The sequence below is a fragment of the Vulpes vulpes genome, chromosome 12 (genome assembly GCF_048418805.1).
Source record: "Vulpes vulpes isolate BD-2025 chromosome 12, VulVul3, whole genome shotgun sequence".
Taxonomy (NCBI): Eukaryota; Metazoa; Chordata; class Mammalia; order Carnivora; family Canidae; genus Vulpes; species Vulpes vulpes.
In genome coordinates, this window is record NC_132791.1 from 132,564,883 (window position 1) to 132,620,182 (window position 55,300).

Here is a 55,300-nt window from a genome sequence, read left to right on the forward strand (position 1 = left end):
CCGACCCCGAGAATGCACTCTAGTTTTAGGCCAATGAGTTTTGGAGACATTGGTGATGCAGCGATACCCCCAAAGGTCAATGGCACCAGAGGTCTGAGATGCCTCAGAAGCGCGCAGGGGGAAAGGGTCAGCAGTGACCAGCACCAGCACCAAAGGAAGTAGTCGCCAATGCCCCCCACGATGCAGATTGTTCCTACCCTCTGACTTCCCTGCCCCAGCCACACCTCCTGGCCACGCAGGAGCCTCACCAGCTAGTGGGATAATGAGGGGAGGGTGGGGGGTTGCCGGTCAGGTTCACGGGCCAGCGTGGCCAGGCTTCCATCCTGAGTTCTTCAAATACCCACCCGGGGGCTGCTGTAACGGTATCATGCGGAGCTGGCTAATGTCCACCCTGTCAGCCGGCTAGACAACCCGAGGGGTCTGATTCGATCAGTTGATCAGTTGATCACCACAGGCTGAGCCTTCCTGAAGGAAGAAGGCAAGCCCCCTGACCTCCCAGTGGCCCACCCTGAAGCTCCCGGCCCTGTCTGGCCGGCCCCACCACCACGGAGACCAATCCTGTGCCATAAACCTCCCAAACCACCAAGTTCTGGCTCTTTGTTACAGCAGCAAATGGAAATGAATACGGACAGTGGCAAGAAATGTCTGCCCAGATCACCCGCTCCTCACTCCATTTTTCCTCTGCTTTCAACCTCTGCAGTCCCCGCCTCCACCCTAAGCCCTCAGAGCTACATCCCCTGTGGAGGGGTGGTGAGCCACACCACTTCCCTCTCATCCCGGAGTTGTGCAGAAATAATTCGCCAGCATGCCAGTCCAGTGCTGCGTGGAAAGGGGGCGCCTTGGGATGCCGCGGGCGGCAGCGGAGGGGTTTCTACAATTCAACAGGAGCAACCGGTATCCTGACTCTGCCTCTTCCCAGGTGTGTATGTAGAACAAGAGACCGACTTCTCTGGACCCTGGTTTCTTTATGACAAGGATCATAGAGCCCACCGCATAGGACTTTGGTGAAAGTCAAAGAGGAGAACGACAGGTAAGTGGTAGATCCTCAATAACAATAGCCATCATCATTGTTATTACAATTAATGTGGTGGTCAGCTGGGCCCACCCCCTGCACTCACCTCCTGCACCCACCCCCTGTGCCTGCACCTATACCTGTACCTATACCTACACCTGCACCTGCACCCACACCTGCACCTGCACCCCACCCCCTGTACCTACATCTACATCTGCACCTGCACCTGTACTGCACCTGCATCCACCCCCTGCACCTGCACCTGTACCTGCACTTGTACCTGCACCTGCATCTGCTTCTGCCCCCTGCACCTGCACCTGCAACCGCCCCCTGCACCTGCAGTTGCTTTGTCAGGGCCACCTCTGTCCCTGCTGCCCTGACCAGTCCCCGCCCGGACCCACCACTCAGCAGTCACAGGGACTTCCCCCCTGAGAGCCCCGTGGCCACAAACAGTTAATGCGATTATTGCATTGAACCCAAATTGCAACCGCTTCCTCTCTCTAATCACTTTGAAAGTGTTTCAAATACCTTTGCTACGTGACTAAAATCAAAGTGGCACCTGTGAAGGCAGAGAGCCTGGCTGCCAGCATGAGGTGGGAGACGCAGAACAGTCAGGCTTTGATGGGGAGAAATTATGTCTTTCTTAATTCCTTTCACCCTATAATTACCAGGCACAACCACGTGGGTTAACATCAAAAATAACTTGCACATAAAGACGTCATATGCAAAATCCTGGTGTGCATCCTCATGGAAGCCCCCAGGCGGAAGCTCCAATGCAGTCCTCGACCTAGGTGTCTGCACGGCACGGCCCACCTTCCTCACCAGCTGTCCTGTCGAAGGCCAAGCTCTACCGCAACCACATCCCCTGCTGGCCTAGCTCACTAGCTCCTCCTCCTCACCTGGCCTGGGGGGGGGGGGTAGCTCCCTGCCTCCCTTCTGCCTCCACCCTCAGCCTCCCTTGCATGCCTCCCTCCTCCTCTCCCTGGGCCCCAACACTGGCCTCCCTGGGGTCCTGCCCCTCCCCTCACTCCTTCCCCCCACCATCCCTCCCTCATGTCCTCACACCCACCGATCCCAGTCTTGTCCACCCGGAGTGTGAGTGTTGGCGGAAGCCCACGATGGGAGCAGCTGAACCTGAAGAAACCAGAAGCTCATTAACCTGTCCAGACTAATCCCTAACCCTCATTCCCCGACTAGTTAACAGCTTTGACTTTGGGCCTAGGTCTCGACTGTTCTATGAGACTCTACCATCTGCTCACCTCTCAATTTATGCACGCTCTTCGTATGCTTTTTGAGAGAAGGCAATGGTTTCCAGCGCCCGCCTGCAGTTTGGAGAGTCAGAGCTGGCAGGCAGAGGGCCCCCTAGGGCACCTGGATGCAGAACTCATGGCCCCTCCTGGCACAGCCATAAAGAAGCCCCCTCCCTCAGGGGATGTTGGACGCTGTGTTTCATGAATTCCCATCATCACCAGGGTACTTTCCTCTTTCATCTCTAAATGAGGCCAACGCAAGAGGAAGGAGGTGCAAAAGGACATGCGACCACCATAAGCCCCAATGACAACCGCACACAACCCTGGACACAGCCTCCTGCCTCCCTGTGGCTCCTCACAGAACACGAGGGACGAGGCCCCGAATGGAGCACGTCTGGGTGAACGACACTACGGAGGGACCACTACACTCACCATAAAGAAGGTGGCAGTTCAATTTTTATTGTGCAATCTGCTAAAAAAAACATGTTTTCATGTCTGTTTTCTCCTAAAAAGTGTATATATGCTCTTCGTGGTGGAATGCAGTGCATTACAGTCAGGGAAAGAAATGTCTGTGGCTCTTACTTTTTCTGTCTTTTGAGAAAAAAAAAGTTATTTTTTTAAAGAAGATTTTATTTATTCATGAGACACACAGGCAGAGGGAGAAGCAGACTCCCTCTGGGGAGCCGGATGCAGAACTCAATCCCAGGACCCTGGGGTCACGCCCTAAGCCGAAGGCAGATGCTAAACTGCAGAGCCACCCAGGCACCCCAAGAAAAAAAGTCATTTTGGTGTAAGCACTTCTCACCTGCACATGGTGCCCCAGGGGTCCCTGTCAGGAGCAGAAGCGTGGCTTCCTCATCTGTCCTGTGCACTCCCTGCTCCTCCCCTACTTGGGGGTCTCCTTCCTGCAGTCCATGGAATCTCCCTGTCCTTCCTCCCCACCCACAGCATAGTTCCCGGGCTCCCATCCCTGAATCCTGGCACCTCCCCCAGTAATCTGTACCTTTGAGCTTCTCTAAGGATATTATTATTAATTATTATTATTATTATTATTATTATTATTATTATTATTGTAAAATAGACATCACCTAACACACACCATGTTAACTGCCCATAAGTGTTGGGTTCAGGGGTCCTGAGCCCATCCCCTGGATGGCTGGGGGGCCAGCACCAGGGTCTGTCTCCAGGACTCTTCCATCTTCCCAACCCGACATTCTGGCCACTGTTCAACACAGACTCCCACCACCCCCCACCACCTACCACCCACCCCCAGCGTCCTGGTACCTCCATCTCTCTCTGTCTCCACGTTCAGCCGCTCCAGGCTCCTCATCTGAGGGGGATCATACAGTATTTGTCCTTTTCCATGACTGGCTTATGTCACTCAGCATCATGTTCCACAGGTTCATCCATGCAGTGGCAGGTACAAGGCTGAATGAGCACCCCCCTCACATACCGCAGGCCCCTCCTGAGACACATTCATTCTCGACTGGCGTGCCCCTTTGCACCTGTCTGTGGGTTACCTTCCTGGGCCACCCCACCCCCTTCCTCCGCCTTAAAAATAAAGCCAAACAAAGATTCGCACATTTTTCTTAATTATCCTAAACACTCAGCCCCATCTGTGGTGCTTCCAGGTACAGTTTTCCCACTTAGCTGGGAACAGTCTGTCATTTTGGGCCCGTGGAGCTTGGCCAGGGAGACTTGCTTGCGGAGAGAACACCCATTTCATAAGGCTGGGAGGCAAGGATCACAAAGTGGGTCAGTCAGAGGCCTGTGGGGTGAAACTGGGTCATTCCAGCACCAGCAGTGCCTGCCTGGGGCGAGCTACGCAGACGGCAGAGACCGAGAACTGACCAAACCCAGAGGGACAGCCAAGGCCAACTGTGGCCACGGTCAGAGAGGTCAGATGCAGGGAAGGGCCTAGGGTCTCCCTGAGACTTCTCGAGAAAAAATCCTTGAACCAAGGTCACCAGGCACAATGCCCTGACGCCAGTCATGGCTGTAGAAAGGGGAAAAGCCAACGTGCACGGAGACAGAGGGAGCGCCCGCTGGCATCAGAGAGTGCCAGGAGGTTGTCTGAGGGACGGACAGGCTGCCTCTCCTCTCCCCAGTGCTTTCACAGTGTGACTCTGCAGATGCTACCTTCTAGGGGCAGAGTCCCCACTGCCCGACTTTGATTCCGGGGGCCTTTGTCATGCTTTGACCAATAGAATTCAGTGCAAGGGATGTCCACCCAGACCTGGGCCAGCCCTGAGTAGACTCTCTGCTCTCTCCCTGCATACCGCCCGGCCTGTGACCTCCAGGAAGCGCAGCCCCCCACCCACCCCATGAGCCCAGCAAAACCCGCAGGGGCTCCACCAGCCAGCCCTCCCAGTCCTGAGAAATAAAGCCGTGGGCCTGTTAAGTTGCCAAGGTTCCATATGGGGCCATGGGGACTAAGCCATTGTTAGTGGGAGCTGCGTTGACCTTCTGGCTACACCACTACCCTGCCACGTGGCTTCAGGACGCTGCTCCTTCCCGTTCTCTGGGTGTCCGTTTGTCCTGCTGTAAAATTCAGAGAGCCAAGGAACCCCAAGTGGTAGGAAAATCATGTCAGCTAGGATCCCAGCTCTGCCACTTACTGGCTGTGTGACCTTAGAGGGATTTCCTCAACTCTCGTGGAAGAGAAACAAGACCAGGGCAGATTTCTGGGAGGATTCATTAAAATAAAGTGCTTGGCCATATACGTGTAGAGACTTGGTTACAGTTTGATACATGGATCCTGGAGCTGCATTTTCTGGGTTCAAATGTCATCCATGCCCTTTCCCAGCTGTGGATCTTGGGCAAGGGGCCTAATGTCCGGGGTTTGGTTTCCTCGTCTATATGATGGGGAGGATGAGGGGAATTTAAAGAGCTGATATAGGGGCACCTGGGCGGCTCAGTGGCTGAGCGTCTGACTTCGGCTCAGGTCATGACCCCAGGGTCCTGGGATTGAGTCCCACATCGGGCTCCCCTCAGGGAGTCTACTTCTCCCTCTGCCTGTGTCTCTGCCTCTCTCTGTGTGTCTCTCATGGATAAATAAATAAAATCTAAAAAGAAAAGAAGAAGAAGAAGAAGAAGAAGAAGAAGAAGAAGAAGAAGAAGAAGGAGGAGGAGGAGGAGGAGGAGGAGGAGGAGGAGGAGGAGGAGAAGGAGACGAAGAAGGAAGAAGAAGATGAAGAAGAAGGAAGAAGAAGAAGAAGAAGAAGAAGAAGAAGAAGAAGAAGAAGAAGAAGAAGAAGAAGAAGAAGAAGAAGAAGAAAGATCTGCACTTAAAAAACAAGCTGGCAGCTAAACCCCGAATCCCCAAATCTCACAGGATGGGAAGGACACCTGAAGATCGCCTGGACTAGGCTGGTCTGGCTCCGAGCAGCAGTGGCAGGGAGGGATAGAGGCAGGCTCCAGGCTGACACGGGTCAACCCCGGGACCAAAAAGCCTGTGACCCACCCAAGGCAAGCTGAGCATGCCCCACTCAGGGACGAGATCTAGCCCACTCTTCTGGTGTTTGGATCGGGGTGGACTCATTGCCTGTGGGGTGAGTGGCCCCAAAAGTGCTGAATGGACGCCTCTGCCTGTCCTATACATCTTCACTGACATGTCTAGATAAATCATGCTTCTCAACAAGCACGCAGCCTAGAGGGGAAAAAAACAATCCATCCTGGCTCTTGGATTCTCGTTTCTAATGATCCTCGAGAAATTATTGAAAAAATCAAAACACTATGTTTCGAAGCACTCTTCAAGACTCACCGCAGTTCAAACGGTTTCCATAGATCCAGGACGCAAAAGGCATTTTTCAAAGGTTTACTGTTCCCCAAATGACAATAATGCCATATTGACGGAGTTCCGGGGAGCTCTGGGAGTTTGGAAAAAACCAGTCAAGCAAGCAAGATCTTTAACTGAAAAAAAAAAAAAAAAGTTGGCAAACACAACAGTTTTGTTGAAGTTCACAGCATTTTCCCATCCTGACAGCACTTTTGCAGGTTCTGACACAGGTTTGCAGGTGTAGGTGTCAGTGACGCCCTCCTCTCCTCGTTGGGGCTCTGGCCGCCCCAGCCTCCCACTCCAGGCGGCCCCCCATGCAAATACTGGGACCACCTTCCCAGAGCACAAATCAAATGTTCCTGTTGGAAAGCTCACCACAGCCTCTGCAGCATTTTTCTTTTCTTTTTTTTTTCCTGTTAAGATTTATTTATTCATTCATGAGAGACACACAGAGAGAGGCAGAGACACAGGCAGAGGGATAAGCAGGCTCCATGCAGGGAGCCCGATGTGGGACTCGATCCCAGGACCCCGGGATCATGCCCTGAGCTGAAGGGAGATGCTCAACCGCTGAGCCACCCAGGCATCCCATGGAGGATTTCTCTTGAAAGAGACGGAGAGGGTCCTCCAGCTTCTACGGGACCTCCTACCCAGCTGCAGCCCGAGGAGAGCAAATGCTGGTGACATTGAGGGTCTGAGCATCATTACCTAGACCTGCCTCCATCTCACAAACATTTACTAAGCAGTTATTAGGTACCAGCCCCTGGAGAGAAGGTGGTGAAAGGACAAGCAGCGGACAAGGCCCAGGCTCCTCCCCACTGATCTAGCTTATATTCAAATCAGATAATTTAGTGACAGGTCAAGCATCCGTTTCCGGAAAAGCCACGGCGACATGGGCCTAACATACAGATGAAGGGAGGCATCACATACCCTTTTAGACGCACACCGTACCCCAAAGGCAGACAGGACAGGACATGGTCCCTGACGTGGCCCCGGGGTGCTCCCAAATACCTTCCCTGCAAACTGCACACTCCCGTCCCCAGGGATGAGCCTGTCACCTCTTCCTATGTTCAAGGTAACGTGCAAATGGACTCGACGATGGGTTGTGCCACAGGAATGGGAGAGAGGGTCCCCCATGGGTTTCCTGCAAACAGGGAAGGACTGACCCCAGGGTGGCAGGGGGGAAAGTGGGAGACGTGGAAACTTCCAGAAGCAGAATCTGCAGCACAGACTCTGAGAGAGGCCGGGCTAGGGTGCGTTCAGAGTGAGCCAGGGGTCCAGCTGGGCCAGAGAAGGTAAGAGGCTCGCCTGTGGCTGCACAGCTGGCATTCCAGTGTGGGTTTCTGGGGAGCACTAGGGTACGGAGGTTACAAACTCGGGTTTGGAGGCAGCAAACCCTGGATTCCACACTTGGCAGCTGCATGGACAAGCGCGGCATCTAGCAGTTCTGAGCTGCCTCAGTGTCTTCGCCAGGAGAACTGGGGGGGCAGGGGGCTGGGGGTGAGATGAGCGAGGTGATGCCTGAGTAGCCCCTATTCCTGGGTCAGGGGCAGGCAGGTGTCAGTGATGTCAGTTCTTGTCACGGCAGTGCTGGCCCCAGGGCACAGCTGCCCGCAGTGACCCAGCCTCGACCTGCCGCAAAGTCACCCAGCACTTGCCTCCTTGTCTCCCCGTCCCTCGTGGGCATCCCCATTCCTTGCCGTGTTCTCTCCGTGGGTCTGTGTGTGCCGGGGGGTGTCCATATCTATCTCTCTCTCTCTCTGTCTCTCTCTCTCTCTCTGTCTCTCTCTCTCTCTCTGCCTTTGCAGGTGTGTTTCTCTGAGCATCCCTCTGCATGTCCCTCTGTGATTGACTCGACCGACGTGTGTCCCTTCTGAAATCCTTTTGGTTTTGTTTGTGTGTCTCTCTGCGCCTGTCTGCCCCCCTCCTCTCTCTCTCTCTCTCTCTCTCTCTCTCTGTCTCTCAAACTCCCCCATGTGTCTCTGTGTCCGTCTCTCTCATTCGCCCTTCTCCGCAACACCAGAAGCCAGCCAGCGGATTCTTGTGGTTCGTTCCTTACAGGGAGAAACACGGACAATGGTTCTTTGCTCATGCAAGCAGCTCAACAGCTGGAGCAAACAATGAGAAATGCAGAATTAATTGGGTGCTGATTATTTGCCAGGGGAGAAATGGCGAGAGAGAGAGAAAGAGAGAGAGAGAGAGAGAGAGAGATGAAACAAAAGACAACCTAGCAACAGCTCGAGCCTCCACGTAGCAACGAAAGCAATCCTGCTGAAGCGTGACGATGCCAGCACAGAGCCGGCAGCCGGCCACGGCATATGGAGAGGAAGGAAAGCAAATGTTGGTACTGCCCAGGAGCCAGGAGGGGCCATCCAGGAACCCACCCACCCCGCAGCCTCCCACGGCCCAGCACAGCCCCCCGGACTGCCGCCTTGATGACCTCAGACACCTCATGCGCCACGCTGGACCCCCATCTGCCCCATAATATGCACCTGCCTGGGTGCTGAAGAAGGGAACGTGACCCAGATGGGGGCCAGAAGGGCAGGGCTTGCACTCCGAGCAATAGGACAAGGGAGCGCCAGCGCTGGCACCACACAGCCTGGAGTATCGGTTCCTCGGTCTGCATGGGGGGTGCCGAGGCTTCAGAGGACGTGACATTCGGACCGAGCCAGGAATGGTGGACGGCCACACGTCAGGTGCTGGAGGGAGGACAGGCGTCAGCAGAGGTGAGGGCACGCGGTCTGACGAGTGCAGAGAAGCGGTAGCTGAGGCGCTCTCTCCGAAAGTGAAACACGGACCCACGCGCTGTGTGAGCAGCGCTTCCATTCCCAGTGACATACAGGAGACAATGGAAAACAGGGACAAACGGGTCCTCGACAGCGAGTGCTCAGGGCACCAGAGCCAAAAGGCGGGAAGGACCCCAAGGGGCATCAACACAGTCGCATGGCAAGGAATGGTACACACACACACACGACTTGGACCATCTCTCAGCCACAAAGGGAGCACACCACAGACATGCACCACGACATGGATGGACCCCCCAGAACATTCCATCACAGGAAAGGAGCCACATGCAAAAGGTCCATTCGTGTGGAACGTCCAGAGCAAGCAAACCCACAGGGATGGCATGCAGCTCAGGATTGAGAGGGGCAGGAGGAGGGAGCAACGGAGATCTAGCGGGTGTGGGGTGTCCTTTCGGGGCGATGGGAAGGCCTTGGAACGCATTGTGAACCCACCAACACATCCCACGTTTTTAAGTGGTGAATGCTGAAGGTCCAGTTGTATCATTTTCACTCGTATAATGCACAATAAAAAATAATAAAGGAAAAGTAAAGAAAACCTCAGTGGAGGTGTGGCCTCCGGTGGAAGTCGGGGCAGGGCGTGTAAATGATGCCGCCTCTGCCTCATTGGTCACGGGGCCTCCACTCAGCCCCGGAATCTGCAGCCGGAAGAGCTCGGGTGCTAGCGCAGGTGCTTTAGAACCCGCTCCTGGGGGTGCCCTCCGGGAGGGCCTGCTGCAGGCTGGTGTCAGGCAGGGGTGTTTGAAGGGAGCCAGGCCATAAATAGTTCTGCCCACGGTTCCACGGGTATGTGGGCTGGCACCCAGAAGAAGCCCCTCCTTCCAGGAGCAACAGGTGCACAGCTAGTTGGCATCCTCAGCTGCTCACCTAACGGAGGAGGGTCCCTGCCAGGGGTTTCCCCTCCCTCAGGGGCCGCAGCTTCCAGGTCATGTGCTATGAAGACTTGTTTCACTCGGGCCTGCCTCAGTCAGAAGCATTGAGCATCATCTCCAACTCGGCTGGCTCCTTGCCTCTGCATCGATCCAACTGACTTCCGGAAAGTCTGCCTGTCGACGAGGGGCTTTGATTATTTTTTCATAAAGGAAAAAGCGAAGCGAGTTGTCAGAGGCATGGAGCCCACCTGTCCAGAGAGTAGAACTGGGCTGACTCAGCATTGCAAGGCATCACCTCCTGGGCCTGTCCCGCACTGGCCCTCATGCCCCGTGTTCTGGGGATAAGTGCCTCTCTGCTAGGGTTATTGGGCACAAGGCATCCCACAGTGGGGGAGGCAGGGATCAGACACCAGCCAAGTGGGGGGCACCAGACAAAGGTACAGGAGGGGCTGGGGGGCTCAGGCAGGCCGGCCAAGGTGTTGGAGGTGCTAGAGTGGGTTGGAGGCGGGCCCCAGGGCTGCAGGCCATGCTCATCATGGCCCACGTGAACCCAATGGTGCTTCCACCTGCCGCCACATCATTGCCTGCCCAGGATCCATCCCAGATCCTCCAGATGAGCGGAGCCCTGGGGGCAGGGAGGGCTAAGCCCAGCCAAGGGGTTGTGACCCTTCAGAACAAGGCAGAGGCCAGGACCCAAGCCTTGGGGCAGCCTCCAGCTCTGCCCGAGGGCACATCAGGGCTCCAGGGACCTACCGGCTCCAAAGCCGTCTCATTAATGAGCCCTTGTGTCCCTGACGGCGCAGATGCAATGGACTGAGTGCTGGGCTCCGGAGCGCAGGCTTCAGTTAGCTCAAGATTCACTGAGTCAACACCAAGGAGGAGCCCAGCAGGGCCCTTGCCAATATGGTATGTATCTCAACATCCAAAGAGAAATGCCCTCCCTGGAGCGACGTGGTGAGCAGGAGGGGAGGGGTGGGTCCCTAAGCCTGCCGTTCGGAGCTCGCAGCCACGTTCGGAGTATCTGGGAAGGAGACACAGTAGCAGGTGTCCCTGCCTCCCTGTGGTAGGTCATTGGAGCAGCAGGATCTAGTGTCAGAAGAACTGGCAGCAAGGCCCCCATGGCCTCTGTGTGTGTCTCCATGGTCCCCCGGATGCTCCACATGACCCAGGGAGGGAGGCAGGGCCAAGGCGGAGACGGAAGATGGTTAAAAGACTGGCCCAGAGTCATTTAGTTATTAGTGATTCAATCGGGTGGAGATGCACCCCCCACCTGCCACCTGCTGCTCTGACTGCTGCATCGTGCACCTGCCGGAGACAAGCAGGACTGTGGTTACCAGACGGGAGCACAGGGGGGCTGGGCTGGGAGGGGGCGGACCCCGAACCACCCTGTGGGGCCAGCACAGCCCGGCTGTGCCAGGAAGGCCTGGGGCCGAGAGCCATGCGGGCGGTGGCAGCCCTGCCTCAAGCTCAAACAAACCCACAGCCTCCATTCAATACAGCAGCTCAGAGGTTTATCAGTATTTCTTCCTCGGTTTGCATTATCTATCCTCCCTTTCTTCTCAAGGGTATCCGGAGCCCCTTCTCCGCCTTCCGTGTTCTCTCAAGGCCAAGGACATGGTAGGTCCCGAGGCCCAGCTGTGTCATCTTGTCCACAGCTGTGCCCCACTGTCATCCCGCAGAACACCCCGACGCCGAGCCTGTCACCACCATGGCCTTGCAGGGGAGCACGGCATGGTGGGTGACCAGGCTGAGCCCCGAGCTCATTCTTCAAAGTGGGGAAAGGTGCCACCCCTGGCCACCAGGCTGAGATGAGCAGAGGCCGAGTGAAATGTCGCAACAGAAGAACGAGGAGCAGGTGCAGGTGAAATGGCCAGCTCTGCCCCACAGATGGGCCTGGTCCAGGGTCCTGATGGAGCCCCAGGGCCCTGGGTGGGGGCTATAGCTGCTGCCATCCTGGTGTGGCATCAACAGAGCCCATGAACTCGCCCGCACCGTGTCCAGCAGCCCGGCCGTGGCCTCAGATACAGCCCGCATCCTGCCCAGGGCGCCAGGTAGGGACTGGGCTCCCAGGCCAGCCCCAGGCTGCCTCATCAAACAAGACCAGGCCTGCCACCCACCCCCCTGCACGGCCAGGAGGGCTGGCCGCTCCCCCAGAAAGAAGGGGTTGTCACGACTCAGTCTCAGCAAAGCCGTCAGAGAAGGCCACTGTGAAACAAATGATGAAAGGAACGCCCGGCTCTGGGGAGGCCGGCCCCGCACTGCAGCGCCATGCCTTCCTCTTTAATTGCCAGCTTCTAATTCTGGGACACAGACTTATAAGCTCATTGGAAAGGAGCAGTGATTTACCAGGGAGCACCCAGCCCTGATTCAGAGCCGGAGAATCCGATGCTGCTTTTCAACTTCCCACCAAGGTCTGGCAAAGGAAATTTCCTGGTTCTGCAGAGCAAATAACGGGAGCGGGCACATGGGGCGGGGGGGGCACTGATGAGCACACACTCAGCTACATTAATATGCAGAGAAAGTCGCTGTGGAGTGTTGGCAATTTACTGGTAATTGGGGCGTTGGTGGGCGCTGGGAGGTGCCATGCTGGTGTAGGATCCCGAAGCTGCCCAGGCTGGACCAGAGGAGGATGGGTCCCGGAGCTTCTGGGGACTGGGGGTGGGGAGGGCCGAGCCCAGCAGAGAGGCTGGGACCCTTCAGGGCAGAGCAGAGGCCGCAACCCAGGCCAAGGGAGGGATCAGCTCTGGCCAGTGGCCAGTGTCAGGGCTCCAAGGACCAACCAGCTCCAAAGCCGTCCCTGCATCTTACCTGTGAGACCTCATGTTCCCAATGGCACCGGCAGGTGCAGCAGACAGAGCAGGATGAGGGGCTGAGGCTCCCTCCACCTGTCCCTCCCACCATCACCACACCTGTCTGCCTCCCTCCAGGCCCTGGAAGGATCTCTCCTCCTCCCATACATGTGCCTCTCATTTCTTCCTGTGTCCACTGCCTCCCAACTCCAGACTGACTCCACAGACTGTGCCTGCATAAGGAACCTCTCACTCTCTGGGGCAGAGGCTCAGGCTGCTTGCAGGCATCCCCAGGGAGGGGACAGGGGGTGCCCTCTCCCAGGCCCTGCAGCCTGCCTCCCATGTCCCTCGTCAGAGCAGTGGTGAGGTCCATCCCCAGAGCAGCCATCTGACCTTGGGCAGTCCAGCCCAGCTCCCATGATACCCACCCAGGGGTTTTCCCAGGGTGGCTCCAGCCATTCTTTCCAAGCAAACAGGTGCAAGGGAGGCATCTTGCCGTCGGGTGGCCACAGCCTAGGAATGAGCAGAACGCTGTGTGCATCCGGCCCTTGCAGTAGGAACACCAAGCCTCCCATGTGCTCCAGGGACATGGAACCCAGTGTGCAAACTAGGATGGTCCCAGACACACCAGGAGGCTTAGTCATCCCAACCCGCTGGCTCATCTCATCCCTGGGAGCCAGGGTCATGGATGATCCTCTCCACCCCAAGCAGCAGGGGACACAGAAACTGGCCCTGCAGGAGGCTCACGTGTGGGGAAGACGGAGAGGCAGAAATCAGACTCCGACCATCACCAGGAGGGCTCAGAGCAGCTCCCGTATCTGGACTCAGATGGTACCGAGGAATCTTTCTGGCTTGACTTTCATCTGAAAGCATCATTGAGCTCAGCAATACCAGCTCAGCAGTAATTCTGATCGCTTGGGCCCTCTGGTCAGGAAACTGGTATTCACTCCCCAATAAAAACAGCAAATGCGAACAAGTGGTACTCGTATCCCAACAGCAGTGCAAATGTACTGAGAGCTTACTAACCGCTTCTTAGCTCAGGCATCATAATAAATACCTTAGACTGGGGACAAAGAGCGAGATGCCACAAGCTCAGCGCCTGGTGAGGGCTCTCTTCCTGACTTGTGCACGGTCATCCTCTCATAGTGCCTTCGCCAGGTGGAGGGGGAGGGGGAGGAGGAGCTCTGCTGTCTCTTCCTCTTTTTTTTTTTTTTAATTTATTTATTCATGAGAGACACAGAGAGAGGCAGAGACACAGGCAAAGGGAGAAGCAGGCTCCCCGTAGGGAGCCTGATGCAGGACTCAATCCTGGGACTCCAGAATCATGCCCTGAGTGGAAGGCAGATGCTCCACCACTGAGCCACCCAGGTGCCCCTTGTCCTCCTCCTATAAGGGCACCAGCTCTGTGGGGATAGGGCCCCACCCTCATGGCCTCACCTGATCCTCCTCCTCTCTTTACAGGCTCCACCTTAGGAGTTAGGGCCTCAGCACACGAATTTGAAGAGGACACAAGCATTCAGACTGTAACACACACACACACATACACACACAGAACTCTCTCCACGGAGCCTTAAGAGCAAGGCCAGGTACATCTTACTGCCCTCCCTCCAGACCTGATTTAAATGAGGCCCAAAGAGATTCTGTAACTTACTCAAAGTCATCGACAATTGCATGTTAAGCTTTTTAAAACATCTTTCTTGTCATTTCTAAATCCTCGTGTTTGCAACAGACTTGTCAGTGCTCTGGCCCTATTACCCCAGCACTTGCCATCCCAGTGTAGGATGGGAGTGTCCTGCTGCAAGGGCTTGAGGGCTCAGCACCCTGCAAAGGATGGGAACTGGAAGACAAAATACAGCAGCTCTCTTGCTGCTCTGATACTAACTCAGAAAGCATACTGACCCTGACTGTAACCCCAACCATATCCATAACCCTAACCCTAACTCCTAATCCCTAACCCTAACCCAACACCTACCCTGACCCTGATCCTAACCCCCAACTCTGACCCTGACCCTAAACATTAATCCTAACCCTAACTCCTAATCTCTAGCTCTAACCCTAACCTAACACCTACCCTGACCTTGATCTTAACCCCTAACCCCTAACACTTACCCTGACCTCAAACCTGACACTGACCCTGGCCCTAAACCCCACCCTAACTCCTAATCCCTAACTCTGACCTTGACCCAAATCCTAAACCCTGACCCTAACCCCCAACCTTGACCCTGACCCTAAACTCTGACCCTAACCCCTGACCTGGACCCTAACCCATAACTCATAACCCTAACCTCTAGCCCCTAACCCTGGCCCTAAATCCTGACCCTAACCCATAACCTGTAACGCTACCCCTAACCCCTAGCCTCTACCCCTGACCCTGATCCTGATCCTAAACCCTAAACCCTGGCTTTCCAGTCTCTAAGAGCCACCCAGCAGGCCTGAGCCCCTGCCACCCATGGTGCTAACAAGCTGGACAGGACGCTCAGTGCACCGTGCCCTGTTGCATTCAATCCAGATTTTTTTCTTGTGAGGTTACAAGTATTTTTCTACCTGTCCAGTCTTTAAAAGCATTAGTTTTATTTTTTTATTTTGTGTATTTATTCATGAGAGACACAGAGAGAGAGAGGCAGAGACACAGGCAGAGGGAGAAGCAGGTCCCTGCGCGGAGCCCGATGTGAGACTCGATCCTAGGACCCCGGGGTCATGCCCCTAGCGGAAGGCAGATGCTCACCCGCTGGGCCCCCCAGGTGCCCTAAAAACATGAGTTTTAATGGCCATGAAGTGTTTCTCCATTTCCTTAACTGTTCCCCAATTATTTCCAGGGTTCAGGGACTGCAGATAAGGCCATGATAAAACTGAAACAGGTTCTGGGCGTGGGTGACATCATCATATTAGGATTTTAGAAATATGCTCTGGCAGTTCTGTGGAGCGGGGAGACCCACCCGAGCGGAACATTCTGGGTTGCAGACCATGACCCTAAATCCAGGTGCCAGGGGCACAAGTGAAACAGGTGAAGTGGGATTGCAGAGAGGACTGAGCATCCCCAGCAGCTCCTCCACGTCCTGACAACCTGTGGCGCGCAGTGGAGAGCTTCCGTGCTCTTTCATCATTCCTGTCTCAACCTCGACTCTGCCACATAGCCATTAGTCCCTGGAGGGAGAAGCCTGGCCTATCCTCCAGTGTCCCTGTTAGGTCTGCAACAGGTGTACACACATAATGCTGGGGTGACATGCCCTCCGTCCTTCAAGAGGAATCATTCTGGGCGGAGGAAGATGCGTGGGGGGCTCCGGTGGGGAAGCATCTGCCTGTGGCTCAGGTCATAATCCAGGGTCCTGGGATCGAGCCCTGCATCGCAATGGGCTCCCTGCTCAGCAGGACGTCTGCTTCTCCCCCTACCTGCTGCTCCCCCTGCTCTCTTTCTCTATGTCAAATAAATAAATAAAATCCAGAAAGAAAGAAAAAAAGAGAAAGAAAGAAAGAAAGAAAGAAAGAAAGAAAGAAGAAAGAAAGAAAGAAAGAAAGAAAGAAAGAAAGAAAGAAAGAAAGAAAGGAAGAAAGAAAGAAGAAAGAAAGAATGAATTCTGGGGACATCATTATGCTTCTTAAACTGGACTTTAGGTCACAGAAATGATCGCAAATCCACCAATTTGGCTACTTACCCGAGTAAGAGTCATCAAGGGAACCTGGTGTGGGGGTGTGCCGAAAGGCCCAAGCCAGAAGAGGGCTCGATTGCTCATTGGACCCGAGGTCAGTCGATCATCTCTGTTCTGCTAATGGGCTGTGACCTAGAGGGGGGCAGCCCCTGGAATTTGGAGAAAGTGCTCCCGGGGAAGCTAGTGCACAAGCTGACTTCAGGGTGGTGGGAAGGGGTCAGGCGAGGAGCGTCCCAGGTGGGGCGCAGAGCCAACCATGACCTGGTTAAGCACAGCAGCCCAGACCAGAGGAAATTCTCCCTGGCGGGAGCCAGGAGCCAAAAGGGTTTGCCCATCGGTGACGGTGATGTGGCGGTGCAGAGGGAGTGGAGCGAGGTCCAGAGCAGCGCCAGGCACCCCTCCCTCCCTCAGGACTCTGCTGGGGGTGACCACCCAGGACGACCCAGGACGATGCCAGCCTTCCTGAGGTGGACGAGCTCCTACTCACAGCAAGGACGCGGTGCGCCGGGCACCTGCCTGCCAGTGAGCTCACGTCCCTCACAGCCACCCCATGAAGCAGGCACCGTGGAGGCTCCCATCCTACAGACGCACCAGCCGAGGCCCAGAAGTTGAGGTAACCAGCCCAATGCCCGGGTCGGGGGTGCTAGGGCCACAATGCAAACCCAGGTGCAGCTGACTCCAAAGTCCTCCCTGCCTTCGGAGCGGTGCTGCTTGGCCTACAGCACGGTCTTTCCCCAGGGGACTGGGGCGGTCCGGGCGGTGGTCGTCCACGCTGGGGCAGGCGGGCTCCGGGACCGGTGAGTAGAGCCGGGACGCGGCCAAGCATCAGACATCGACCACTCACGTCGGAGAATCGCCAGGCCCAGGATGTGCACGGTGGTGACGATGAGGAACCTTGGTTAGTGCGCATGGCGCAGACTCCCGTGAGCCGGGGCACGGGTGCCCTGGACACCCTCTGCCCGTGCGTCCAGGGGAGCGAGGTCCCCACCCCGGGTGTGGGCAGCTCTGGCGGCCAGAGCAGCAGCCCAACCCCCCGGAAGGGCAGAGGCGTGCAAAGGCCCCAGATGCCAGAGCCCCAGACCCCGCAGGGTGGCTGCCCCTCCCCCGCATGCCCTGTCCCCTGAATGGCGTCCCCGGGGTCCTCCGAGGCTGCGGGTCCATCGGCTCCTGGAAGGGCACAAACACAAACAGTTCTCAGAGCCACTCGCTCTCCCTGGACAACGCTGAACTAATACTTTTTTTATTAGATGGCTGAGCTGTTCGTCTCCTCTGCGTTGGGGATTTGGGTTCCTCTCAGGACACCCCCAGGATTCCGCACGGTTGGCCAGGCCGACACCCACAGGGCCGGTCTCCTCTGAGGCCGGATGCGTAGGAAAGCACGCTCTGCAATGAAGAGGTGGGAGCAGAGGGAAGCGGAGGTTTTAGCCATGGTCCCACTGTGCGCAGGGCTTTACACACAGGGTCTCATTCGTGGGAGCTCTGGGATAAATGGGATTGATTTTCTTTTTTCTTTCTTTCTTTCTTTCTTTCTTTTTTTTTTTTTTTTTTTTTTTTTTTTGTCCCACTGTACAGAGAAGAAAACTCAAACCCAGAGAAGTTAAGTGACTTTTCCAAAGGCAGCACAGCTGATAAAGAGGCATATTGGCAGGAGTTTAATATCCCCGTGCAGCTGATCTCAAGCCCCTCAGTGTGCAGGTGGATGCTGCACCTCATGTACCTCCCTGATCAGCAGAGCAGAACCTTGTGTGGGTCTCCCTGATGGGACAGAGAGGAATTGCACAGGACAGAGAGGGGAACTGGTCACCACAAACCTCCACAGCCTCTGATCCCATCCAGAATTTTTGTCTTGTTTTGTTTTTTTAAGATTTAATTTATTTATGAGAGACACAGAGAGAGAGAGAGAGAGAGAGAACGAGAGAGAATGAGAGGCAGAGACACAGGCAGAGGGAGAAGCAGGCTCCATGCAGGGAGCCCGGGTCTCCAGGATCAGGCCGTGGGCTGAAGGCGGCGCTAAACCACTGAGCCACCAGGCTGTCCATCCAGAATCTTTGTATTGCAAGTCAAGAAACCCAAAAAACTGGCACAAACAGTCTCAGGATTTATTTGCTCATGACCTGGAAATCCTCTAGTTAAATAAAAGACACTTCGGATCTGGTTGGATTCAGTGGCTCAACAGTGTCATCCATAGTGTGGTAGGTTCCATTTGTCCCCTCTGCCTTCATTCCTGTCAGCTTCCCTGGTGGTGGCAACATGGCTAACAACACTCCACTTACCCCTCCTCTGTCCCACCACCTGGAGAAAGGAGGGGTCCGTTTAGAGTCCATGTGGCAGCAAGGGAGCAGCTTCTTTCTCATAACCCCCTGAAAACTTCTCACCCCGTGGTGGCCCCATTCAGGCCATATGTCAATCCTTGAGCCAGTGTTGGGGAGGGAACTGCCAGTTCCTCTTTGGAGGTTGGGAAATGTGGCTCTTATATGCAGTCTGCTCAGTCGGCCAGGAGTACCAGATGTCGTGAGAGGCACGGTGAGGACAGAAACATGCAGGTGCCTTCAGGTTGGCAGCCAGCTACATGGGGGTCACTTCCTCCTTGTGACGGGAGCCAGATCCCTCTGATATCATTTTGCGGGAGCGTCCTGCAGAAAGAGAAGGAGGGTCTGCAGGTGGGGCCATTTCTTCAAGGGTAGTAAAGAAGCTCAAGTATGTATAGCAAGCCTTATATTCTGATGAGAGCCAACACACTCTCTTCTCGGGCACATGTGCAACACGCACAGAAACAGATTGTTTATTAAGTCACAGAGAAAACATCGATAAGTCCCTGAAAGCGAAAATGTCACCAACAACACACTCTGGTCACAGCGTAGCAAAATTAACAATTAGAACAAAATCGAGAAACAGAAAGACCTTTTCTTTTTTTTTAGATTTTATTTATTTATTCATAAGAGACATAGAGACACAGGCAGAGGTAGAAGCAGGCTCCCTGCAGGGAGCCCGATGCAGGACTCAATCCCAGAACCCCAGGGTCAAGCCCTGAGCCAAAGCCAGATGCTCAACCGCTGAGCCACCCAGGTGCCCCAGAAAGACCTTTTCACCTAAAAGTTTTTTAATTTCTTACTAATTATCTATTCTTGCACAAAAATCTACTCCAAAAGTTGTTTGGCTGGTACAAACATCAAGTATTTAATATCCTGCTGCGTCCCTGTTCTCTATCAATAAGCGCACCTAGAAAGCAAATTGTGGCTGCTAAGTACCATTTTGCATCCCAAGGAGCCACAGATCTTTTTTTCAAGCCATCAAAGGTTTGATTTTTTTTTTAATTTTAAGATACACAACATGAGGTCTCCTGGGTGGCTCAGTCAGTTAAGTGTCCAGCCTTGGTTTGAGCTCAGGTCATAAATCTCAGGGTCCTGGGATCGAGCTCTGCATCAGTCTCCACGCTCAGTGCTGAGTCTGCTTCTCTCTCTCTCTCTCCTTCCCCCTTTGCTCCTCCCCCTACTTGCCCTCTCTCTCAAATAAATAAATAAAATCTTTGAAAAAAAAAAGAGATACACAATGTGACAATATAATACCCATAGTCATTGGGAGATATTTCCCCCATCAACATAATTAACATGTCTGTCATCTCACGTAGTTACTATTTTGGTGGAGATAATAGTTAAGATCCACTCCATTTTCAAATTTCAAGTGTACAGAACATCATTATGCACTGTGGTCACCATGCTATACATCAGAGCCCAGGACTTACCCATCTTAGATTTTTTAATTTTTTCAAGATTTCTTTTTATTATTTATTCATGAGAGACACAGGAGGCAGCGGGAAAAGCAGGCTCCCTGTGGGGAGCCCGATGTGGGACTCAATCTCAGGACCCCGGGGTCATGCCCATCTTATAACAGGAACCTTATGCTGCCTGGCCAACGACTCCCTGTTTCCACACCCCCAGCCAGCCGCCGGCAACCACTGCCCTACCCCCTGGCTCTGGAAGTGAGATTAAACAGGATTCGTCTTTCCATGTCTGGCTTATTTCACATAACATAATGTTCTTATGTTATGGGGATCTTCGGATGCCATGAATTCCAGGGCTGGCCTGGAAAGTACAAGACAACCCTGGGACATCTTATGATACCAGAAAGTAAGGAAGTGCACAAAATTGATGGTGCGTGTATAGGACGTATGTCCTACCTTGAAAAGGTTCACAGGGGTCAAATCTAAGACAATTTGAACAAGATAAATAATGACTGTAATGGATTATATTTTATAGGATAAAATACATGTCCATGAGCCAATACAAATATGAATAAAATGAAAAAGAAAGGAAAGGAAAGGAAGAGGGGATGCCCTTTCTGGCAATGGGATGCCAACAAATAAGAAGAGAGGAATGATGGAAATACAAAATCACCATTTGGCAAATACACCGTAATAATTTTTCAGTCAACAATCATTAACAATGCTGAAACTAGGGAGCAAAAATAGGATGAGAAGCAGGATATTCACATGGTCTCCAAGTGTCCTCCCACAGGATACCCTTTAAGCCCCGAGAGACAAACGATAAGGTTCCACCCAAGGAGACTTGTAGATGTGGCACATCGAAGTTATCGCTCGATGGGACACCTCAACGTGATGTGCTCCCGGCATGAAGTATTAAAAGGGCACAGTATCACTTCTGTGCCATTCTTCCCCAAAATACATACCATGAATGAATCAGGAAGAAACACCAGATCAGCTGAAATTTGAGTCAGGGCTACAATTTAAATAATACCATCACAACGATGTTAATTATCTGGGTTTTTTTTTAATCATCATGAGGTACGTGTGCACCATGTTCACATTTGGGAGATCAGGGTGAAAGGTTCGTGGAAATATTTCATGCCATTTTTGCAGTGTTTTGTAGGCCTAGAATTGTTCCAAATGAAAAGGTTTTTAAAATGTAAAATGAAACCTCCCTGGAAAAGATCAGAAACTTCTAATATTTGAACACACGTCTGCTACTCAGGGTTATGACCCAATGCTCCCAAACCTCGACCCAAACGCTCTGACCCCAGGGGTCCCTTGGGGAAGCGAGTTTGGTCAGACCAACAGGCATGGCATCAGATGGCTGGTTAGGAGCAGAAGAAATGTAGGATTTTGAAAAATTCTGGGAGGTCTGAGGGAAGGTGGTGGGTTTCCCAGCACACCTGGGATGGAGACCCAGCCCCCATTTTTATCAGTAACGGGCAGCGTGGCCCCAGGGGCTGTAAGACTGTCACACTCAGGTGGCAACGTCCCAAAACACAAGGAATGGGTCAGCAATGGGGACGGGAACCGCCTGGCCTGTGGTCTCTGCTGCCGTGAGCAGGGGCTGGGTGTGTCAGGAGGGAACGGCCTGCTGTGCAGAACAAGACATGAACCCCACTGCATCACCGCCGGAAACCAGACAGAACCCAAGCGGAAGAAGCCCAGTGTCCCAGGACTAGGTACAGGGAGGGAGGAGTCCTGCGGGGCAGGCACGCAGACAGCGAGGGGCCACAGGAGGGAAGTGGCACTGGAGGAAATAATCCCTGGGCTGGAAGGAAAGGAAGGCAGGCACTCCAGGCAAGAGAAAGAGAGAGAGGGAAAATACACACATGTGCATACACACATGCACAAGCATGCACACTCCACATGTATGCACACACAAGCACACATGCACATGTATGCATGTGAACGTACAATACACACATGCACGAGCACACACTGCACACATGTGCACACATGAACATGAGCATACATACATGTATGCACATGTGTGCATGAGCACACATTGCACTGTGTGTACACGTTAGCACTTGCACACATGGGTGCACACATGCACGTGAGTGCACAGTACACCCATGCACACATGGGGGCACAGAGGCATACACACAGACACGTGTACATAAGCACACACATGCACGCACAGACCCATGCCTAGCAAATACTGTGTCTCCTTCCCTGTCTCTCTGTCTCCTCTACCGCGTGCTCTTCAGTCCCGACTGCCGAGGAGATATTTCCGGACACTGGAAAACACAGTTCTCAAGCTGAGACTCCCTGAGGTCACATGGGGCGCAGTCGTGGCTCCTCCCAATGATGCAGGGGGCAGGCCGGCCACCCAGCTCCCCCAAAGCAGCAAATGCCTCCTCGGGCCAACCCCCACACACACACACCCGGGACGCTGGAAGCCCATCCCACTTCTGAGCAGGGGGGCCCAGGTCCCAGGGTGAGGCCTCTGGTCTGGTCCTGCGCTGGGGGTGCCGGGAGGAAGGAGGTGCTGGCATGGAGGAGGCAGCTGGTTGGCTGAGGGCCCATTGGACATCCCTAAGACCCCAGTCCTCACCATCCCCAGAGGCTAAAGACCCAGAATGGCAGCCGCCACATCCTCGGGGCCTCCCAGCAAGAAAGCCTGTGAGAGACAGGGCGGCTCCCAGAGAAGGGCAGAGAGAGAGACAGAGGGAGACAGCGACAGAGAGAGAGGGAGATGGAGAGAGAGACAGAGAGACAGAGGGAGGCAGAGAGAGAGAGACAGGGGAGACAGCGAGAGGGGGGAGATGGAGAGAGAGACAGAGACAGAGAAGAGAGACAGAGAGAGAGAGGGAGACAGAGGGAAGCAGAGACAGGGACAGCAAGAGAGAGAGACAGAGTCAGAGGCAGAGAGGAGGCATTAGCTGGTTTGGGGGAGCTTGGTGGCCAGCCTGCCACCTGCATCAGAAAGGAGAGACAGGGAGATAGAGAGAGAGAGAGAGACAGAGGGAGATGGTGAGAGACAGAGAGAGAGATAGAGAGAGAGACAGAGTCAGAGACAAAGAAGAGAGACAGAGTCAGAGAGAGAGAGGAGAGACAGAGACAGAGACAGAGAGGAGAGACAGAGGAGAAACAGAGAAAGACAAAGACAGGAGGCAGGCAGAGCAAGGGTGCCCATAGTTAGAGACCAAGGAGGCAGTGCTGGGGGGCAGGTGCTCACAGAGGGAAGGGGCATGTGGGGACCGGGCTTTGGTGGCAGGAAGCACCCGGGGGAGGTGGGGCTGGGACAGGGACAAAGGTTGTGGGAGTGAAATGCAGGGATGAGGAGAGGAGATACACTCTTTGCAAGGGGGTGAGTGTGGGCCACACGGCGCCAGTTTCTGTGGGGCCTCGAATCCTTGTTGCTCGAACTTAAAAGGAGGATCAAGAAGACAGAGGAGGTTAGAGAAAGGGATGGGGTGAGGAGGAGGAGGAGGGAGGGAGAGGGCAGAGCAGCGGCCACGGGAGGACATCAGCCAGAGCTCTGAGCAGGGAGCAGTGTGAAGGGTGTGGCCGTCATGGGGGGGGGGGCGCCCTCCCTGGGACCCCCTGCTCTGCGGTGAGCGCTTCTTGGTGGCACCTTCAGGGGAGCGCGGGGCCCCCACCCAGCATCTGGGGTGCCTCCCCCAACCTGGCTGTCTCCCTGGGGCGGCAGCCTTCACTCCCTGCTCGCCTTCTGCAGCCCACTCTTCCCCCCTCCACCGTTCTGTCTGGCACTTATTATTTTTAAGTGGAAATGTATTAAAACTAATTTTATTTGAGAATTATCTGAGGATTTCACAGCCCCTCCTGGGAATCTGGGTGGTATCCAAGGGGCAGACGGGTGCCATCTGCCAGCTCCAGAGCTGCCCCTGCTGCCAGCCAGGAGTGGCACAGCCCCCGGGGGCAGGAAGGTGCTCCAAGAGGTGGTGTGACTTTGCCAGAGACAAGAGCCAGGCCGTGGTAGTGGCAGCAGCTTCAGGGGCGGCCACGGCCCCGGGCAGGCAGTTGGTCCTCTAAGGTCAAGTCATGGTCGCAGAGGTTCCTGGTGGGGGGGTCCCATCCAGCCCAGCCCCCATCGCCTCCCCATCCCATCAAGGCAGGAGCCCCAGCTTAGCCCAGGTCACTGCCCGGGACCCCCAACGACTCCTCCCCTGGGTCCCTGCACCACTTCTGCCATTAGTCTCCCAGAACTTCTGTAGTTTGTTTTTTGTTTGTTTTTTTTTTTTAAAGATTCTATTCACCCATTCATGAGAGACACAGAGAGAGAGAGGGGCAGAGGGAGAAGCAGGCTCCATACAGGGAGCCCGACATGGGACTCGATCCCGGGTCTCCAGGATCAGGCCCTGGGCCGAAGGCAGCGCTAAACTGCTGAGCCACCCGGGCTGCTCGAACTTCTGTAGTTTTGCACAAATACGCCCCGTGCAGGCACCATCAGCCACAGGCTTCAGGAGCACTGTGTCCCCACCTCTGCCCAGGATGCCACACCCCGGCAGACACCCTCCTTGGCCATTCTGGCTGCAAACAGGCAGGTTCACGGACAGAGCAGCCCACCTCAGGAGCGCAGTCCCCGGGGGGGCATCAGGTCTACCCCTGTCAGTGGGTCGGCGACCGCGGTGGGAACCAAGGGCCGCCCAGTCTCCCGCGCCATGTTCCATCCCCGTGGCCACACCACAGGCAGGGGCTCCCACAGGACAGGACGTGGAAGCTCAAGTGCATGAATGGCCCACGTGGCAAAATGAGCTGGACCACCGTGGTCCTGAGGCTGGGGTTGCGGGCAGGGTATGGCCATCTGCACTGAATGGAGCGGTTAAGGAGGTGAAGTAGATGGACTCAGGCCTCCCTCAGCCCACCTTCTGTGACCCCGTGACCCAATGCCTCCCTGACAAGGCTACAAAGACATTAAGGATGGGGGGAGGGGGGTTATGAGTTCTTCAGACAAGGAGAAAAGCCATTGTTCAGAAACGTACCTGCACAGGTGTTTGGTTTTCCAAAAGGGATCCCTGTGTGCGTAGCCTGGAAAGTGTGCGTGCGGCTAAAAATGTGGTTGGACAGCCCTGTGTGAGCTCTTGGGGACACTGAGGACCCGGGGGATGGAGCAGAAAGGGGGGCGGGAGGCGATGGCACCTGGAGTCCAGCAGTGCAAGAATACTGGTAGAAGTCGCTTATATCCAGGGGTAACCTTGGGGCTTCATGCCTGGGGATTCCCAATATCCCATATTATGTGCTGTGCTGTCCTGAGAAAGGACCTCCTCTTGTGACCCCGATCCTGTAACGGGTGGTGGCTCACACACAGCACTGACCCTCTGAAATGCTGGGGGAGCAGAGAAATCAGGGAAATGAGGTGCTCCCCAGAGAGACCAGACAGCAGAGAAAGGGGATGGGATATTCAGGAATATTGTAGGATGATCAAGAACACAACAGAGCAGGGCCTCAAAGCTGCACCCAGGAGTCCTCAAGGTACTGGGCAAGATCCTGAGTCCCCACTGCACACAGGACAGCCTTCTGGTCTCAAGGTGGTGGCTCAGGCTGCAGACCATCCTGCACCCCCAAGCCAAGACAGTGATGGGGATGTTATCAAAGTGGGACTCCCCCATGTCTCAGTGACTTATGGCCCTTCTCAGAGGACCCAGTTATGACCCTCTCTCTGTCCTAGAGCTGTAGCAGACAGCAACCTTCCGGAATGAGCAACTTCCTCACTCTGGGTCCCTGAGTGACCGTGTGAGGCCCACCCTGCCTCACGCCCACCCTGCTAACCGGGGCTGGACACACGGTGTGAAGGAGAGATAAATCTCTGTTTTGTTAAACCGCTGAGATGTCAGAGTACATTTTTCGCAACATGACCCAACCTACCCTGGCTGACGCAGCGGCGCACGCACGCGTGGTGAGCGAGTGCAAGTAGATATTGGTTAATTCACTCCATGGGTCCAACAGATTTGGGGGAGGCAAGTACAGGGGATCCCTCAGTGAACAAAGCCATCGAAACACTGGCCCTGGGGAGGGTGGAGGAGACACAGAAGAGAAACAAAACTGAAGAAATAGTATCTGGAAGGTGATGAGTCTTGACTGCAATCCTGCTAACATCAATGTAGGGTTAGGATGAGGCCCCAACAGAAGGTGGGCTGCCGGTGCCCCCGACCCCACATCCGGGCTCAGGTCCTGCCGGTGAGACCCTGACAGATGGAGCCAAGGAGGCTTCCGCGGCCAGCCGCGGAGCCACCAACCCTGGCTTCTGACAACGAGCCAGTAAGGAGGGGATGCCTGAGCCCCGTGGACAGGGCGCTGCGGCCACATGTGTGCATCTGATGCATCGAGCAACGGACGTGTGCTGACTTTGAACCATTCCTTCCTCCTGACTTTCCTCCCCTTCCTGGGCTTGGGTCTCAGGGTCTGGGGAGCTTCGCCTCTAGAAGAAGGTAATGGCATGGCTCCATCACGCGTCCCCTTTTCTGTAACCTAAGAGCGCAAGCTGGCGGGTTGGGGGGGGTGGTGTGTGTCACCATTTCCGGACTTTGTTCCCTCCCAACCTGGTAAGCAGCTGCAGCAGCCCCTTCCCTGCTCCCCCAGCCTCCTGGAACCTTCCCCGGTGTTTACCAGTGGAGGAGCAACCGCTGAGCCTGGCTCAGTAGGAAAAGAGGAGGATGGGAGCCAGGGAGGGCTTTCAGGACAAACCGCACATCACCTGCAGCCCCGGACAGACGGCCGCCGGCCCCTGGGAGGAAGCTGCAACAGGCAGTCACCTGATGGTGCAGAAATTAAGTACAGTATTAAAACACAGTATTTAGGCCTAATACTTGTGAGGAGCAGCTCTGAATAATTGGAGATGCATTTAATTTACTATATCGCCTTGTTGTGAACACTGAGAGTGACACAATAGTGATTTTTAAAGCTGAATAAATACCAGTTAATCAATTTTCAACATGGAAGTTCATGCCACCAGGTACACGATCTAACTCCTGGGCATGGGGCGCGGCTCCCACACTGAGACCTTCTGTGGCCGAGTCCGTTTTGAGCTTCCCTGTGCTCCCCGGGATTTTACACTCATCCCATGTGCCAGTTTCCACCCGCCAACCACAGACTCTGATCCCAACCCTCCTTTCAAGGCAGATAGATCCTGGAAGTTCACAGACTCCATATTATTTCCACAGAATTGTTTTAAACACCAACTTCATAACAATAATACTGATTAATCAGGATCCCTGGGTGGCGCAGCGGTTTGGCGCCTGCCTTTGGCCCAGGGCGCGATCCTGGAGACCCGGGATCGAATCCCACGTCGGGCTCCCGGTGCATGGAGCCTGCTTCTCCCTCTGCCTATGTCTCAGCTTCTCTCTCTCTCTCTCTCTCTCTGTGTGTGTGTGTGACTATCATAAATTAAAAAAATTTTTAAATAAAAAAATAATAATAATACTGATTAATTATGTCGAACGCCAGGGACATATTACACTTTCAAAAATAAACATTCCTGTTTTCCCAGGATGCTAACCACTCTGTAAAATAACCGCTGTACCTTCTAATTCAGGAGAGACGGGCTGGTCCTGGGTCCAACGCAACTAATCCATAGCTGTGGGCACTTTCCTGCCAATCTAAGAAATTTCCTTTGGACATAACCGCTTCAGTGATAAGGGGTTAAATGGAACGTAAAGGAAAAGAAAAACAAGCCAGTGAACATGTAGGATGTAATCATTAGATGAAGAGGGGTGAATGAGGTAAAGTTTGGAAGCAGCCCCATGGAAAGAGTCCCGAGCTCAGAGTCGGGCGAGCCATGAACTCGACGGTCACCTTGAAGCCAAGCTTTTAAATGCCACTCACTTTACTTGGCACTTTCATGTACATGACATTCATTAATATTTCTTTATGCTTTCACTCCACGTGATCACACGTTGCGACATCATGGCATGGTGAGGCACCATGATACAGATTGTATGGTGAATGGTCCAGTGTAACACCAATGGCCATGATGACATGTCACAATCTGTGTGCATGCCAGCAGAATTTACAAAATATTTGTCCGTAAATAATTCCCTTACATTACGTGATCATAGCAACTCTTTATTGGGTAACATTGTGATTTTTTTTTTTTTTTTTGCAAAGGCACAATCTTTTTTTGCAAAGTGCAATCTTTTTCTGCAAAGTGTAGTCTTTTTTTTTTGCAAGAGTGCAATCTTTTTTTTTTTTTTTTGCAAATGTGCAATCTTTTTTTGCAAAACTGCCATCATTTTTTGCAAAGGTGCAATCCTTATATTTATTTATTTATTTGCAAAGTGCAATCATTTTTGGAAAGGTACAATCTTTTTTTGCAAAGTGCAATTTTTTTGTTTTTGTTTTTGTTTCTGCTTTTGTTTTGTTTTGTTTTGTTTACCAAGGTACCACTGTTCTTAGACTGGTGACAGTACTTCCAGAACTGTGGGTATATAAATGCAGACACAGATGCGGATACAGATACAGATAGAGATGCACATCAAGAATATATGTACCAGTAGATGCAAACAGAGGGCACATAGTTCCAAATTACACAGATCCTTCTCTTGAGCACATGTGCACCTGTGTGTGCACTATTTTAACTCAGGTTTTGGAGCTCTTTCCACATCCAAGAAGAGTAGATAATTAGAGGCAAACAGAAGTTTCCAGCAGGTGGTCCTGGGAGGTGTGCACATGTTCCCTCTGCTCCCATCCTTTCTTCCCTGCTGGAAAGCAGTTTGGCAGCTGGATCCTGGACCATGAGAAAACCGCTGATAAAGGAAACCTCTCACTTAGGATGGTAAAGCCAAAGCACAGGAGACATTAGGTTCTACGGCGCTGCTGTGCCAGCCCTGGACATAGCTCATATTTTTATGAGAAATGGTTAATTCAGCTTTACATTGGCCAAGTCATGTAAAGGGTTTTCTGTCATATGCAGCTAATCTCATACTGATTGATGCAAGTTTTGGGTACCAGAAATGAGGTGCCCAAGTAAAAGAACCCAAAATATACAAAGGGCCGAAGGTAGGAAGGGAAGATGTGGCTGTTAGGGACCTAGGTACTGCAGGTGGGAGAACGGGTGACCCCAGTAATGAAGAGGAAAAATACTAGGTCAGCCTTTCAACTTAGGGAGCAGGCCTCTGGTTGTACGAGACTGTGGTATGAAAGGGAACGATATGGAAAATTCCAGAAAGTTTGAACATGCTGATTCCTTCTCACTGCCTTTCTCAAAGCCCAAGATGGACATGAATTCAGTCCTCAAGCAGAACTAAAAGGAAAGGCCTCGCTGCTAAGGAAGACACTCCTCGCCCATGGCGGGCGACACAGACCCAGAATCCCATCCTTTGGAGCTTTGCAAGGTTGAGAAACTCCGGCTGCTTTTGTCTCCCACTGAAGCAGTTAGAAGGTCTAATTGAATAATTGCAGGCTTTGCAAGAGAAGACTAACGACTCACCAACACAGCCGGCAGGCCTGTCAATGCAGGTGAGATGGAGAGCATTGCCTTTCCCCCAGCCCACCCCACCCCAGTGCATTAAATCCAGCCTCGGGGGGGGGGGGGATGGCAGGGCAAATCTTCGTAAATAGGCTCGCAAGCTGAGCCTCATCCCGGGTCTCTAACCAAGGTTGCACTCCCATGACATCAACGGGAAAACGGGTAGAGCCAGGGGCTGCAAGCCTCATTGGAGAAGATATCATCGGTAGATAGAGCAAGAAAGGAAGAGGAGGCGATATTTATATTTTAAAATAAAATATAATCATGGCTGGCCATCAAGAGCTTATGACTCTAATTTCTAAAGCAGTTTCTCCAGAAAATGGGATCTAAAATCAGGCAGGCACCGTGAACAAACTCTCCAGTTACCGCGTCGGATGCCACCATGATAAAGAGGGTGGACAAGTGCCACTCCTGGCGGGGTCGTGGGACCAAACCCAGGCACTTGGGTAAATGCAGGTTTCAGACAAATTGCAGGTAGTGTTCTGGTATCTCATGCAGTCTTGGAGATACACTTAAGCATTACTATCCAAAATGAACATTGCACTAGATGTTCTGTATTTTTATTTGCTAAATCTGGCAGCCCTGTCCCAGAGAATAGAAGCAGGGGCTGCCAGACAGGGTCACCAAAAATCGTACCTTGCTCCCCCGACAGGGCATCCAGTGTTGCCCTTCCTGCCCCGGGGACTGTCTCAGTAGTTCTATGGGGTTCTCTCCCGTTTCCTGGTGGAGTGTTTTGCACATGTCTGTTTCTCCTTCCCCACCATGGGTCATTATGCTGGAGGAAGATCGTTTGACTTTACTTTTTTTTAAAGATTGTATTTATTTATTTGAGAGACAGCACATGAGCAGGGGAAGTAGCAGACAGAGAGAGAGGGAGGGAGGGAGGGAGAAATAGACACCCTGCATAGCAGGGTGCCCGACGCTGGACTCTATCCCAGGACCCTGAAGTCATGACCTGAGTTGAAGGCAGATGTTCCACTGACCAAGCTCCCCCACCCCCCCAGGCACCCCTAGATCGTTTGACTTCAAACATGACCCCAGACCAGAGGAAGAACGTGCATGTCATGCCAACTGGGTCACCCACTAGTTATCAACCCAAAATCCATTTTGCCCTGTTCTTCACTAGCATAATGCTTTTGCTAATGGGGCGACAAGCACCCTGCAAAGAACACCGGCCAGTCCCTGGTGCAGCTGACACCATGTAAGCACAAGTCAGGAGGTACGGCCTCCAGGCGGGCTCTTTGAGGGGTTACCGCAGCAAAGAACCCCGGTCTCAGCCTCCCTCTTCCTTACTCCTTCCCGCGTGGGATGTAGGAACGCCGGCGGTGGCTGCAGAAGCATCTTGAACCCCAAGAAAACCCAAGAATCGAGTCAGTGCACCAAAGAGTGGATGCAGCCGTGGGGCTGCAAACCTCATCCCGGAATCTGGTGCCCCAGCTCTCTTGGTTTCTCTGTCACGTGCAGCCAAAGCGGATCTATGCTGATGGATCCGTCCCTCCTCACGCCTTTCAGATGCTGCCATTTTCCCGAGACTAAGTTCCCATTATCCTCTTTCTCTGGCTTCTCTATTCTGGTTCATTGCTTCTGCCCCCCCTCCCCATGCCAGCACCAACATTATCATTAATCCCAAACACTGTGTTTTGATATCTTGTAGGATGAGATATTGGGCATCATTGATACCCTTTCACAAATTCTTCTTGGTTGTTCTTGCACATCACCTCTTTTATATGAATTTTATAATTCACTTAGAAAGTTCCATGACGGCGGTGCCTGAGGGGCTCAGTTGGCTGAGCATCTGCCTTCGGCTCTCGTCATGATCTCAGGGTCCCGGGATCGAGTCCCACATTGGGCTCCCTGCTCAGCGGAGAATCTGTCTCTTGCTCTCTCCCTCTCCTTTCTGTCTCTGTTAAGTAAATAAAATCTTTTAAAAATAAAAATAAAGTATTTTTTTAAAATGGACGTTCCATGATGGATATTGTTGGAAATTGCACTGAGATTAGAGATGTTTTAGAGTAAATTAGCTTCTTTACAACCGAGTGCTCGAGTCTGTAGACACAACAGCGGCTCTCCATTGATTTAGACTGTCTTTGGTGAAACCACAATTACCTTCATCAAGGTCTTTTGCATTTTGGGGTTTTTTTTTCCTTTTACAGTTTTGGTTGTTATTGTTTTTTTCCTGAGACTTTTATTGCATTTTCTCATGCACAATTGATAACACATAAGAGATACTATCAACTTTTCTTTTAAATTGGTCTCGTATTTCATCATCTTCTAAACTCTTGTAATCATTTTTCCAGCTTGCAGGTTGCTTCTCTTCAATATGTCGGTAAATAATCCTATGGTTTTATCTCTTCTTCTCTGGCATCGGTGTGTTACTTATTTTCCTTTGTCTCATTTCATAGAGAACAGAGATTGTTTTGATTCCATAAGCTAGTGAGCTTTGTGGAGCCTCTATGTCCGGACCCCACCCCCAGAGAATGGGGGCAGGTACACAGCACCTTGGTATTCCCACATGGTCCTGATGGACACCTGGACTGAGGGCCAGGGGTCGGGGCCTGGGAACAGTGCCGAGCAGCGGCATCCTCCTCTGTTTCCTGACTTACTAGGTCTCCCAGAAATATGGACTGTCATATTTTGTAGGTCCCTCATAAATACCCCTTACCAAATAAAGGATTCTTCTACAGCTACTTTGAGGAGATTTTTTTTTAAGATTTTATTTATTTAATCACGAGAGACACACAGAGGCAGAGACATGGGCAGAGGGAGAAGCAGGCTCCCCACAAGGAGCCCGATGTGGGACTCCACCCCGGATCCCGGGATCATGGCCTGAGCTGAAGGTAGACACTCAACTGCTGAGCCCCCCAGGTGTCCCTTTGGGGAGATTTATTTTTTAAAAAAATAGGACATGGAGTTTTATTTTGTATTTGTGAGGGTTTTTTTCTAGCCCCTTGGGTTGAAACATGAATTTGATTTTAAGCCCTTTTGTTCTTTTTTTTTTTTTAAGATTTTATTTCTTTATTTATGAGAGACACACAGAAAGAGAGAGAGAGAGAGGCAGAGACACAGGCAGAGGGAGAAGCAGGCTCCATGCAGGGAGCCTGATGTGGGACTCGATCCCGGGGTTCCAGGATCACACCAAAGGCAGGCTCTAAACTGCTGAGCGACCCAGGGATCCCCTAAGTCCTTTTATTCGTATAAAAGTCTTGCGGCTACAAGTTTCCCTCAGAATACCATGCTGTCTGTGACTCGCAACGTTTGCTCCATGATAGTTTTTATTGAAATACAGATTTCTTCTTTCACCGGAGAGCACTGCAAAAGGTGCATGTGGTTTTCTAAAGCTTTCAAGCATATAAGGTGCTTTGATTATCTTTTTATTGTAAATACTCTTTCTGTTGCATTTTTCAGGTATGTATCCAGAGGTTCTCTGTGACCCCACCTAGGCTGGTTTTTAATCTGACACATAATTACAAGCGATGGGATTGGAAACAGAATTATCTTCTCTGTTAGGCACAAAAGTAACAGAATCAAACTTTTTTATTTTTCTGTTTGAATACTCTGTTTTCTTAATTATTTTTTATCTTTTTGCTGCATCAGTTGATGAGTCAAGGATGAGGCTTTGCCAATCTTTCCTTGCATTCCTGTTCGGGTTTATACAGGCTTGCAGCTCCAAACATTTCTCTTTGTGTTTCTACCTGGTTTTTATTTAATATTTCAAATCTATGGTGTTCATTCTTGATTGAACAGCCCGTGATTGTGATCATTCTTGGCTGGATTGTTGCTTTTACCTATAAACTGCAATTTGCCCTTTATGAGGCTTTTCACATTAAATTCTGTTCTGCTTGATATGAATATTGCTATCCCAGCTTTATTTGCTAATATTTGCTTGTATCTTTCATCTCTTCATTTCCAATATGCCTTTGTCTTTTTGCCTTAAGGATTTCTCATGTGACCAACATAAATCTGGATTTGAGGTTTCTTACTCATTCTGCGCATCTCTTTTTATAAGTCAGTTGAACACATGGCTATGGTTACTCAGGCGTACTCCTGTCAAACATTTCATGTTTTCCACACTTTCTGGTTGTTCGTATTTCTCCCTTTCTAGCACTAGTTGAATTGATAAAACCTGCTTTGTTTCATTTTTCTTCTCAGTTTGGAATTCACATATTTATTTATTCTCCCACTGGTTATTCTTAGCTTTTCATCACACCTACCTACACTTACATTTTTCAGTAATAATAATAATAATAAAGGAGGTGAGAGGATCCCTGGGTGGCACAGTGGTTTGGCGCCTGCCTTTGGCCCAGGGCGCGATCATGGAGACCCGGGATCGAATCCCACGTCGGGCTCCCGGTGCATGGAGCCTGCTTCTCCCTCTGCCTGTGTCTCTGCCTCTCTCTCTCACTGTGTTCCTATAATAAATAAATAAATAAATAAATAAATAAATAAATAAATAAATAAATAAATAAAAATTAAAAAAAAATAAAAGACGTGAGAGGATAGTCTGGGAGGTCATGGATTTGCTTATGGTGGTGATGCTTGCAAAGGTGCATTCTTATCCCAAACTCACTGAGTCGTACGTATTTAGTAGGTACAGCTTTTTACATGTCAATCAAACTGCAATAAAGTGGTTTTTAACAGCTTACAGCTTTCTAAAGCTATCCTCAGCCTTATGTGAAAGAAGAAAAAAATAGAGGAAATTATGCTTGACATTGGTCTTGGCAATGATTTCTTGGGAAAACACACACACACACACACACATACACACACACAGACCAAAGCACAGGCAACAAAAGCTAAAATAAACAAGTGGAATACATCAAATTCCAGAGCTTATGCAAAGGAAGCCAGCCACACACTGAAGAGGCAGCCTACAGGGTAGGAGAAAATGTTTACCAACCATGCATCTGATAAGGGGTTAATATCTAAAATATGTAAAGATCTCATAATACAACTCAATAGCACAAAAAGCAAATAATCTGATTGGTTGATTGATTGATTGATTGATTTTTTAAAATAATCAGATTTAAAAGCAGGTGAGGGGACATTTTTCCACCACAGACATACAAAGGGCCAACAGGTATATGAAAATGTATCCAGCATCCCTCATCATTGGGGGAAGTGACAAAATCGAAGCCACAGTGAGATGTGACCTGGCACCCACTGAGAAGGCTATACCGCTAAGAAGACAAGCGAACAGAAGCATGCACATCACTGGTGGGAGAGCAGCCTCCTGCAGCCACAGTGGGAACCAGTACAGACATTCCTCAAGCATTTCAAAATAGAGCTACCACCTGAACCAGCAATCCCACTCCTGGGTGTTTACCCGAAGGAAATGAATACCACACCTCAAGGAGATGCCTGCACCCCCATGTTCAGTGCAGCATTGTTCACAACAGGCAAGGTATGGAAACAACCTGCATGTCCTTTGACAGGTGAGTGTATCACGAAAATGTGGGGCACCTGTGATCCTCTGTCTCTGCCTCTCTGTGTCTCTCAGGAATAAATAAATAAAATCTTTAAAGAACAAAAAGATATACCCCGTTTTGTGTGTCTGCTCATCTGCCAAGTGGCTCCCCACCTTTTGCCGCGAACGTGGCCGTGAACGGGGGTGCCGATACAGGGCTGAGTAGAAGGCTGCAGTCCTTCTCGGCTCTTAGAGCGATGATGACACTGAACGTGCAGAGTCCTGCTCTGCTTTGGGATGAAAAGCTCATCTGTCGTGTGTGGGGCTGCTGGGTGGTGCCAGTTTCCAGTTGTGCTCGCGACTCATCAGCAAAGTCCCCTGCCTGCCCGGTGGGGAGGCCGCATCAGGGCCCTACCCCTCGTGGAGGAGGAGCCGGCCCGCGGCCCCGCGGCAGCTTCCCCAGCGTCCCCGGCAGTGGACCCAGTGGACCGAGACCCGGTGCGGGGAGGACTCCATGAGGCCGGGCCCCAGGGACTGGGTGGTGTCTCGGCATGTTGTCAGCCACCCCAGCCCCTGCCCTGCCTCTCTGACCCGACAGCCACTGCTCCCCCTGGAAACAAGCCACGGGAAGTGCCACCATGACCTGACCATAGGACTTCATCCCCATCGACCCCAGTCAGGGGCGGGGGCGGGAGGGGGGTACTCCCTCCCTGGGTCACTGCCTCCTGGCTTGCCACATCGGGGACCCACCCCTGCCATCCCCGTCTTTCGTGTCTCTCCTTCAGAGATGTTCAGCCTTCTGAGAAAGGACTCCTTATAATTACTCCCCAACTTCCTCCTCACCAGTGTGGTTACGGGACCTTCTTAAAATAATTAGTCACTTCTCAGAATTCAGGGCAGGAGGAGGCGGCTGCCAGCGTACACTGTCTGCCACTTGAACTAGATATCTAGTTACTTTCTAAAGTTTCTTATTCTCCAACTGCCATTGCAAACCCTCAGTGTGTGGGGGAGGATCGCACAACAGAGTACAGATAGTTGTATTAAACAGGCATTCAACAACAAATATTTTGACAAAGGCTTTGCAATTTTCTTTTTTTAATAAAGATTTTATTTATTCATGAGAGACAGAGAGAGGCAGAGACACAGGCAGAGGGAGAAGCTGGCTCCCTCCTTGGAGTCATTTGGACTTATCTTAACCCATCCCCCAAAGAAATGAGCAAGCTCTGGTTTTCCTAAACCTAAGCAGATAGAAGGACAAATTATTCCAGTGCAAGAAGTCCTGGTAGGAAGTGGACATGTGTGGGGATGATTCCTGGATAATCCCACTGGGGAGAGAGGCCGAGGCTCCAGAGGTGAGGGCTGAGAGTGAGTAGTATAGGGGAGGGAAAACTCTTCCTCTACCCTCTTAGGTTCATGACTCAGGGGCCTGCTAATTAAAGTGGCAAGAGATGGAAAAGCAAGAAAAAGAGTTTTGTTTGTCTACATGTGTGATGCTCATACATGCAGGGGTGCTCAGTGATGAGTAACTCAGACAGGTGGTTAGAGTTCAGGGCTCATATGCTCAACATAGTGGGAGAAAGGGAAGAGAGAGAAGAGGTCTTCTGGGAGGTACAGATAGGTCTCTTTAGGGGAGATAAATGGGTTTTTTAGGAGAACTAATGTGAGATAAGAAAGTTTATGACAATGTTTGTCATACAGATACGATTTTTTAGTGATTTGGGTCATGATGCATCTTCATGCTTCTTGTGATGTTTGTTGAGCCTCTTGAATGGAGGTTCAGAGTCTTAATAAAATTGGGATATTTTATTTTTTATGATTTTATTTTATTATTCCTGTAAATATTCTCTCCACCTGCCCCTCTCCAGGGGCTCCAACTACATTTATGAAACCCCTTGATATGGCTGCATAGCCCATGGGGTGGGGGGGGGCCCTCTGGTCATTTTTTAAATGCTTCATCCCTCTGTATGTTTCATTTTGAATACTTTCCATTGCTCTGTCTTGAATTTTCGAATCTCTTCCTCTGCGATGCAGGTGAGAGGCAGAGACACAGGCAGAGGGAGAAGCAGGCTCCCTGCGGGGAGCCCTATGTGGGACTCCATCCCAGGACCCCGGGGTCATGCCCTAAGCCAAAGGCAAATGCTCAACCACTGAGCCACCCAGGTGCCCCCATTGCAAACTGTAGTTAGAGGTTTCCATGGTTGAGCATAAAGACAACGGGATGACTTGTTCTGAAACTCAAGCCCTAATCCCGCTTCTCAGTCCCCATCCCTGCCTGGGTCCTTAGATGGAACCAGTCATCCTGTCCACCTCTTCCTGGGGTCCAATTTATCCCAAGGTAGCTGCTTCCACATAGACGTGGACGATTCTCTAATCCTGCCGGATGCTTCCCTGACCTCTGCCAGCCCGTGGGTCTCCTGGCTGCCTCCTTCCCTGTGAGCCCGGGGATGCAAGCCCAGCACACCTGACAATGCTGGCACCTTCTCCTGCCCATGTCCCCACCTTCTCTGTCTTAGTGAATGGCACCACTGGGGGGGGGGGGGGGTCTTCCCTTTCAACTCTCTCTTTCTCTCTCTTGCTCCTGCAAATAACAACCTGGTGATTGTCCTTTCCCCGTATCTCTCCTTTCCCCAACCCTGCACCCCTGTACCCCCACTTTGGGTTCAGGACTCATCCCTTCCTGGAGGTGTTGCTGCCTCTGTACCGCAGCCAGAGTGGTGGCAAAGCCCACGGGTTCTCTGTGGCTCATTTTCCTTATAAACAAAGTACAAGGTTGTCTTGTGGATTCAAGAAGCAAGTGGGAAGCATGTAGAAGATGATGTTAACTAACGATAGTGCTATTTAGGTAAATCTGAGGACGCCTGCTGCTGCTGTTCATGATTGTCTGCAGGCGTCCCGTGGCCTCTAGATTAAACCCAAGCTCCTCTCCAGGCTTGCTATCAGGCCTCTGACTGTTTACCTCACCCATACCCTGTGTCATGGAGGCCATCCACATCCCCGTCTCTGCCTCCTAGCTATCCTCACCACCAACTGCATCCATCTGCTGGGAGCTCAGATTTCGGGGTTGCAGCGCAGAGAGGAAAACTGAAGCAGAGCCCAGCAGATGTTCTGAGCTGAGGTGCTGGAATGAGGTGTCGGGAGACATGGAGAGAGCATCACAGACAGAGCTCAGGTGCCCTGCAGAGGCTCTGGCTCAACTGTTCATTGAGAATTGGCTGCACCCGCATGCAGGGAAACCATCCAAAGCCGGGGACGCACCATGCAAAGGATGAGAGGTGACGACACCCCAAGCTCACATGGGGCCCAGGATTGTGCTGCTCCCGCCACCCCGGCTCGGAGCTTAGGTCCACAAAGCAGTGAGTCGGGTCCCAGAAGGCTCTGCCTCGGGACAAGGGTGGGTGGGGATGATGAGCACAGCTCTGGTCCTGCCTTGCAAGCCTGGAAAGCTTCCTCTAGATGGATTGAACTGCTTTCAAGTTACCTAGCTATACCCCAGAACACAGCTCATGGACATTTAAGGGAGCCCCAAAATATCCAGCACCTGACAAGGGAAAATTTACAAAACCGCGTGTGCAATACCAAGTTACCAGGCATGCAAAAAATCAGGAAAATATGACCCATAATGGAGATAGATACGGGCTGGTCAAAATCAACCCAGAGGCACCTGAACATCTGCCTTTGGCTTAGGGCGTGACCCCAGAGTACTGGGATCGAGTCCCGCATCAGGCTCCCTGCAGGGAGCCTGCTTCTCCCTCTGCCTGTGTTTCTGCCTCTCTCTGTGCCTCTCATGAATAAATAAAATCTTTAAACACACACACACACACACACACACACAACAATTTGCAACATACACCATCCCGGTCGGGCTGGATGTAAGCACCCCACAAGGGAGGCAGCAAGGCAGCATGGTAAGGTGTGGAGTAAGACTCAGACCCAGACAAACCTGGGTTTTACTCGGGACTCCACCCGTTACCAGCTGTGGGTGACCTCAGATAGGACATTTAATTTCTCTGGCCTTTATTTACTTTTTAAAAAATGCAGATAATAATGCCTACCTCCTAGCGTGAGGATTCCATGAGCAAATGTATGGAAAGCACCCAGTAGAAACATAATAGATACTCAAAAAAATGAAACATTAGCCATTTCTTCTCTAGTCCTGAGGCAGAAGCAGCAGGGCACTCTGAGTCACTCTGTCTCAGGATCACTGACATCTACATCCGCACCAGCTCCTTCCTGCATGCCGACAGGAAGCAGGAAAGCTGCAGACCACACGGCAGAGTGGTCATCCCCAGAGCAGTGACGTGTTATCATCAGACAGCTCTGCCTTCCAGTCCAGACTCTGGTCCTTGCTGGCTACGCCATCTCAAGCAGATCATCCAACCGGCCAGAGCCTCAGTTTCTCCATCTGTAAATGGGGCAATCACCCTACCTCACAGCCCTGTTCTGAGGATTCAATGAGATCCCAGATGTAAAACAACCACAACAGGATCTGGCAGGTGGCACATAGTCCATAAATGTTGGGCCCTTGTCGCCTCCTACTTTCTTTCTACTCTTTATCCGCAGAAACAAGGTTAAGAGTTTTTCTTCCCCTACCTGGGAGTCCATCCTCCTAATGAAATGCTCACATTCTGCCTCTTGTAACCTTTTATTCTGAGATAAAGCTGCCCTCCTTCTACACAGGGCCGGAGGACAGAGGCCGTCTGACCCACCTATCTTCCCTCGACTGCCCGACTCACAGGAGGTAAAATGTGCCCTGAATAAAGAGATGAGTGACTAACGGAGCACTTACGTCAGGGGCTGAATTAAGGAAAAAGTGAAGGGAAATTAATTTGCAGATGGAATTATCACATTGTGTGCCCAGTCTTGCAAAAACAATGAGGCATGGCTTACAAGAATTTCAAACATTTTTTCAGAAATTGAATTGCCAGTTAATTTTTCTGTGAAACACAATAACCTCTGTAGGCTATAAAGACCACAAGACAGAGCTCTGGAAACCTCATCAGGCTCTGCCTGAAACGGAAATGCCTTTCTCTGAGTCAGAAACCTGAGGACACAAGCTACTATAATCGTCACCATCTTTGGTCACGAGCAGGATGTGTTTACCCTGATTCTTCTGTTACTTATGCTCCCGTGAAGGGCACAACTCTCCCACTGGTGACTGCAGAAGTGGGGGTGACCTGAGCTGAGCCATAACCAATGTTTCTCCCACTGAGTTGTCTTGTGATCACAGCTCAGTCAGTATTGCATTCGGGACTCAGTCTGTGACCAGGGTCGGGGCTCATCTCTGACCAAGATCGGGTCTCAGTCTGTGACCAGGATCAGGGCTCAACCTTCATCCATAGCCGAACCTCTACAGCTGCATATGAGATTAGAGAGGGACCAATGGGAACAGACATGATGACACAGAGACCCGGGCTATCTGCTGCTCAGCTCCCTAAGTAATTATTGAATTGAACTAAATAGATGCTGGATGATTCCTCAGAGTCCCAGGATGAGGTGGGATGTGGGGAGGAGGTGGAAGAGAGGATGGGGAGTGGGAGGGGGAGGAGGAGGAGGATGGGTGGGGAGGGGGGAGGAGGGGGAAGAGGGGAGGTGAGGAAGCAGGGAGGCGGGGAGGAGGGTGGCCTCAGCCCTGCAGGAAGGGCCCAGGTTCAGGTGGAGCCCACAGAGCTAACCCTTGCCCTGACCCATTTAAGCCAGTTCCTGGCCAGAAAGCTGGATCTGTCACCCAGCTGCAGGGTGACCCACATAGAGATCACAGAGCCTGAGGACGCGTGACCACGGGCCTCCATGGCAGCTGTCACCTGCCCGTGCACCTTGGCTAAATGGGTCAGCGCTGGCCGGCCACTCTGATGATTAACAGCACAGAAAGTGGTATCTCACGGAGGCCACAGCTTCATGACTCGAGCCCAGGAAGTGCTGCGGCGCCAGCAATGAGCTCATCCCATGAGCATGAGTGGCGGTGGAGGCTCCAGGGCTGGCCAATCTCCATGGCTACATTTGTGGGTCCTCGTGACACCCCTGCTTTGCTCCGTCCTCCCCACTCAGCTGCCTCCCATGTCCCAGTGGAAGGACAGTTGTGAAATGCGGGAGGAGACCTAATGAAGCTAGAAGCAAAATTAATCAAATGTGACACGAGAACGGATGTGGGATGCAGCCCATCCATGCCCAGGACTCACCTCCTTGAGCAGGGCTGTCTGTCAGCCGTGGGCAGAGCTGGTGAAGGACTCACCAGGGGCAGCATCACCAGGGAGTATTTCCAGAGTGAGGACCGGAGACAGACACACTCGCTAAAGCAAGGCCGACCTGACATCTTTACGCTCTGAGATTCTTGGAGGTTGTTGCTCTTGTTTTGAGCTGGATAGCAGAAGTGCCTAACGGCAGCATCAAGGGCCTCGACTGGCCCCGTGTGAGAGCCGCAGCTTGCATGTACCTCTGTCCATTCCACCATTGAGTCGTTCAGCGCTGTCTTACGGAGCATCGACCCTGAGCCTGGGCCTGCATGAGGCTGGAAGCACACGGGACCAGCGTCTGCACCACAGGGCCATGTGCAAAAGCCGACCCACAGCAGCATGTCCAAGCAGAAGCCCTCAGCGCAGTCACTCCCCACAGACACATCAAGGCAGGGCTGCTCTCTCTGCCACTGGGGTGACTCTGCAGACAGCCTGAGCCCAGCATCTAAAAACGAGGTTCAAACTGCAAAAGGAGGTCTGGGTGTCAGTGGGGAAGACACACGTCCTGGGGAGGTGGGGGAGGTGACCGGTATAAGAGGGAAATCACAGATTCCTCTGAAGGGCTAATCCTATTTGTTATCCAAAGGAGGATCCCTGGTAGCTAAGAAGCATCAGACAAACAGACAGAAAGAACGCCCTTTGAGGGCCAAGGAGGCACAGGGCAAGGGAAGCCAACAGTGTATACTCACCAAGGCTCCTTCCACAGTTTGGCTATTGTGGACATTGCTGCCATAAACATTGGAGTCGAAAGATGAATGGATAAAGAAGATGTGGTCTATGTATACAATGGAATATTCCTCAGCCATTAGAAACGACAAATACCCACCATTTGCTTCAACGTGGATGGAACTGGAGGGTATTATGCTGAGTGAAGTAAATCAATCAGAGAAGGACAAACATTGTATGGTCTCATTCATTTGGGGAATACAAAAAATAGTGAAAGGGGTTAAAGGGGAAAGGAGAGAAAATGAGTGGGAAATATCAGAGAGGGTGACAGAACATGAGAGGCTCCAAACTCTGGGAAACGAACTAGGGGTGGTGGAAGGGGAGGAGGGCGGGGGGTTGGGGTGACTGGGTGATGGGCACTGAGGGGGGCACTGGATGGGATGAGCACTGGGTAATATGCTATATGTTGGCAAATTGAACTCCAATAAAAATAAATTAAAAACAAAAACAGCATATAGGCAAAACGGCAGCATCCAGAGGACGCCCAGAGGGAAGCAAAATGCCCCAAGCCAGCCGAGAGTCTCATGTCACGTCTTCCTGTCCTGTCCTCCTGTCACGGTGCATCCCCAGCCCCCTGTGGTCATCCTTGTTTCTGTGGGGTGACTCAGAGGAACAGGCTCCTGTTCTGTGGAACCCCCGTCCCGGCGGAACAGAGAGTCGTGCAAGACAATTCTAATCCCATCCCACTACCGCTCATGTCCCCCATGTGCACATGCTCCACAGGTCACGCCTCCAGGCACCACACACATAGCATCGCCAATCTCGCCACAGAGAACCAACCCTGACCTCACAGAGAAATGTCACAGTTGGGGACGTCCTTGTGCACCATCCCCTCCTGACGTGGACACAGGCGCCAGGCGGGAACAGGCAGGTGTCCTATTTTGAGGTGCAGCTCTTGCTGCGGGTACATGCACCCCGGTTTTAGGGAATTGGCTTTTCTCCTCGGGACACTACCCAGCAAGGCCTGAGCCGACTGCCGGCCTCCAGCAGCAGGAACGAGCGAGCTCCCAGCTCTCCTTCTCAAGCCCCAGGGGAGAGTCCAGGCCCAAAGGAGGCGGAAACAGGGAGTCTGTCCAGATCGCGGAGGGCACAGCAGTTAGGATTCCGCACGACGTCTTCCTGAACCGAAGGAAGAGAAGGGCAAAGGAAAGCAAAGGTTCGGCAACAGACGGTGACAGCAAGCTCAGTGGGGAAACCTCCTCCGGGGTGGAAAGGAAGACGGCAGAGAGGACTGCACCAAGGGAGTCCCCGCTCCCGGCCGCCCAGACGTCTTTATTCAGCCAAAAAGCTTCATCCGAGGAGAGATCAGATCCAAGGAGCCTTGTCTCGCGTTTGAGCCAGCGCTAGCGGGAGCGCGTCTCTAAAAGTGCGGCGATGAAAGCTCAACAGGGTGTGAGCTCCATCACCGCTCCATCACCGCTCCGGCGGCTTCGGGGAGCAGGGGTGGGTGGGGGAGGCAGACGCAGGTCCCCGCAGTGGACAATGTTCGCAGGAGGCCGGGCCACGGGGAGCAGGCTGCCTGCCGAGCAGACATGAATCCACGCTGCAAGGCTGCAAACTGTCTCTGCCCTCGAGTGTCCCAAACCGCCAACCTGCGTGTGTATGCCCCCAACACCCCCCACCTTGCCACCATCGCAATGGTGGCTCTGGACATGATGCAGCGAGCAGCAGAAGCACCCCTCTCCCATGGTTGTCACAAGGAAACACCCCACGAACCCAAACGGAGTGACATCCTACCACATAAGGGGCCAGCGCCCTTCTAAACTTATCATAGTCTCGAAAGACAAAGGCCACAGAATCACAGGCCAGAGCAGGTTTTGTTATGCGGGACAACTGCAGGCCAAGTGGGGTCCAGATCTGGAAAAAAAAAATCTCAGACCGCAAACTGCCAAAGGTCCAACAAGGTCTGTAGGTGACTCAGCAGCATCAAATTGGCATGAATTTTTTTTCCTGGTCTTGGCAGCCGTCCTACAGTCACTTAGTAAGAGGTCAGCATCAGGCAAGGTCGGGGATGCTCTGTACTGTCCTTAGAACTCCTCTGGAAATCTAAAATTATTTCCCCAAAACATAAAAGGATTAGAGCACAAACTTCTGGCACTGATTTTTTTTTTTCCTGCCAGCCCCTCACCATTGCTCAGCGAGGGTAGTCAGGGGTGCCTGGGTGGCTCAGGTCGTCTGCCTCAGGCCCAGGGCATGACTCCGGGGTCCCGGGATCGAGTTCTGCATGAGGCTCCCTTCATGGGGCCTGCTCTTCCCTCTACCTGTGTCTCTGCCTCTCTCTGTGTGTCTCTCATGAATAAATAAATAAAATCTATTTTTTTTAAAAAAAAGGAGGCACCTATGTGATGAAACTAAATAAATAAATAAAATGAGATAGGAGGAAAAAACAAAAACAAAGAAAAATCCATAGTAAAAAACAAAAGGGAGTATGGGTTGTGTTGATTACTCTGTAAGCTGCTGATACCCTCATCTTATGATCTATCTCATAATGTTTCAAAGGTGGCTGTTTCCTTCATGAGATAAATTCTCAGTTTCAAAGGAAATCTTGCTGTGACGACCTGAAAATGAAAAGCCAGGGTCACCACCACCATTATAAAATAAAGCTAACTTGTAAGAACGAACAGAGCATGAGCAGGGTTCCTGCCAAAGGCTGCGAGTGCGAGCCCCTGGGCCTCGGGTCTACATGGGAAACCAGCAGGTGCCACAGTTGTGTGGACAGGTGTCGATATCCCACCAGGACTTTCCCCCTTGATGTCCTCGGAGGAGCTGAAGGGACCCGAAAACTGCATCATTTTCTCACTGGGTGATTCTGTTTTTCGAAACTGTCTCTAGGACCCCCTCCAAAAATCACATGGCCCTCTGGGAGGACACTGCTTTCTGGAAACCCCACAGTGGGATCTGAAGACTGCGGAGATGTCAACGGTTGGAAAGGTTTTGCTGCAAGAGGGGATATGCATGGCATCATCCCATCCATTTGGATTTTTTTTTAAGATTTTTTCTATTTTTTTTTTTTTAAGATTTTTTTCTTTAAGACCATGACCTGCCTTCTGCTCAGGTCATCCTGGGGTCCTGGGACTGAGTTCTACTTCGGGTTCCCCAGATGGAGCCTGCTTCTCCCTCTGCCTCTGACTGCTGCTCCCCCTGCTTGTGCGCTCTCTCTCTCTCTCTCTCATTCTCTCTCTCTCTTAAATAAATAAATAAAATATTTTAAAAAGTAAATTAATGACGCTGCGTCTCGGCGGTAGAAGAGGGATGCTGGAGTCAGGATGGGAGAGAAGCTTCTCCCACCTGCTGCAACAAAGCCTGAATTCCCTATGACGTACACTTACTGTTTCACAAAAGACTCCAGCTGTCACCCTACCATCCCCGGGGCCACAGGGCACTTGCACACCAATTATCTTATTGGACACAAGTAGCAGAGTTAGGGCGGGCAGAGAAGGGGCCGTGAGCCCACTGGGTGGATGAGAGGGAACCGGGCCCAACCCAGCCCACTGCAAAGACGTGCCCAGGGCCAGAAGCTAGTAAACGGCAAAGCCAAGTGCTTGACGCCAGATAGATCGCACACTCAGACTGAGGCCTTGGACCCCGTGGTGTGGTCTACTGTGGGCACAGGGTCAGGGCACCCAGCACCGGCCAGGACAGTCTTCCCCTGGGCTCCACCAGGCACCATGAAGGGGAACAGTGCACACAGCCCCGGGAAGCCTCTCCTCCAGCCTGGCCGTCCAACCAACAGGCAGAGACACCCAGAATTACATGTAGGTGCTGCCCTTCCCTATGTCCCACGGGACTGGGTGTGCACGGCATCAGAGGACAGGGTTCACAGCCAAGATAGCATGGGGCACCACCTCTGGACACACCTGCCCACAGGAGACCCAGGGCATGGCCCAGGATATGGACCCCAGCACGGGGATATACACCCCAGCCCGGGGACATGGATCCCAACCTGGGGACATGGACACCAGCCCACACTGGAGTAACCGAGTTCTCACCGTGAGAGTGATTGCCCTCAGGAGAAACCACGGGGCTTTAAGCCCCTTGGGCAGGTGGGGGCCAGGCCACTCGGAGAGCAAGAGAAAGAGAGCGAGAGAGACAGAGAGTGCATCCCTGCAGCATGCATGTCCGAGAATGTGTCTGCAACAGACCTCGCACCCATGCAGCGACGGGGGTCAGCGAGCCCCCCCTCCCCCCGTAGCTCAGCATGGAAACTGCCCCACCCCTTACCGAAGCTCAGCGGTGGTGGATGCAAGCTAGGAGCCTTCCCCCTTCCCCGTGCTGGCCCCTCATCGGGTCACCCCTCCCCACGGTGTCCCCAGAGGACAGGCCCCTCTCAGCGGTGCCCCCCCATCCTTGTCACTCAGAAGCCAAGACACAGGCATGGGATGGGGGGAGCCCATGGAGGTGCCAGAGGCTGGTGAGCAGAAGTGAGCCCCTGCCAGGGTCCCACTCTAGCCATTTCAACTTTGCATCAGATGGAAATTTCCTAAGCAGCACTGAAAGCTCCGGCGATGACGGATGTCGCCAGGCGAGCCCTAGGAACAAATGGATACTAATTATCTGTGGAAGGAAGACAGGCGGAGAATTTAAACACAGGGCCAGTCCCACTAATCAGATGCTGGTAAGTAGGAGGGCTCAGGAGGGCGGGGCCGCCCCCCCCGTCCCCCCCCCCGTCCCCCCCGCCCCCCCGTCCCCCCCCCCCGTCCCCCCCGCCCCCCCCCCCCCACCCCGGCCCCGTCCCTGCTCAGCTCTGAGGGCATGCAGCACAGGCCCGGGATCTGCAACGGAAACCCCTGCCTGGCCCCCCCGCCACCCCCCGCCCGGGCTCTGCAGCCGAGCTGGGTTCACAGAGCCTCCTTTGTGCAGTGGGAAGGCCAAGCCCCAGAAACCCCCGCAAGGAGCCCCACAACACCCCCCTCTAGGCCACCCCAGCCAGGGGACACGGAAGGAAGGCGTGTACATCTGGTTTCCCAGGACCAGCTGCATGACGCCTGGAGGCAGAGGCGCCCTCCCAGCCTGCCCCCTCCCTAAGGGCACCCCCAGCCCAGGATGGGGGGCCCGGCCGCTATGCCTCAGCGGGCGGGATGGCTGGACATGCCCAACGCACTTTCGCGGCTTCGCTCACCCATCAGCTCATTTGAGCCACTCAACGCCCCCAGAGGAGCCTCAGACACGGAGGCACAGAACAGTTAACGCTCCAACGTCCCACAGCGGAGCCGGGCCGCCGAGTCTGGGCCCACGGGACCAACCTAGTCCTTCCTCCGGGTCCTCACAGGAGCAAGGCTCAGCCACTCCTTGGGGGTCCTTGCTCCACAGCCCCCAACCCGGCACAGAAGAGGTCGCCCAAGGAGGAAGTCGCCTTTCTGGGAAAGGGCAGACCCAGGGGTGTTTTCCAGGTCATCTCCGAGGGCGAACCAGGCATGAGCTGCACCCGCTGCCTCCCCGGCGCCAGTGCCTGGCCGCTTCAAGTAAGGAGAGCACCCTGGACCCCGCAGCCCCACCCTCCGCCCACCCTGCCACATTGTGGGGTAACTGCAGCGAAGAAAGCCCAGGGGGCGTGGTCCCTGCAGCAGCCCTGCTTCTCTCAGGGGCTGGGTGACCCTGGTGGCCCGCGAACCCTGAGCCTGCGGTTGTCAGCAGCCTGAAGGGACCTCACCGCCGGGCCGACGCAGGCCCCAGACCACGCCGGCAGCCCGTGAGAGCCAACCACAAGGCTCAGCCCCACTGCAAGCGCACGCAGGCCACCCTTGGGGCCAGCACCCCACCCCCGGAGCGGGCGCCCCCCCACCCCCCGCAGCCTTCTCCCCGCACCGGTCCCGCCCGCCTGGGGTGGCTCTGAGCCCCCCTGCCCAGGCCCACAAGCCCTGGGAGCCTCCCTCTTCTGCGTCTCCACCGCGGCCAAGCCCCCCCCACACACACACTGACCCTGCGATGCCCACAGGGCCCCCTGCCGTGCTGCTTGCACCCCACAGTGACCGCGCTTTCTGACCAGAGCCTCTTTCTTCCCAGGACGCACACCAGTTGCCACTGTGACTGGGTCAACCGCACAAGGGGCGGACGTCCAAGTCACGGCTCCCCCCGTGTCGGTGTAGGGCTCTGTGCTGGACCTCCCTGGGGTCCCTGCAGGCAGGGGAAGTGGAGCGACAAGGCCAGCCCAGGCCGCGGGACCCACTGGTGCTGGTCCCCATGCCAAAGCCACGTGCACAGGCAGGGGACACACACACACACTGATCCCTGGGTCAGAGGGCAGAGGCCCTCACTCGCCTTCAGTCTCCGCAGACTCCCCAAATAATCCCCCTTCCCTAGCAGAAGCCACCGTTAGCATCGAACATGCCGCCTTCTTGCCCTTTTTCTAAGACGATGTCAAGATTCTAGAAAGAGAAAGACATGAAAACATGGGTAAAGGAGCACCTGGGGGGTGGGGGGCGGCGAGCTCAGTCGGTGGAGCATCTGTCTTCAGCTCAGGTCATGATCTCAGGGTCCTGGGATCAAGTCCCACATCAGGTTCCCTGCTCAGGGGGAGCCTGCTTTTCCCTCTGCCTCTACTGCTCCCCCTGCTTGTGCTTATTCTCTCTCTCTCTCCCAAATAAACAAAATCTTGAAGAAGAAAAAAAAGAGAGAGAGAAGACATGGGCAGATAAGACAGTTGGAAAATCCACCCAGACAGGTACTCCCCACCTTCTCCATCCAACGTATTATGAGCATGTCGCACATCACTAGAATTTGTACACCGTTTTTAAATGATTTGTAAAAACTTACCAAGCAGATCTACACTGTCGCTTGGCGTTGTGTCTTAATGGGCAGGATACGAAGACTGAATCTAATTTAGGACGGCCACAGACATCTTTGTCTCCATCTCTGATCATGCACTCGGACTGTACGTCTAGAAATCCAATTCCTAACACAAAGGGGAAATAAATATTTTAAGGCTTTCATGGACACTTGCCAAACGTCCTCTGAAAAATCATTCTCCTATCACCTGCGTTTGATAAATTTGCGTCTTACCACATGCTACATAAGACAGCCTCAAAAAAAAAGTAAATATAGAGATGCACGGACATATATATATGGACACATGCATACAGGAAATTGCAAGGTTCGGGGTTGCAATTAAAATAAATTGAGGTGGGGTGCCTGGTTAGCTCAGCGGTGGAGCGTCTGCCTTCGGCTCAGGGCGTATCCCTGGGGTCCTGGGATCTAGTCCCACATCAGGCTCCCCACAGGGAGTCTGATTCTCCCTCTGCCTGTGTCTGCCTCTCTCTGTGTCTCATAAATAAATAAACTCTTTAAAAATGTAAAATATAATAAGATAAAATAAACTGAAAAGCTCTGATTTTGAATGCAGTTTAAATTAAAAGGACGTTCTTGGCCCAGCTCTGGCTTTGACAACACCGGGGCCCCGTGTCTGAAGCAAGAGCTGAAGAAAAGCTCCAGAGTCTCCCTGCTGTGTGCCCCTGGGCCCATCACTGAGTCTCTCTGGGCCTGCTGTCCTCATCTTTAAAGCAGGGAGCCTGACGGACTCTAGCATCTCCAAGGTCCATGCCTCTCTCTCTCTCTCTTTCTCTCTCTCTCTCTCTCTCTCTCTCTCTCTCTCGGCCCCAAATGAGAAGTGACCACATACCTGCTAGGCCCCAGCCTGACTGGCCATCTCAGAGCCACAAATGAGCAGAGGCGGGAGATGGGGGCCGGGGAGGGGTCGGGAAGCTCTGAGGCCAGGTCTCCGCAGGGCTGGGTGGACAGGGGGAGTCAGCAGGTAGAATCGTGGGACCCGAAGGGAAAGAACTGTGGGGCCCAAAGGGAAAGAACTGAGGGCGGAAGAGGCTCCCAGCGTGGCTATGACCCCAGCCACAATTGGAAGGAACATCTCCATCAGCTGGCGCTGAGAACAAAGCCCAGCCTGCTGTCTTTTCCATGGAAACCTGTGTTCCCAAATGTTCTTTCCTGCTGAATATTTCCTGGGGATGACAAGTAGGAGGGGGGCTCGCAGGATGGGGAGTGGAGGGTCTGCAGATCGGAGAAACAGGAACAGCTGGTTTCAGAGACTCCCGCAAGGAGGAGAGGAGTTTTTGTTCTGCGTTTCCCTCTGGGCTCCGGGCTTTTAAATGAAAGCATTCCCCGATTGATCCATCAGCGGTGTCTCTTTATATTATTTAATTTTTTTTTTTTTTTTTTTTTTTGTGGTGTCTCTTTAAAAGGACGGCAAACAAGGTGCTTTTCAGGCAGGGGAGGGTGGGGAAGGGGCATAGGTGTGTCTCCACCACCCAGCTGCCACTGCCTCTTCCTGATGAAAAATGCAATCCTATTTATTTCATTGCTTTTTTAATCTGACCAGGGATTTAGTTTTGTTCTAGTAAATTTGTTACTTGGGAGAGCCCCGGGGCCTGCAGCAGGGCCCCACCGTTCCTAGAAGTGCCGCTGCTCCTCTGGGGGCTGCCTCGTGGCCTAGAGAAGAAGCTGAGGGTCCTGAGTGTGATTCCTGGCCACACCCACCCACCCACCCAGGGGCAGATCCTGCAGGAGCCAGTGGCAGCAGAGGGCTGGTGTCCCAGCTGTCACACTGTGCATGCATGGAAAATAACAAGGCCTACACTGAGCGCCCCCAGATGTGGGCAGCACTGTGGTGGAACGCTAAGTGTGGGTGCCACTCGGGAGTTTAGCCCAAGGGCTGACCCTCCTGCGGCTCTCAGACCCCTGCCCCTCATGCTCACTGGGGAAGCGGCCTGAGACACCACCCCCCCCCCCCCGCCTCTGCTGACACTGCGCCCCCAGGACTATACTGCGGTGCAGATTGGGCCATTGATCTCAGGTCCCCCCAGACTGGAGTGGACACAACTAGGTCAGCTGCTAGGTCAGCTGTTAGGTCAGTTGTTAGGTCACCTACTAGGTCACCTGCTAGGTCACCCCCTAGGTCAGCTGCTAGGTCAGTGCTGCCTCTGTGCTGCCCCATGGGGACCCTCCTCCCTTCCAGTAGCCCTGTTGCTCACCTTGCCCAGCATCCCCTCCAGAAATAATCAGATCTCAGTGCCACCCCCACCCTCCACCCCACCAATCTCAGGTGAGCTCTTGCAGGTTTTGCACCTCAGACCTCGGAACTTGAAGGTTGGCAGCTTTTCTTTTTATATCACGAGGCAGTGAGTTCTGAACCCTGGAGGAAGCAGGCAGGCCTCCATGTGGGTCACCACCTCCACAGCCCTGCTGTCCCCACATTGGGCATCTCCAGGGACCCGACCTCGCAGCCTCCAAACGCAGCAAGGCGCCACTGGGCCAGCGAGAGAAAGCACATTCATTCATTCATTCAAAGCCTCAGACGCTTCCCTCGCGTGCCTGCCCCACTCTGGGCCCTGCAGGTGCAGCTCCTGCTCTGCCACGCAGGGTCAGGGAAGGGCATCCATGCTTCCACCCACAGAAACTATTGCCAAGAATATGGTTCCACCACGGGCTAATTTCACTAGGCCAATCTGGAAAGGCTTCACCCAGGAAACGACGCTCAGGCGGAAAGGGGAAGGATGGGTAGAGAGAGATTGGCCAGGAGAGGCTAGTGTTCGCCTCAGCTGCCGCCGTGGGATCCCGGGAAGACTGCACACCCCCACTGCTCCCCCTCCTCAGCGGTGAAATGGGGGAGTGAGAGTTCCCCCCCACCCCCCGCAACACTTATTTCCCAGGATGGCCCAGGGGCGGAGAGAAAGTAATAAAGAAAAATGGCTTGAAAGCTGAGAATTGCTGTTCGGCCGTGAGACAGATTTACACGGTTCCATGCCAGGGTGGGCCATGGGTGCTCTCGGGGAAGCTCTCCTGCAGGATTTCCCTCTGCTGAACCCACACTGCCTCCCTGGCTTTTCCTTACATTCTCATCTCCTCTCTCGCAACCCAGAGGTTGGCATCCTCCTCTGGCATCCATCCACTGACCTGGCGTCTCCGATCCACATCTCTGCTTCGATTCCCTGGGAATCGTGGGGTTGGGTGGGGAAGGCCCCGCCAGCAGGGGTCCCTAGGTGTCCTGACAGCTTCTGCAAATCACCCTCCAGGGGTGTGGGCCAGAAGGGGCGCGGGCGCAAGCCCCATGTGGCTGGATATCGGGAAGGGATGGCAGAGATAGGCCGGGTCTGCAGGCGAGTCTGGACGTCCGGCAGGGGGCATGCACAAATGTCCTCTAGGGGATGCAGGGAGCTCCCGGGAAAGATTCAAGAGCTGGGATCCAGGCAGGGCTGGATGTGCACATCCTTGTCACCTGCCTGAGGCACAGGTGTCTCCAGAAACAGCCCCCAAGGCACAGGGAATAACCCGCTCGGGGGCTCAAACCCCAACTCCAACACTTACCCGTTCTGTGACCCTGGGAACAGCCATGGCAGGCACAGCCCTGCTTCCAGCTCCCACAGAGACCCGACCCCCAGAGATGCCAAGGGGAGAACCAGAGGGGCATGCAGCGCCCTGTGTTGAATAGTCAAGCCAAGTCTGAGAAGGGGACACACACGTATTTATTCTGAAATAGGAACAGACTCCGCTGAAGAGTCCGCGGGAGCCAGTCACCAGGAGCGGCACGCCAGGCATTTGGAAGAAGGGACGAGAGCAAAGCCGGGGATCAAGCGCCGCAAGAGGCATTTTAATGTTCCTGGTAACTGATTTATAGATTCCACTGAAGGCCCTGCATGTCGGAGTCCTCACGGCGGATACGGAAGCATCTCCATTTTTCCATTTTATGGTCTTGGCGGGAAAGGGCCTTTTTGCAGAGCTGCCACTTAAAGTGCCAGACCTAGCAGCAGGTATCCTGGGACGAGGGGTGGGATGAGGCCAGGGAACAGAGCTGGGAGTGCCCGCCAGCCCCCCGGGCACCCCGAGTGACCAGAACAGTGTTCCTGGGGGGCAGGAGTCCCCTCGGTGGGACGTCCCTTGTTTAAAACAGGAGGGACCCAAGCAAATGATGCATCTTAGAGGGGTTCTTAATCCAGTTTCCTCCTGTTGCTCTTTTGGACTGAGTGATGGGAAGCAGGCAGTTTCCAAATGCTGTCCTGTCCCCATAACACACTGCTTCCCCGGGGGAACACAAAAGTCAGACTGAGGTCAAAACAGACCCACCCTGCACTCACTGGAGGGAGCAGACACCTCCAAGACTCAGTTTCCTCGTCCGGACAATGGAGAGAAGACTGGCATCCAGCTGGACGTTGATGGCTCCACGACATCTGAGGAAGGGAGGCAGGCACGCTGTGGGCCCTTCCGACCCACCGTAGAGACCGGGCGCCAGGACCGTAGGCCGGCCCAGCTCGGGGTCAGGGCAACCCATACTCCATGGGACCCAATCCGCAGCTGTCTCTGGCCCCCCAGTCGAGGGCCCGGTCCCCCACCCCCATTGCCACTGCCGTCAGGCAGGAGACCCACACATCATATCTGTGTCAGGGAGACCCGGGGGCTTTCCAAAACAAAAGAATTACTAAACTACAATTAAGAATCTCAGCACCAGGACGCCTGGGTGGCCCAGGGGTTGAGCATCTGCCTTTGGCTCAGGGCATGATCCCGGAGTCCTGGGACTGAGTCCCATATTGGGCTCCCTGCGGGAAGCCTGCTTCTCCCTCTGCCTGTGTCTCTGCCTCTCTCTGTGTGTGTCTTTCATGAATAAATAAATAAAATATTTAAAAAAATGAATCTCAGCACCAGGGCCCTCAGGGGGCTCTGTCAGTGAAGTGTCTACCTTCAGCGCAGGTCATAACCTCAAGGTCCTGGGGTCAAGTCCACATCGAGCTCCCTGCTCAGTGTGGAGTCTGTTTCTCCTTCTCCCTCTGCTCTCACGCACTATCTCTCTCTCTCTCTCTCTCAAATAAATAAAATCTTAAAGAAAAAGAAAAGAAAGATCTTTTTTAAAAAGAAGAAACAAAGCTCAGCCCCAGAGTCCACCTATCCCGGCTCTTTCCTGCCTCTATCTCTGTCCCCCACCTCCCTGATCTCCAAAAGGGTCACAGTGTCACTGTGATCATCAGACCCAACCATGGCCATACGGGCTTGGTCATTATGCAGCATTTGACAGAAACCCTGGTTGCAGAGGAGACCCCAGGGAAGCTGCCCTTGGTGGGGGGAGCCTGATTCCCTCCCCGGGGGAGCAGCCACACCACTCAACCCGGGCCCCGTCCATCTGTCCATCCGTTAGGACAAGAAAACCTGGGCCTCAGAGGTTGGAGACAAGCCCTAGGCGCCATGGGGATGGCCAGTCGGCGGGCTGTCCCACCCTTGCAGACTCGAACAACATTGTTGCGTGCACAGTTGCGGGCCCTCAGGGACGCTTTGGCCGCCACTGCGGAGCATGGAGTCAAGCTGTCTGGTGTGCTTGGTGCCTATGAGGGCGTTTACCTCTCCTACGAGGCAGGAATTACTCCTGTCCCCATCTCACAGGGGATGGGGCAGGGGTGCCAGGAGACCTCACACACGGACCCGGACTCTCCCCGCAGAGGGCAAGCTCTCTGCCCTCACCCTTCTGCTCCCTGACCCCCACGGGGATCGCCGCCAGCCTGGACCCCTGTGCCACACACTCCAAGCAGAAGACAGCGGTCTGCAGGGATGCTGGTGGTGGCGGAGAGCTTTTGCACCCCTGAGGCCAGGTAGCATCCAAGTTGGACCTTGCCTTCCTTACATGCCCCTGCCCGTGTACAGTGGCCAGGGGGTCAGGAGGGTGCAAGCCACCGTGGAAAAGAGCAGGGCAGGCGCTGGAGAAATTAAAAATAGACTTAGCCTCCGGCCCAGCTCGTCCACTTCTAGGTGGCTGCGTGGAAGGATTGAAGAGATACTGTACGCCCACGTCCACCACTGCATTGCCCTGAGTGTCCACCAGTGGATGAATGGATCGAGAAAATGTACGGCCTGGGATGGAACCTTTTGCATCACATGTGTATTTTACTGCAATCAAAAACACGGGTCGTTGGCGGCCCTGTCTCTGGGATCTCCCTGCTCCCACTGTGGCTCCTGCCCACCCCCAGACCCTCCCCTCCCTCACCCCTGGTCATGCTGAATTCTCAGCTAATTCGGGACCCAGACCCACGAGGTGCACAGCACTGGGCTCCACGGGGACGTCCCCCACCAGCACTTGGCCCCCGGAAACCTGCAAAGTTCGTGCCCTCTGCACCCAGACCCGTGTCTCCTAATGGGAGATCCAAGAAGTCTAGAAACCTGTGTCCAGATTGGTGAGGTGGGGGGCGAGCATTAGATCAATGGGATGTGAGCCCGAGAAATGATGTGGGAACAAAATATCAGAACATCTGTGGGGTTTTTTTTTAGAGATTTTATTTATTCATTCATGAGATACATAGAGAAAGAGGCAGAGACACAGGCAGAAGGAGAAGCTCCCCTGCAGGGAGCCCGATGCGGAACTCGATCCCAGAACCCCGGGGTCATGGCCTAAGCTGAAGGCAGATGCTCAACCACTGAGCCACCAGGTGTCCTTAAACATCTGTATTTTAGGGTCAGGGTCAGGTGCAGGGTCAGAGTCAGGGTCAGGGTTAGGGTCAGGGTCAGGTTTAGGGTCAGGGTCAGGGTCAGGTTTAGGGTCATTGTTAGAACCCACAGCCCAGCCATTTACCCGTTCACTGGCAGAGGCCTGGTGGAGCCTGGGCCAGCCTCCC

General features: G+C 53.3%; 1 long non-coding RNA gene across 1 annotated transcript; it reads right to left on the reverse strand.

Annotated features, from left to right (window-relative positions):
- Window positions 1-18,224: 18,224 nt before the first annotated feature.
- Window positions 18,225-49,552, reverse strand: LOC140594712 (uncharacterized). The gene is made up of 5 exons (XR_011995870.1): window positions 49,321-49,552; window positions 48,459-48,597; window positions 26,489-26,634; window positions 25,748-25,887; window positions 18,225-22,155 (listed from the first exon to the last, which is right to left on the reverse strand). It is a non-coding gene; the product is annotated as an uncharacterized lncRNA (long non-coding RNA).
- Window positions 49,553-55,300: the final 5,748 nt, after the last annotated feature.